The sequence below is a fragment of the Schistocerca americana genome, unplaced genomic scaffold (assembly GCF_021461395.2).
Source record: "Schistocerca americana isolate TAMUIC-IGC-003095 unplaced genomic scaffold, iqSchAmer2.1 HiC_scaffold_18, whole genome shotgun sequence".
NCBI lineage: Eukaryota > Metazoa > Arthropoda > Insecta > Orthoptera > Acrididae > Schistocerca > Schistocerca americana.
Window position 1 is genome coordinate 10,333,345 of NW_025725884.1, and position 72,089 is coordinate 10,405,433.

Below are 72,089 nucleotides of genomic sequence, written 5' to 3' on the forward strand. Positions count from 1 at the left end.
AGGATTTTTTTGGGATACTTCTATCTCCATTCCGATGCACTATTCCTTGTTTACTGAATCATTCCCTCCCTCACCTTGAAGAATTAACACAGAAATTGCTTCGCCATGAAATACTGTGGGTTCTATGACTACTCCCTCTAAATCGAGTAACGTTTCTATGGAAACGACAGGATTCTCTTTTGGGTTACGACTATCTCCTTTCCGATGCACTATTCCTTCTTTACTCCATCCCTCGCTCCGTCACGTTGACGAATTAATACAGAAATTGCGTCGCTATGAATTACTATTGGTTCTATGACATCTTCTTAATCGAGTAACGTTTCTATGGAAAAGATAGGATTTTCTTTTGGGATACGACTAACTCCTTTCCGATGGATTATTCCTTCTTTACTGCATCCCTCGCTACCTCACATTGACGAATTAACACAGAAATTGCGTCTCTATGAAATACTATTGGTTCTTTGACATCTCCGTCCAAATCGAGTAACGTTTCTCTGGAAACGACAGGATTTACTTTTGTTACACGACTAGCCACTTTCCGATGCACTATTCCTTCTTTACTGCACTCCTCGCGCCCCCACATTGGCGAACTAACACAGATTTTCCGTCGCTAAGAAATACTATGGGTTCTATGACATCTCCTTCGAAATCGAGTATCGTTTCTATGGAAACGACAGGATTTTCTTTTGGGTTACGACTATCTGTTTCCGATGCACTATTCCTTCTTTACTGCATCCCTCGCTACCTCACATTGACGAATTAACACAGAAATTGGGTCGCTATGAAATACTGTGGGTTCTATGAGATCACCTTCTAAATCGAGTAACGTTTCTGTGGAAACAACAGGATTTACTTTTGTTATACGACTATCTCCTTTCCGATGCACTATTCCTTCTTTACTGCATCCCTCGCTCCGTCACGTTGACGAATTAATACAGAAATTGCGTCGCTAAGAAATACTATGGGTTCGATGACATCTTCTAAATCGAGTAACGTTTCTATGGAAACTACAGGATTTGCTTTTGGGAAACGACTATCTCCTTTCCTATGCACTAGTCCTTCTTCACTGCATCCCTTGCTCCCTCACATTGACGAATTAACACAGAAATTGCGTCGCTATGAAATAGTTTGTGTTCTATGACATCTCCTTCTAATTCGAGAAACGTTTCTATGGAGACGACCGGATTTTCTTTTGGGATACGAGTGTCTCCTTTCCGATGCACTAAGAATTCTTTACTGCATCCCTCACTCCCTCACATAGACGACATAACTCAGAGATTGAGGGGCTATAAAATACTGTGGGTTTTATGGCTTCTCCTTCTAAATCGAGAAACGTTTCAATGGAAACGACAGGATTTTCCTTTGGCAGACGACTATCTCCTTTCCGATGCACTATTCCCTTATTACTGCAACCCTCGCTCCCTCACATTGACCAATTAACACAGAAATTGCGTCGCTATGAAATACTATGAGTTCTATGAGATCTCCTAGTAAATTGAGAAACGTTTCTATGGAATCGACAGGATTTCCTTTTGGGATACGACTATCTCATTTCCGATGCACTTATCTTTCTTTACTGCACTCCTCGCACCCTCACATTGTCGAATTAACACAGAAATAGCGTCGCTATGAAATACTGTGCGTTCTATGACATCTTCTAAATCGAGCAACGTTTCTATGGAAACGACAGGATTTTCTTTTGGGATACGACTATCACCTTTCCTATGCACTATTCCTTCTTCACTGCATCCCTTGCTCCCTCACGCTGACGAATTAACACAGAAATTGCGTCGCTATGAAATACTTTGTGTTCTATGACATCACCGTCTAATTCGAGTAACGTTTCTATGGAAACAACAGGATTTTCTTTTGGGATACGAGTGTCTCCTTTCCGATGCACTATTAATTCTTTACTGCATCCCTCACTCCATCACATAGACGTCATAACACAGAAGTTGAGGGGCTATAAAATACTATGGGTTCTATGGCTTCTCCTTCTAAAACGAATATCGTTTCTATGGAGACGACAGGATTTTCTTTTGGGATACGAGTATCTTCTTTCCGATGCACTATTCCTTCTTTACTGCATCCCTCGCTCAATCACGCTGATGAATTAACACAGAAATCGCGTCGCTATGAAATACTATGTGTTCAATGACATCTCCTTCTAAATCGAGTAACGTTTCTATGGAAACAACAGGATTTTCCTTTGTGTTACGACTATCTCCTTTCCGGTGTATTATTCCTTCTTTACTGCAACCCTCGCTCCCTCACATTGACGAATTAACACAGAAATTGCGTCGCTATGAAATACAATGGCTCCAATGACATCTCTTTGTAAATCGAGTAGCGTTTCTATGGAAACGACAGAATTTTTTTGGGATACTTCTATCTCCATTCCGATGCACTATTCCTTCTTTACTGAATCCTTCCCTCCCTCACCTTGAAGAATTAACACAGAAATTGCGTCGCCATGAAATACTGTGGGTTCTATGACTACTCCCTCTAAATCGAGTAACGTTTCTATGGATACGACAGTAAATTCTTTTGGGATTCGAGTATCTCTTTTCCGATGCGCTATTCCTTCTTTGCTGCATCCCTCGCTCACTCACCTTGATGAATTAACAAAGAAATCGCGTCGCTATGAAATACTATGGGTTCCATGACATCTCCTTCTAAATCGAGTAACGTTTCTATGGAAACGACAGGATTCTCTTTTGGGTTACGACTATCTCCTTTCCGATGCACTATTCCTTCTTTACTCCATCCCTCGCTCCGTCACGTTGACGAATTAATACAGAAATTGCGTCGCTATGAATTACTATTGGTTCTATGACATCTTCTTAATCGAGTAACGTTTCTATGGAAAAGATAGGATTTTCTTTTGGGATACGACTAACTCCTTTCCGATGGATTATTCCTTCTTTACTGCATCCCTCGCTTCCTCACATTGACGAATTAACACAGAAATTGCGTCTCTATGAAATACTATTGGTTCTTTGACATCTCCGTCCAAATCGAGTAACGTTTCTATGGAAACGACAGGATTTACTTTTGTTACACGACTAGCCGCTTTCCGATGCACTATTCCTTCTTTACTGCACTCCTCGCGCCCCCACATTGGCGAACTAACACAGAATTTCCGTCGCTAAGAAATACTATGGGTTCTATGACATCTCCTTCGAAATCGAGTATCGTTTCTATGGAAACGACAGGATTTTCTTTTGGGTTACGACTATCTATTTCCGATGCACTATTCCTTCTTTACTGCATCCCTCGCTCTGTCACATTGACGAATTAACACAGAAGTTGCGTCGCTATGAATTACTATTGGTTCTATGACATCTTCTAAATCGAGTAACGTTTCTATGGAAACGACAGCATTTTCTTTTCGGATACGACTACCTCCTTTCCGATGCACTATTCCTTCTTTACTGCATCCCTCGCTACCTCACATTGACGAATTAACACAGAAATTTGGTCGCTATGAAATACTGTGGGTTCTATGAGATCACCTTCTAAACCGAGTAACGTTTCTCTGGAAACAACAGGATTTACTTTTGTTATACGACTATCTCCTTTCCGATGCACTATTCCTTCTTTACTGCATCCCTCGCTCCGTCACGTTGACGAATTAATACAGAAATTGCGTCGCTAAGAAATACTATGGGTTCGATGACATCTTCTAAATCGAGTAACGTTTCTATGGAAACTACAGGATTTGCTTTTGGGATACGACTATCTCCTTTCCTATGCACTAGTCCTTCTTCAGTGCATCCCTTGCTCCCTCACATTGACGAATTAACACAGAAATTGCGTCGCTATGAAATAGTTTGTGTTCTATGACATCTCCTTCTAATTCGAGACACGTTTCTATGGAGACGACAGGATTTTCTTTTGGGATACGAGTGTCTCCTTTCCGATGCACTAAAAATTCTTAACTGCATCCCTCACTCCCTCACATAGACGACATAACTCAGAGATTGAGGGGCTATAAAATACTGTGGGTTTTATGGCTTCTCCTTCTAAATCGAGAAACGTTTCAATGGAAACGACAGGATTTTCCTTTGGGAGACGACTATCTCCTTTCCGATGCACTATTCCCTTATTACTGCAACCCTCGCTCCCTCACATTGACCAATTAACACAGAAATTGCGTCGCTATGAAATACTATGAGTTCTATGAGATCTCCTAGTAAATCGAGAAACGTTTCTATGGAATCGACAGGATTTCCTTTTGGGATACGACTATCACCTTTCCTATGCACTATTCCTTCTTCACTGCATCCCTTGCTCCCTCACGCTGACGAATTAACACAGAAATTGCGTCGCTATGAAATACTTTGTGTTCTATGACAGCACCGTCTAATTCGAGTAACGAATCTATGGAAACAACAGGATTTTCTTTTGGGATACGAGTGTCTCCTTTCCGATGCACTATTAATTCTTTACTGCATCCCTCACTCCATCACATAGACGACATAACACAGAAATTGCGTCGCTAGAAAGACTATGGGTTCTATGACATCTCCTTCTATATCGAGTAACGTTTCTATGGACACGACAGGACTTACTTTTGTTATACGAGTATCTCCTCTCCGATGCACTATTACTTCTTTACTGCATCCCTCGCCCCGTCACATTGACGAATTCACACAGAAATTGCGTCGCTATGAAATAGTGTGGGTTCTATGACATCTCCTTCTATATCGAGTACCGTTTCTATAGAAAGGACAGGAGTTTCGTTTGGGATACGAGTATGTCCTTTGCGATGCGCTGTTTCATCTTGACTGCATCCATCGCTCCCTCACATTCACGAATTTACACAGAAATTGAGTCGCTATCAAATACTATGTGTTGTATGACATATCCTTCTAAATCGAGTTACGTTTGTATGGAAACGAAAGGATTATCATTTGGGTTTTGAGTATCTCCTTTTCAAGGAACTATTAATTCTTTACTGCATCCCTCACTCCCTCACTTTGACGACTTAACACAGATATTGCGGGGCTATGAGATATTAAGGGTTCTATGACTTCTCCTTCTGAATAGAATAACGTTTCTATGGAAACGACTGGATTCTCTTTTGGGGTACGAGTGTCTCCTTTCCGTGGCACTACTCCTTCTTTACTGCATCCCTCGCTCCCTCACATTGACGAATTAACACAGAATTTGCGTCGCTATGAAATACTATGTGTTGTATGACTTCTCCTTGTAAATCGAGTGACGTTTCTATGAAAACGACAGGATTTTCTTTTGCGATACGACTATCTCCTTTCCAATGCACTATTCCTTCTTTACTGCATCCCTCGCCCCGTCACATTGACGAATTAACACAGAAATTGCGTCGCTAGAAAAACTATGGGTTCTAAGACATCTCCTTCTAAATCGAGTAACGTTTCTATGGACACGATAGGATTTACTTTTGTTATACGAGTATCTCCTATGCGATGAACTATTCCTTCTTTACTGCATCCCTCGCCCCGTCACATTGACGAATTAACACAGAAATTGCGTCGCTATGAAATACATTGTGTTCTATGACATCTCCTTCTAATTCGAGTGACGTTTGTAACCACACGACTGAAATATCCTTTGGGTTACGAGTATCTCCTTTCCGATGCACTATTCCGTCTTTACAGCTACCCTCGCTCCCTCACATTGACGAAAAACACAGAATTTGCGTCGCTATGTAATACTATGGGTTCTATGACATCTCCTTCTAAATCGAGTAACGTTTCTATGGAAACGACACGCTTTTCTTTTCGGATACGAGTATCTCATTTCCGATATACTATTCTTCCTTTACTGCATCCCACGCTCCCTCACATTGACGAATTAACACAGAAATTGCGGCACTATGAAATACTATGGGTACTATGACATCTCCTTCTGAATAGAATAACGTTTCTATGGAAACGACAGGATTCTCTTTTGGGATACGAGTGTCTCCTTTCCGATGCACTACTCCTTCTTTACTGCATCCCTCGCTCCCTCACATTGATGAAACAACACAGAAATGGCGTCGCTATGAAATAGTATGTGTTCTATGACATCTTCTAAATCGAGTAACGTTTCTATGGAAACGACAGGATTTTCTTTTGGGATACGAGTATCTCCTATGCGATGAACTATTCCTTCTTTACTGCAACCCTCGCTCCCTCACATTGACGAATGAACACAGAAATTGAGGCGCTATGAAATACTATGGGCACTATGACATCTCTTTCTAAATCGAGTAACGTTTCTATAGAAACGACAGGATTTTCTTTTGGGATACGACTCTCACCTTTCATATGCACTATTCTATCTTTAGTGCATCCCTCGCTCCCTCACATTGACGAATTAACACAGAAATTGCGTCGCTATGATATACTACGGGTTCTACGACCTCTCCTTCTAAATCGAGTAACGTTTCTATGGAAACGTCAGGATTTTGTTTTGGGACACGACTATCTCCTTTCCGATGCACTATTCCTTTTTTACTGCATACCTCGCTCCCTCACATTGACGAATTAACACAAGAATTGCGTCGCTATCAAATACTATGGGTTCTATGCCATCTTCTTGTAAATCGAGTAACGTTTCAATGGAAACGACAGGATTTTCTTTTGGGATACGACCATCTCCTTTCCGATGCACTATTCCAACTTTTATTTATCCCCCGCTCCCTTACATTGACGAATTAACACAGAAATTGCGCCGCTATGAAATACTACGTGTTCCATAACATCTCCCTCTAAATCGAGTAACGTTTCTATGGAAACGACAGATTTTCTTTTGGGATACGGGTATCTCTTTTCCGATGCACTATTCCTTCTTTACTGCATAACTCGCTCCCTAACATTGACGAATTAACTCAGAAATTGCAGGCTATGAAATACTATGGGTTCTATGACACCTCCTTCTAAATCGAGTAAAGCTTCAATGGAAAGGACAGGATTTTCTTTGGGATACGAGTATCTCCTTTGCGATGCACTATTATTTCTTTACTGCATCCCTCACTCCCTCACATGATCGCATTAACACAGAAATTGCGTTGCTATGAAATACTATGGGTTCCATGACTTCTGCTTCTGTATCGTGTAACGTTTCTATGGAAAAGACATGATATCCGTTTGGGATAAGACTATCTCCGTTCCGATGCACTATTCGCTCTGCACTGCATCCCTCGCTCCCTCACATTGACTAATTAGCTCAGAAATTGCGTCGCTATGAAATACTAAGTGTTCTACGACTTCTCCTTCTAAATCGAGTAACGTTTCTATAGAAACGGTAGGATTTTCTTTTAGGATACGACTGTCTCATTTCCGATGCACTATTCTATCTTTACTGCATCCCTCGCTCCCTTACATCGAAGAATTAACACAGAAATTGCGTCGCTATGAAATACTATGGGTTGTGAGACATATCTTTCTAAATCATGTAATGTTTCAACGGAAACGACAGGATTTTCTTTTGGGATACGACCAACTCCTTTCCGATGCACTATTCCTTCTTTACTTCATCCCTCGCTCCCTCACATTGACGAATTAACACAGAAATTGCGTCGCTATGAAATACTAACTGTTCTGTGACTTCTCCTTTAAAATGTAGTAACGTTTCTATATAAACGACAGGAATTCCTATTGGGATACGAGTATCTCCTTTCCGATGCACTATTCTATCTTTACTGCATCCCTCGCTCCCACACATTGTTGAATTAACACAGAAATTGCGTCGGTATGAAATACAATGGGTTCAATGACATCCCCCCCTAAACCGAGTAACGTTTCTATGGATACGACAGGATTTTCTTTTGGGATACTATTATCTCCTATCCGATGTACTTATCCATCTTTACTGCACTCCGGGCGCCCTCACATTGACGAATTAACACAGAAATTGCGTCGCTATGAAATACTATGGATTGTATGACAGTTCGCTCTAAATCGAGTAACGTTTCTATGGAAACGACAGGATTTTCTTTTGGGATAGGAGTACCTCCTTTCCGATGCACTATTCCTTCTTTACTGCATCCCTCGCACCCTCTCATTGACGAATTAAGACATATATTGCGTCGCTATGAAATACTATATGTTCAATGACATCTCCTTCTAAATCGAGTAACGTTTTAATGGAAACGACAGGATTTTCTTTTGGGATACGACTATTTTCTTTCCCATGCACTATTCCTTGTTTACTGCATCCCTCGCTCCCTCACATTGACGAACTAACACAGAAATTGCCTCGCTATGTAATACTATAGGTTCAATAAAATCTCCTTCTAAATCGAGTGACGTTTCTATGGAAACGACAGTATTCATTTTTGGGATACGACTATTTTCTTTCCGATGCACTATTCCTCCTTTGCTGCATCCGTCGCTCCCTCACATTGACGAATTAACACAGAAATTGCGTCGCTAAGAAATACTATGGGTTGTATGACATATCCTTCTAAATTGAGTAACGTTTCTATGGAAACGACAGGATTTTATTTTGGGATACGACTATTTCCTTTCCGATGCAGTATTCCGTCTTTGCTGCATCCGTCGCTCCCTCACATTGACGAATTAACACGGAAATTGCGTCGCCATGAAATACTATGGATTCTATGACATCTTCTAAATCTAGTTACGTTTCAATGGAAACGACTGGATTTTCATTTCGGATACGACTATCTCTTTTCCGATGCACAATTCATTCTTAACTGCATCCCGCGCTACCACACATCACGAATTAACACAGAAATTGCGCCGCTATGAAATACTATGTGTTAAATAACATGTCCCTCTAAATCGAGTAACGTTTCTATGGAAACAACACATTTTCTTCTGGGATACGGCTATCTCTTTTCCTATGCACTTTTCCTTCTATACTGCATCCCTCGCTCCCTAACATTGACGAATTAACACATATATAGCGTCGCTGTGAAATACTATGTGTTCTAAGTCATCTCCCTCTAAACTGAGTAACGTTTCTATGGATACGACAGGATTTTCTTTTGGGATACGACTATCTCCTGTCCGATGCACTTAATCCTTCTTTACTGCATCCCGCGCTCGCTCACATTAACGAATTAACACAGAAATTGCGTCGCTATGAAATACTATGGGTTCTATGACACCCTTCTGAATCATGTAACGTTACTGTGGAAACGACTGGATCTTCTTTTGGGATGAGACTACCTAATTTCCGATGCACTCATCCATCTTTACTGCACTCCTGGCGCCCTCACATTGACGAATTAACACAGAAACTGCGTCGCTATAAAATACAATGGGTTCTATGACATCTCCCTCTAAACCGAGTACGTTTCTGTGGATACGACAGGTTTTTCTTTTGGGATACTACTATCTCCTATCCGATGCACTTATCCTTCTATACTGCACTCCTGGCGCCCTCACATTGACGAATTAACACATAAATGGCGTTGCTATGAAATACTTTGGGTTCTATGTCTTCTCCTTCTAAATCGAGTAACGTTTCTATGGAATCAACAGGACCCCTTTTTGGGAAACGAGTATCTCCCTTCCGATGCGCTATTCCTTCTTTACTGCACTCCTCGCGCACTCACATTGACGAATTAACACAGAAATTGCGTCGCCATGAAATACTATGGATTCTAAGACATCTCCTAAATCGAATTACGTTTCAATGGAAACGACTAGATTCTCATTTCGGATACGACTATCTCCTTTCCGATGCACTATTCCTTCTTTACTGCATCCCGCGCTACCACACATTCACGAATTAACACAGAAATTGCGAGGCCTTGAAATACTTTGGGTTCTATGGCATCCCCTTCTAAATCGAGAAACTTTCCAATGGAAACGCAGGATTTTCTTTTGGGCTACGACTATTTTCTTTAAGATGCACTATTCCTTGTTCACTGCATCCCTCGCTCCCTCACATTGAAGAATTAACACAGAAATTGCGTCGCTATGAAATGCTATGGGTCCAATAAAATCTCCTTCTAAATCGAGTAACGTTTCTACGGAAAGGACAGTATACTCTTTTGGGATACGACTATTTCCTTTCCGTCTCACTATTCATTCTTTACTGCATCCCTCGCTCTCTCACATTGACGAATTAACACAGAAATTGCGTCGCTAAGAAATACTATGTGTTGTATGTCGTATCCTTCGAAATCGAGTAACGTTTCTATGGAAACGACAGGATTTTCTTTTGGGATACGACTATCTTCTTTCTGAAGCACCATTCCTTCTTTACTGCATCCCTCGCTCCCTCACATTGACGAATTAACACAGAAATTGCGTCGCTATGTAATACTATGGGTTCTACGACTTCTCCGTCTAAATCGAGTAACATTTCTTTGGAAACGACAGGATTTTCTTTTGGGATACGACTTTCTCCTTTCCGATGTACTATTCCTTCTTTACTGCATCCCTCGCCCCCTCACATTGACGAATTAATATAGAAATTGCGTCGCTATGAAATACTATGGGTTCTATAACATCTCCTTCTAAATCGAGAAACGTTCCAATGGAAACGAAAGGATTTTCTTTTGGGATACGACTATTTTCTTTAAGATGCACTATTCCTTGTTCACTGCATCCCTCGCTCCCTCACATTGACGAATTAACACAGAAATTGCGTCGCTATGAAATACTATGGGTCATATAAAATCTCCTTCTAAATCGAGTAACGTTTCTATGGAAACGACAGTATTCTCTTTTGGGATACGACTATTTCCTTTCCGATTCACTATTCATTCTTTACTGCATCCTTCGCTCCCTCACATTGGCGAATTAACACAGAAATTGCGTCGCTGAGAAATACTATGGGTTGTATGACATATCCTTCTAAATCGAGTAACGTTTCTATGGAAAAGACGGGATTTTAGTTTGGGATACGACTAACTCCTTTCCGATGCACGTTTCCGTCTTTACTGCATCCCTCGCCCCCTCACATTGACAATTTAACACAGAAATTGCGTCGCTATGAAATACAATGGGTTCAATGGCATCTCCCTCTAAAGCGAGTAACGTTTCAATGGAAACGTCAGGATTTTCATTTCGGATACGACTATCTCCTTTTCGATGCACTATTCATTCTTAACTGCATCCCGCGCTACCACACATTCACGAATTGACACAGAAATTGCGTCGCTAAGAAATACTTTAAGTTCTATGACTTCCCTTTCTAAATCGAGTAACGTTTTAATGGATACGACAGGATTTTCTATTGGGATACGACTATTTTCTTTCCGATGCACTATTCCTTGTTTACTGCATCCCTCGCTCCCTCACATTGACGAATTAACACAGAAATTGCGTCGCTATGTAATACTATGGGTTCTATGACTTCTTCTCCTAAATCGAGTAACGTTTGTATGGAAAAGACTGGATTATAGTTTGGGATACGACTAACACCTTTCCGATGCACTATTCCATCTTTACTGCATCCCTCGCTCCCTCACATTGACAATTTAACACAGAAATTGCGTCGCTATGAAATACAATGGGTTCTATGACATCTCCGTCTAAACCGAGTAACGTTTTTATGGTTACGACAGGATTTTCTTTTGGGATACGACTATCTAATTTCCAATGCACTTATCCTTCTATACTGCACTCCTGGCGCCCTGACATTGACGAATTAACACAGAAATTGCGTCGCCATGAAATACTATGGATTCTATGACATCTTCTAAATCTAGTTACGTTTCAATGGAAACGACAGGATTTTCATTTCGGATACGACTATCTCCTTTCCAATGCACTATTCATCCTTAACTGCATCCCGCGATACCACACATTCACGAATTGACACAGAAATTGCGCCTCTACGAAGTACTTTGGGTTCTATGACATCCCTTTCTAAATCGAGTAACGTTTCTGTGGAAACGACAGGATTTTCTTTTGGGATACGACTATCTCCTTTCCGATGCACTATTCCTTCTTTACTGTATCACTCGCTCCATCACATTGACGAATTAACAAAGAAATTGAGTCGCTATGTAATACTAGAGGTTCATCGACTTCTCCTTCTAAATCGAGTAACGTTTCTATGGAAACGACAGGGTTTTCTTTTGGGATACGACTATCTCCTTTCCGATGCACTATTCCATGTTCACTGCATCCCTCGCTCCCTCACATTGACGAATTAACACAGAAACTGCGTCGCTATGAAATACTATGGGATCTATGACATCACCCTCTAAACCGAGTAACGTTTCTATGGATACGACTGGATTTTCTTTTGGGATACGACTATCTAATTTCCAATGCACTTATCCTTCTATACTGCACTCCTGGCGCCCTCACATTGACGAATTAACACAGAAATTGCGTCGCCATGAAATACTATGGATTCTATGACATCTTCTAAATCTAGTTACGTTTCAATGGAAACGACAGGATTTTCATTTCGGATACGATTATCTCCTTTCCGATGCACTATTCATTCTTAACTGCATCCCGCGCTACCACACATTCACGAATTAACACAGAAATTGCGTCGCTATGAAATACTATGGGTCCAATAATATCTCCTTCTAAATCGAGTAACGTTGCTATGGAAAAGACAGGATTTTAGTTTGGGATACGACCATCTCCTTTCTGATGCAATATTCCTTCATTCCTGCTTCCCTCGCTCCCTCACATTGACGAATAAACACAGAAATTGCATCGTTATGAGATACTATGGGTTGTATGACATATCGTTCTAAATCATGTAATGTTGCTATGGAAACGACAGGATTCTCTTTTGGGATATTACTATCTCCTATCCGAAGCACTTATCCTACTTTACTGCACCCCTGGCGATTTCGCATTGACGAATTAACACAGACACTGCGTCGCTATGAAATACTATGGGTTCTACGACTTCTCCTTCTAAATCGAGTAACGTTTCAATGGAAACGACAGGATTTTCATTTCGGATACGACTATCTCCTTTCCGATGCACTATTCATTCTTAACTGCATCCCGCGCTACCACACATTCACGAATTGACACAGAAATTGCGTCGCTATGAAATACTGTGGGTCCAATAAAATCTCCTTCTAAATCTAGTAACGTTTCTATGGAAAGGACAGTATTCTCTTTTGGGATACGACTATTTCCTTTCCGACTCACTATTCATTCTTTACTGCATCCCTCGCTCTCTCACACTGCCGAATTATCACAGAAAATGTGTCGCTAAGAAATACTATGGGTTGTATGACATATCCTTCGAAATCGAGTAACGACAGGATTTTCTTTTGGGATACGACTATCGCCTTTCCGATGCAGCATTCCTTCTTTACTGCATCCCTCGCTCAAACACATTGACGAATTAACACAGAAATTGCGTCGCTATGAAATACTATGGGTTCTATGACATCTCCCTCTAAACCGAGTAACGTTTCTATGGATACGACAGGATATTCTTTTGGGATACTACTATCTCCTATCCGATGCACTATTCCTTCTTTCCTGCATCCCCCGCTCCCTCACATTCACGAATTAACACAGAAATTGCATCGCTATGAAATACTTTGGGTTCTATGACATCCCCTTCTAATTCGAGTAACGTTTCTTTGGAAACGACAGGATTTTCTTTTGGGATAAAAGTACCGCCTTTCCGATGCACTATTCCTTCTTTACTGCATCCCTCGCTCTCTCACATTGACGAATTAACACAGAAATTGCGTCGGTATGTAATACTATGGGTTCTACGACTTCTCCTTCTAAATCGAATAACGTGTCTATGGAAACGACAGGATTTTCTTTTGGGATACGACTATCTCCATTCCGATGTACTATTCCTTCTTTACTGCATCCCTCGCTCAATCACATTGACGAATTAACACAGAATTTGCGTCGCTATGAAATACTATGGGTTCTATAACATCTCCTACTAAATCGAGTATTGTTTCAATGGAAACGACAGGATTTTCTTTTGGGTTAGGGCCATTTTCTTTCCGATGCACTGTTCCTTGTTTAATGCATCCCTCGCTCCCACACATTGACGAATCAACACAGAAATTGTGTCGCTATGGAATACTATGGCTTAAGTAAGATCTCCTTCTAAATTGAGTCACGTTTCTATGGAAACGACTGGATTATCTTTTGGGATACAACTATTTTCTTTCCAATGCACTATTCATTCTTTACTGCATCCCTTGCTCCCTCACATTGACGAATAAGACACCGAAATTGGGTCGCTATGAAATACCTTGGGTTGTATGATATATCCTTCTAAAACGAGTAACGTTTCTATCGAAACGACAGGATTTTATTTAGGGATACGACTATCTCCTTTCCGATGCACTTTTCCGTCTTTACTGCATCCCTCGCTCCCTCACATTGACAATGTAACTCAGAAATTGCGTCGCTATGATATACTATGGGTTCTATGACGACTCCCTCGAAACTCAGTAACGTTTCTATGTATACGGCAGGATTCTCTTTTGGGATACGACCATCTCCTTTCCGACGCACTAATCCTTCTTAACTGCATCAATCGCTCCCTCACTTTGAAGAATTAACACAGAAATTGGTTCGCTATGAAATACTATGGGTCGTATGACATATCCTTGTAAATCATGTAATGTTTCTATGGAAACGACAGGATTTTCTTTTGGGATACGACTAACTCCTATCCGATGCACTTGTCCTTCTTTACTGCACTCCTGGCGCCGTTACATCGACGAATTAACACAGAAACTGCGCCGCTATGTAATACTATGGGTTCCATGACATCTCCCTCTAAACCGAGTTACGTTTCTATGGATACGAAAGGATTTTCTTATGGGATACGACTTTCTCCTTTCCGATGCACTATTCCTTCTTTACTGCATCCTTTGCTCCCTCACATTGACGAATTAACACAGAAATTGCGTCGCTATGATTTACTATGGATTCTATGACTTCTCCTTCTAAATCGAGTAACGTTTCTATGGAAACGACGGGATTTTCTTTTGGGATACGAGTATCTCCTTTCCGATGCTCTATTCCTTCTTTACTGCATCCCTCGCTCCCTCACATTGACGAATTAACACAGATATTGCGTCGCTATGTAATACTATGGGTTCTACGACTTCTCATTCTAAATCGAGTAACGTTTCCATGGAAACGAGAGGATTTTCTTTTGGGATACGACTTTCTCCTTTCCGATTACATACCTTTCCGATGCACTATTCCTTCTTTACTGCATCCCTCGCACCCTCACATTGACGAATTAACATAGAAATTGCGTCGCTATGATATACTATGGGTTCTATAACATCTCCTTCTGAATGGAGAAACGTTTTAATGGAAACGACGGGATTGTTTTTTGGGATACGACCATTTCCTGTAAGATGCACTATTGCTTGTTTACTGCATCCCTCGCTCCCTCACATTGAGGAATTAACACAGAAATTGCGTCGCTATGAAAGACTATGGGTCCAATAAAATCTCCTTCTAAATCGAGTAACGTTTCTATGGAAACGACAGTATTCTGTTTTGGGATACGACTATTTCTATTCCGATTCACTATTCATTCTTTACTGCATCCCTCGCTCCCTCACATTGACAATTTAATACAGAAATTGCGTCGCTAAGAAATACTATGGGTTGTATGACATATCCTTCTAAATCGAGTAACGTTTCTATGGAAACGACAGGATTTTAGTTTGGGATACGACTAACTCCTTTCCGATGCACAATTCCGTCTTTACTGCATCCCTCGCTCCCTCACATTGACAATTTAACACAGAAATTGCGTCGCTATGAATTACAATGGGTTCTATGACACCTCCTTCTAAATCGAGTAACGTTTCTATGGATACGACAGGATTTTCTTTTGGCATACTACTGTCTCCTATCCGATGCACTATTCCTTCTTTCCTGCATCCCCCGCTCCCACACATTCACGAATTAACACAGAAGTTGCGTCGCTATGAAATACTTTGGGTTCTATGACATCCCCTTGTAATTCGAGATACGTTTCTTTGGAAACGACAGGATTTTCTTTTGGGATATAAGTACCACCTTTCCGATGCACTACTCCTTCTTTACTGCATTCCTCGCTCCCTCACATTCACGAATTGACATAGAAATTGCGTCGTTATGAAATACTACGGGTAGTATGACATATCCTTCTAAATCATGTAATGTTACCATGGAAACGACAGGATATTCTTTTGGGATACTACTATCTCCTATCCGATGCACTATTCCTTCTTTCCTGCATCCCCCGCTCCCTCACATTCACGAATTAACACAGAAATTGCATCGCTATGAAATACTTTGGGTTCTATGACATCCCCTTCTAATTCGAGTAACGTTTCTTTGGAAACGACAGGATTTTCTTTTGGGATAAAAGTACCGCCTTTCCGATGCACTATTCCTTCTTTACTGCATCCCTCGCTCTCTCACATTGACGAATTAACACAGAAATTGCGTCGCTATGTAATACTATGGGTTCTACGACTTCTCCCTCTAAACCGAGTAACGTTTCTATGGATACGACAGGATTTTCTTATGGGATACGACTTTCTCCTTTCCGATGCACTATTCCTTCTTTACTGCATCCCTCGCTCCCTCACATTGACGAATTAACAGAGAAATTGCGTCGATATGATATACTGTGGGTTCTACGACTTCTCCTTCTAAATCGAGTAACGGTTCAATGGTAACGACAGGATTTTCTTTTGTGATAAGACTATCTCCTTTCCGATGTACTATTCCTTTTTTACTGCCTCCCTCGCTCCCTCACATTGACGAATTAACACAGAAATTGCGTCGCTATGAAATACTATGGGTTCTATGACATCTCCTTCTAAACCGAGTAACGTTTCTATGGATACTACAGGATTTTCTTTTGGGATACTACTATCTCCTATCCGATGCACTATTCCTTCTTTCCTGCATCCCCCGCTCCCTCACATTCACGAATTAACACAGAAATTGCGTCGCTATGAAATACTTTGGGTTCTATGACATCCCCTTCTAATTCGAGTAACGTTTCTTTGGAAACGACAGAATTTTCTTTTGGGATACGACTATCTCCATATTGATGTACTATTCCTTCTTTACTGCATCCCTCGCTCAATCACATTGACGAATTAACACTGAATTTGCGTCGCTATGAAATACTATGGGTTCTATAACATCTCCTACTAAATCGAGTATTGTTTCAATGGAAACGACTGGATTTTCTTTTGGTTACGACCATTTTCTTTCCGATGCACTGTTCCTTGTTTAATGTATCCCTCGCTCCCACACATTGACGAATCAACACAGAAATTGTGTCGCTATGGAATACTATGGTTTGAGTAAAATCTCCTTCTAAATTGAGTCACGTTTCTATGGAAACGACTGGATTATCTTTTTGATACGACTATTTCCTTTCCAATGCACTATTCATTCTTTACTGCATCCCTTGCTCCCTCACATTGACGAATAAGACACCGAAATTGGGTCGCTATGAAATACTTTGGGTTGTATAATATATTCTTCTAGAACGAGTAACGTTTCTATCGAAACGACAGGATTTTAATTAGGGATACGACTATCTCCTTTCCGATGCACTTTTCCGTCTTTACTGCATCCCTCACTCCCTCACATTGACAATTTAACTCAGAAATTGCGTCGCTATGAAATACTATGGGTTCTATGACGATTCCCTCGAAACTGAGTAACGTTTCTATGTATACGACAGGATTCTCTTTTGGGATACGACCATCACCTTTCCGATGCACTAATCCTTCTTAACTGCATCCCACGCTCCCTCACTTTGACATATTAACACAGAAATTGGTTCGCTATGAAATGCTATGGGTTGTATGACATATCCTTTAAAATCATGTAATGTTTCTATGGAAACGACATGATTTTCTTTTGGGATACGAGTATCTCCTTTCCGATGCACTATTCCTTCTTTACTGCATCCCTCGCTCCCTCACATTGACGAATTAACACAGATATTGCGTCGCTATGTAATACTATGCGTTCTACGACTTCTCATTCTAAATCGAGTAACGTATCCATGGAAACGAGAGGATTTTCTTTTGGGATACGACTTTCTCCTTTCCGATGTACTATTCCTTCTTTACTGCATCCCTCGTACCCTCACATTCACGAATTAACATAGAAATTGCGTCGCTATGAAATACTATGGGTTCTACAACATCTCCTTCTGAATCGAGAAACGTTTTAATGGAAACGACGGGATTGTTTTTTGGGATACGACCATTTCCTGTAAGATGCACTATTCCTTCTTTACTGCATCCCTCGCTCCCTCACATTGAGGAATTAACACAGAAATTGCGTCTCTATGAAAGAGTATGGGTCCAATAAAATCTCCTTCTAAATCGAGTAACGTTTCTATGGAAACGACAGTATTCTGTTTTGGGATACGACTATGTCCATTCCGATTCACTATTCCTTCTTTACTGCATCCCTCGCTCCCTCACATTGACGAATTAACAGAGAAATTGCGTCGATATGATATACTATGGGTTCTACGACTTCTCCTTCTAAATCGAGTAACGGTTCAATGGAAACGACAGGATTTTTTTTGTGATAAGACTATCTCCTTTCCGATGTACTATTCCTTTTTTACTGCATCCCTCGCTCCCTCACATTGACGAATTAACACAGAAATTGCGTCGCTATGAAATACTATGGGTTCTATGACATCTCCTTCTAAACCGAGTAACGTTTCTATGGATACGACAGGATTTTCTTTTGGGATATTACTATCTCCTATCCGATGCACTATCCCTTCTTTCCTGCATCCCCCGCTCCCTCACATTCACGAATTAACACAGAAATTGCGTTGCTATGAAATACTTTGGGTTCTATGACATCCCCTTCTAATCGAGTAACGTTTCTTTCTAAACGACAGGATTTTCTTTTGGGATACGACTATCTCCATATTGATGTACTATTCCTTCTTTACTGCATCCCTCGCTCAATCACATTGACGAATTAACACAGAATTTGCGTCGCTATGAAAGACTATGGGTTCTATAACATCTCCTACTAAATCGAGTATTGTTTCAATGGAAACGACAGGATTATCTTTTGGGTTACGACCATTTTTTTTCCGATGCACTGTTCCTTGTTTAATGCATCCCTCGCTCCCACACATTGACGAATCAACACAGAAATTGTGTCGCTATGGAATACTATGGTTTGAGTAAAATCTCCTTCTAAATTGAGTCACGTTTCTATGGAAACGACTGGATTATCTTTTTGATACGACTATTTCCTTTCCAATGCACTATTCATTCTTTACTGCATCCCTTGCTCCCTCACATTGACGAATAAGACACCGAAATTGGGTCGCTATGAAATACTATGGGTTGTATGATATATCCTTCTAGAACGAGTAACGTTTCTATCGAAACGACAGGATTTTAATTAGGGATACGACTATCTCCTTTCCGATGCACTTTTCCGTCTTTACTGCATCCCTCGCTCCCTCACATTGACAATTTAACGCAGAAATTGCGTCGCTATGAAATACTATGGGTTCTATGACGATTCCCTCGAAACTGAGTAACGTTTCTATGTATACGACAGGATTCTCTTTTGGGATACGACCATCTCCTTTCCGATGCACTAATCCTTCTTAACTGCATCCCACGCTCCGTCACTTTGACGAATTAACACAGAAATTGGTTCGCTATGAAATACTATGGGTTGTATGACATATCCTTCTAAATCATGTAATGTTTCTATGGAAACGAAATGATTTTCTTTTGGGATACGAGTATCTCCTTTCCGATGCACTATTCCTTCTTTACTGCATCCCTCGCTCCCTCACATTGACGAATTAACACAGATATTGCGTCGCTATGTAATACTATGGGTTCTACGACTTCTCATTCTAAATCGAGTAACGTTTCCATGGAAACGAGGGGATTTTCTTTTGGGATACGAGTATCTCCTTTCCGATGCACTATTCCTTCTTTACTGCATTACTCGCACCCTCACATTGACGAATTAACATAGAAATTGCGTCGCTATGAAATACTATGTGTTCTACAACATCTCCTTCTGAATCGAGAAACGTTTTAATGGAAACGACGGGATTGTTTTTTGGGATACGACCATTTCCTGTAAGATGCACTATTCCTTGTTTACTGCATCCCTCGCTCCCTCACATTGAGGAATTAACACAGAAATTGCGTCTCTATGAAAGAGTATGGGTAAAATAAAATCTCCTTCTAAATCGAGTAACGTTTCTATGGAAACGACAGTATTCTGTTTTGGGATACGACTATGTCCATTCCGATTCACTATTCATTCTTTACTGCATCCCTCGCTCCCTCACATTGGCGAATTAACACAGAAATTGCGTCGCTAAGAAACACTATGGGTTGTATGACGTATCCTTCTAAATCGAGTAACGTTTCTATGGAAACGACAGGATTTTAGTTTGGGATACGACTAACTCCTTTCCGATGCACAATTCCGTCTTAACTGCATCCCTCGCTCCCTCACATTGACAATTTAACACAGAAATTGCGTCGCTATGAATTACAGTGGGTTCTATGACACCTCCCTCTAAATCGAGTAACGTTTCTATGGATACGACAGGATTTTCTTTTGGGATACTACTATCTCCTATCCGATGCACTATTCCTTCTTTCCTGCATCCCCCGCTCCCTCACACTCACGAATTAACACAGAAGTTGCGTCACTATGAAATACTTTGGGTTGTATGACATCCCCTTGTAATTCGAGTAACGTTTCTTTGGAAACGACAGGATTTTCTTTTGGGATATAAGTACCGCCTTTCCGATGCACTACTCCATCTTTACTGCATTCCTCGCTCCCTCACATTCACGAATTAACATAGAAATTGCGTCGTTATGAAATACTATGGGTAGTATGACATATCCTTCTAAATCATGTAATGTTTCCATGGAAACGACAGGATTTTCTTTTGGGATACTACTATCTCCTATCCGATGCACCTATCCTTCTTTACTGCACTCCTGGCGCCCTCACATTGACGAATTAACACAGAAACTGCGTCGCTCTGAAATACTATGGGTTCTATGACATCTCCCTCTAACCCGAGTAACGTTTCTATGGATACGACAGGAAATTCTTTTGGGATACGACTATCTAATTTCCGATGCACAATTCCGTCTTTACTGCATCCCTCGCTCCCTCACATTGACAATTTAACACAGAAATTGCGTCGCTATGAATTACAATGGGTTCTATGACACCTCCCTCTAAATCGAGTAACGTTTCTATGGATACGACAGGATTTTCTTTTGGGATACGACTATCGCCTTTCCGATGCACCATTCCTTCTTTACTGCATCCCTCGCTCCCTCACATTGACAATTTAACTCAGAAATTGCGTCGCTATGAAATACTATGGGTTCTATGACGATTCCCTCGAAACTGAGTAACGTTTCTATGTATACGACAGGATTCTCTTTTGGGATACGACCATCTCCTTTCCGATGCACTAATCCTTCTTAACTGCATCCCTCGCTCCATCACTTTGACGAATTAACACAGAAATTGGTTCGCTATGAAATACTATGGGTTGTATGACATATCCTTCTAAATCATGTAATGTTTCTATGGAAACAACAGGATTTTCTTTTGGGATGCGACTAACTCCTATCCGATGCACTTGTCCTTCTTTACTGCACTCCTGGCGCCCTCACATCGACGAATTAACACAGAAACTGCGCCGCTATGTAATACTATGGGTTCCATGACATCTTCCTCTAAACCGAGTTACGTTTCTATGGAAACGACGGGATATTCTTTTGGGATACGAGTATCTCCTTTCCGATGCTCCATTCCTTCTTTACTGCATCCCTCGCTCCCTCACATTGACGAATTAACACAGATATTGCGTCGCTATGTAATACTATGGGTTCTACGACTTCTCATTCTAAATCGAGTATCGTTTCCATGGAAACGAGAGGATTTTCTTTTGGGATACGACTTTCTCTTTTCCGATGTACTATTCCTTCTTTACTGCATTACTCGCACCCTCACATTGACGAATTAACATAGAAATTGCGTCGCTGTGAAATACTATGGGTTCTATGACATCTCCTTCTAAACCGAGTAACGTTTCTATGTATACGACAGGATTTTCTTTTGGGATACTACTATCTCCTATCCGATGCACTATTCCTTCTTTCCTGCATCCCCCGCTCCCTCACATTCACGAATTAACACAGAAATTGCGTCGCTATGAAATACTTTGGGTTCTATGGCATCCCCTTCTAATTCGAGTAACGTTTCTTTGGAAACGACAGGATTTTCTTTTGGGATAAAAGTACCGCCTTTCCGATGCACTATTCCTTCTTTACTGCATCCCTCGCTCTCTCACATTGACGAATTAACACAGAAATTGCGTCGCTATGTAATGCTATGGGCTCTACGACTTCTCCTTCTAAATCGAATAACGTGTCTATAAAAACGACAGGATTTTCTTTTGGGATACGACTATCTCCCTTCCGATGTACTAATCCTTTTTTACTGCATTCCTCGCTCCCTCACATTGACGAATTAACACAGAAATTGCGTCGCTATGAAATACTATGGGTTCTAAAACATCTCCTTCTAAATTGAGAAACTTTCCAATGGAAACGACAGGATTTTCCTTTGGGATACGACTCATTTCTTTAAGATGCACTATTCCTTGTTCACTGCATCCCTCGCTCCCTCCCATTGACGAATTACCACAGAAGTTGCGTCGCTATGAAATACTATGGGTCCAATAAAATCTCCTTCTAAATCGAGTAACGTTTCTATGGAAAGGACAGTATTCTCTTTTGGGATACTACTATCTCCTTTCCGATGCACTATTACCTCTTTACTGCATCCCTCGCTCTCTCACATTGACGAATTAATACAGAAATTGCGTCGCTATGTAATACTATGGGTTCTACGACTTCTCCTTCTAAATCGAATAACGTGTCTATGGAAACGACAGGATTTTCTTTTGAGATACGACTATCTCCATTCCGATGTACTATTCCTTCTTTACTGCATCCCTCGCTCAATCACATTGACGAATTAACACAGAATTTGCGTCGCTATGAAATACTATGGGTTCTATAACATCTCCTACTAAATCGAGTATTGTTTCAATGGAAACGACAGGATTTTCTTTTGGGTTACGACCATTTTCTTTCCGATGCACTGTTCCTTGTTTAATGCATCCCTCGCTCCCACACATTGACGAATCAACACAGAAATTGTGTCGCTATGGAATACTATGGTTTGAGTAAAATCTCCTTCTAAATTGAGTCACGTTTCTATGGAAACGACTGGATTATCTTTTGGGATACAACTATTTTCTTTCCAATGCACTATTCATTCTTTACTGCATCCCTTGCTCGCTCACATTGACGAATAAGACACCGAAATTGGCTCGCTATGAAATACTACGGGTTGTATGATATATCCTTCTAAAACGAGTAACGTTTCTATCGAAACGACAGGATTTTATTTAGGGATACGACTATCTCCTTTCCGATGCACTTTTCCGTCTTTACTGCGCCCTCGCTCCCTCACATTGACAATTTAACTCAGAAATTGAGTCGCCATGAAATACTGTGGGTTCTATGACGATTCCCTCGAAACTGAGTAACGTTTCTATGTATACGACAGGATTCTCTTTTGGGATACGACCATCTCCTTTCCGATGCACTAATCCTTCTTATCTGCATCCCTCGCTCCCTCACTTTGACGAATTAACACAGAAATTGGTTCGCTATGAAATACTATGGGTTGTATGACATATCCTTCTAAATCATGTAATGTTTCTATGGAAACGACAGGATTTTCTTTTAGGATACGACTAACTCCTATCCGATGCACTTGTCCTACTTTACTGCACTCCTAGCGCAATCACATCGATGAATTAACACAGACACTGCGCCGCTATGTAATACTATGGGTTCCATGACATCTCCCTCTAAACCGAGTTACGTTTCTATGGATACGACAGGATTTTCTTATGGGATACGACTTTCTCCTTTCCGATGCACTATTCCTTCTTTACTTCATCCCTCGCTCCCTCACATTGACCAATTAACACAGAAATTGCGTCGCTATGATTTACTATGGGTTGTATGACTTATCCTTCATAATCTTGTAACATTTCTATGGAAACGATAGGATTTTCTTTTGGGATACGACTAACTAATTTCCGATGCACTTATCCTTCTTTACTGCACTCCTGGCGCCCTCACATTTACGAACTAACACAGGAATTGCGTTGCTATGAAGTACTATGGATTCTATGACTTCTCCTTCTAAATCGAGTAACGTTTCTATGGAAACGACGGGATTTTCTTTTGGGATACGAGTATCTCCTTTCCGATGCACTATTCCTTCTTTACTGCATCCCTCGCTCCCTCAAATTGACGAATTAACACAGATATTGCGTCGCTATGTAATACTATGGGTTCTACGACTTCTCATTCTAAATCGAGTAACGTTTCCATGGAAACGAGAGGATTTTCTTTTGGGATACGACTTTCTCCTTTCCGATGTACTATTCCTTCTTTACTGCATCCCTCGCACCCTCACATTGACGAATTAACATAGAAATTGCGTCGCTATGAAATACTATGGGTTCTACAACATCTCCTTCTGAATCGAGAAACGTTTTAATGGAAACGACGGGATTGTTTTTTGGGATACGACCATTTCCTGTAAGATGCACTATTCCTTGTTTACTGCATCCCTCGCTCCCTCACATTGACGAATTAACACAGATATTGCGTCGCTATGAAAGACTATGGGTGAAATAAAATCTCCTTCTAAATCGAGTAACGTTTCTATGGAAACGACAGTATTCTGTTTTGGGATACGACTATTTCCTTTCCGATCCACTATTCATTCTTTACTGCATCCCTCGCTCCCTCACATTTACGAATTAACACAGAAATTGCGTCGCTATGTAATACTATGGGTTCTACGACATCTCCTTCTCAATCGAATAATGTGTCTACAGAAACGACAGGATTTTCTTTTGGGATACAACTATCTCCTTTCCGATGTACTATTCCTTTTTTGCTGCATCCCTCGCTCCCTCACATTGACGAATTAACACAGAAATTGCGTCGCTATGAAATACAATGGGTTCTAAAACATCTCCTTCCAAATTGAGACTTTCCAATGGAAACGACAGGATATTCTTTTGAGATACGACTATTTTCTTTAAGATGCACTATTCCTTGTTCACAGCATACCTCGCTCCCTCAATTTGACGAATTAACACAGAAATTGCGTCGCTATGAAATACTATGGGTCCAATAAAATCTCCTTCTAAATCGAGTAACGTTTCTATGGAAAGGACAGTATTCTCTTTTGGGATACGACTATTTCCTTTCCGACTCACTATTCATTCTTTACTGCATCCCACGCTCTCTCACATTGCCGAATTAACACAGAAATTGCGTCGCTAAGAGATACTATGGGTTGTATGACATATCCTTCGAAATCGAGTAACGACAGGATTTTCTTTTGGGATACGACTATCTCCTTTCCGATGCACCATTCCTTCTTTACTGCATCCCTCGCTCCCTCACATTGACGAATTAACACAGAAATTGCGTCGCTATGTAATACTATGGGTTCTACGACTTCTCCTTCTAAATCCAGTACCGGTTCAATGGAAACGACAGGATTTTCTTTTGTGATAAGACTATCTCCTTTCCGATGTACTATTCCTTCCTTACTGCATCCCGTGCTCCCTCACAATGACGAATTAACTCAGAGATTGCGTCGCTATGTAATACTATGGGTTGTATGACTTCTTCTCCTAAATTGAGTAACGTTTCTATGGAAACGACAGGATTCTCTTTTGGGATACGACTATCTCCATTCCGATGTACTATTCCTTCTTTACTGCATCCCTCGCTCAATCACATTGACGAATTAACACAGAATTTGCGTCGCTATGAAATACTATGGGTTCTATAACATCTCCTACTAAATCGAGTAATGTTTCAATGGAAACGACAGGATTTTCTTTTGGGATACGACTATTTTCTTTCCGATGCACTGTTCCTTGTTTACTGCAACCTTGGTTCCCACACATTGACGAATCAACACAGAAATTATGTCGCTATGGAATACTATTGTGTGAGTAAAATCTCCTTCTAAATCAAGTCACGTTTCTATGGAAACGACTGGATTATCTTTTGGGATACGACTATTTCCTTTCCAATGCATTATTCATTCTTTACTGCATCCCTTGCTCCCTCACATTGACGAATAAAACACCGAAATTGGGTCGCTATGAAATACTATGGGTTGTATGACATATCCTTCTAAAACGAGTAACGTTTCTATCGAAACGACAGGATTTTTTTTTATGGATTCGACTATCTCATTTCCGATGCACTTTTCCGTCTTTACTGTATCCCTCGCCCCCACACATTGACAATTTAACACAGAAATTGCGTCGCTATGAAATACTATGGGTTCTATGACGATTCCCTCTAAACTGAGTAACGTTTCTATGTATACGACAGGATTCTCTTTTGGGATACGACCATCTCCTTTCCGATGCACTAATCCTTCTTAACTGCATCCCTCGCTCCCTCACTTTGACGAATTAACACAGAAATTGGTTCGCTATGAAATACTATGGGTTGTATGACATATCCTTCTAAATCATGTAATGTTTCTATGGAAACGACAGGATTTTCTTTTGGGATACGACTAACTCCTATCCGATGCACTATTCCTTCTTTACTGCATCCCTCGGTCCCTCACATTGACGAATTAACACAGAAATTGCGTCGCTATGATATACTATGGGTTGTATGACTTATCCTTCATAATCATGTAATATTTCTATGGAAACGACAGGATTTTCTTTTGGGATACGACTATCTAATTTCCGATGCACTTATCCTTCTTTACTGCACTCCTGGCGCCCTCACATTGACGAACTAACACAGGAATTGCGTTGCTATGAAATACTATGGGTTCTATGACATTTCCCTCTAAACCGAGTAACGTTTCTATGGATACGAAAGGAATTTCTTTTGGGATACGACTATCTAATTTCCGTTGCACTAATCCATCTATACTGCACTCCTGGCGCCCTCACATTGATGAATTAACACAGAAATTGCGTAGCTAGAAAATACTATGTGTTCTATGACTCCTCCTCCTAAATCGAGATACGTTTCTATGGAAACAACAGGATTTTCTTTTCGGAAACGCTATTTCCTTTCCAATGCACTATTCATTCTTTACTGCATCCCTTGCTCCCTCACATTGACGAATAAAACACCGAAATTGGGTCGCTATGAAATACTATGGGTTGTATGATATATCCTTCTAAAACGAGTAACGTTTCTATCGAAACGACAGGTTTTTATTTAGGGATACGACTATCTCCTTTCCGATGCACTTTTCCGTCTTTACTGTATCCCTCGCTCCCTCACATTGACAATTTAACACAGAAATTGCGTCGCTATGAAATACTATGGGTTCTATGACGATTCCCTCTAAACTGAGTAACGTTTCTATGGAAACGACAGGATTCTCTTTTGGGATACGACTATCTCCATTCCGATGTACTATTCCTTCTTTACTGCATCCCTCGCTCAATCACATTGACGAATTAACACAGAATTTGCGTCGCTATGAAATACTATGGGTTCTATAACATCTCCTACTAAATCGAGTAATGTTTCAATGGAAACGACAGGATTTTCTTTTGGGATACGACTATTTTCTTTCCGATGCACTGTTCCTTGTTTACTGCAACCTTGGTTCCCACACATTGACGAATCAACACAGAAATTATGTCGCTATGGAATACTATTGTGTGAGTAAAATCTCCTTCTAAATCAAGTCACGTTTCTATGGAAACGACTGGATTATCTTTTGGGATACGACTATTTCCTTTCCAATGCATTATTCATTCTTTACTGCATCCCTTGCTCCCTCACATTGACGAATAAAACACCGAAATTGGGTCGCTATGAAATACTATGGGTTGTATGACATATCCTTCTAAAACGAGTAACGTTTCTATCGAAACGACAGGATTTTTTTTTATGGATTCGACTATCTCATTTCCGATGCACTTTTCCGTCTTTACTGTATCCCTCGCCCCCACACATTGACAATTTAACACAGAAATTGCGTCGCTATGAAATACTATGGGTTCTATGACGATTCCCTCTAAACTGAGTAACGTTTCTATGTATACGACAGGATTCTCTTTTGGGATACGACCATCTCCTTTCCGATGCACTAATCCTTCTTAACTGCATCCCTCGCTCCCTCACTTTGACGAATTAACACAGAAATTGGTTCGCTATGAAATACTATGGGTTGTATGACATATCCTTCTAAATCATGTAATGTTTCTATGGAAACGACAGGATTTTCTTTTGGGATACGACTAACTCCTATCCGATGCACTATTCCTTCTTTACTGCATCCCTCGGTCCCTCACATTGACGAATTAACACAGAAATTGCGTCGCTATGATATACTATGGGTTGTATGACCTATCCTTCATAATCATGTAATATTTCTATGGAAACGACAGGATTTTCTTTTGGGATACGACTATCTAATTTCCGATGCACTTATCCTTCTTTACTGCACTCCTGGCGCCCTCACATTGACGAACTAACACAGGAATTGCGTTGCTATGAAATACTATGGGTTCTATGACATTTCCCTCTAAACCGAGTAACGTTTCTATGGATACGAAAGGAATTTCTTTTGGGATACGACTATCTAATTTCCGATGCACTAATCCATCTATACTGCACTCCTGGCGCCCTCACATTGATGAATTAACACAGAAATTGCGTAGCTAGAAAATACTATGTGTTCTATGACTCCTCCTCCTAAATCGAGATACGTTTCTATGGAAACAACAGGATTTTCTTTTCGGAAACGCTATTTCCTTTCCAATGCACTATTCATTCTTTACTGCATCCCTTGCTCCCTCACATTGACGAATAAAACACCGAAATTGGGTCGCTATGAAATACTATGGGTTGTATGATATATCCTTCTAAAACGAGTAACGTTTCTATCGAAACGACAGGTTTTTATTTAGGGATACGACTATCTCCTTTCCGATGCACTTTTCCGTCTTTACTGTATCCCTCGCTCCCTCACATTGACAATTTAACACAGAAATTGCGTCGCTATGAAATACTATGGGTTCTATGACGATTCCCTCTAAACTGAGTAACGTTTCTATGTATACGACAGGATTCTCTTTTGGGATACGACCATCTCCTTTCCGATGCACTAATCCTTCTTAACTGCATCCCTCGCTCCCTCACTTTGACGAATTAACACAGAAATTGGTTCGCTATGAAATACTATGGGTTGTATGACATATCCTTCTAAATCATGTAATGTTTCTATGGAAACGACAGGATTTTCTTTTGGGATACGACTAACTCTTATCCGTTGCACTTATCCTTCTTTACTGCACTCCTGGCGCCCTTACATCGACGAATTAACACAGAAACTGCGCCGCTATGTAATACTATGGGTTTCATGACATCTCCCTCTAAACCGAGTGACGTTTCTATGGAAACGACAGGATTTTCTTTTGGGATACGAGTATCTCCTTTCCGATGCACTATTCCTTCTTTACTGCACTCCTCGCGCCCTCACATTGACGAATTAACACAGAAATTGCGTCGCTACGAAATACTATGGGTCCTATGACATCGCCTTGTAAATCGAGAAACGTTTCTATGGAAACGGCGGGATTTTCTTTTGGGATACGACAATCTCCTTTCCGATGCACTATTCCTTCTTTACTGCACTCCTCGCGCCTTCACTTTGACGAATTAACAAGGAAATTGCGTCGCCATGAAATACTATGGGTTCTATATCGTCTCCATCTAACTCTCATCGCTGAAGACGACACGTCTCCATTCGTCCCTCCATTCACTCCTGTCGCGACACCACTGGAGGCGGGCTGCACGATGTTGGGGCGTGAGCGGAAGACGGCCTAACGGTGTGCGGGACCGTAGCCCAGCTTCATGGAGACGGTTGCGAATGGTCCTCGCCGATACCCCAGGAGCAACAGTGTCCCTAATTTGCTGGGAAGTGGCGGTGCGGTCCCCCACGGCACTGCGTAGGATCCTACGGTCTTGGCGTGCATCCGTGCGTAAATCGTGTAAAGTTTCTATGGAAACGACAGGATTATGTTTTGGGATACGACTATCTCCTTTCCGATGCACTATTCCTTCTTTACTGCACTCCTCGCGCCCTCACATTGACGAATTAACACAGAAATTGCGTCGCTACGAAATACTATGGGTCCTATGACATCGCCTTGTAAATCGAGAAACGTTTCTATGGAAACGGCGGGATTTTCTTTTGGGATACGACAATCTCCTTTCCGATGCACTATTCCTTCTTTACTGCACTCCTCGCGCCTTCACTTTGACGAATTAACAAGGAAATTGCGTCGCCATGAAATACTATGGGTTCCATATCGTCTCCATCTAACTCTCATCGCTGAAGACGACACGTCTCCATTCGTCCCTCCATTCACGCCTGTCGCGACACCACTGGAGGCGGGCTGCACGATGTTGGGGCGTGAGCGGAAGACGGCCTAACGGTGTGCGGGACCGTAGCCCAGCTTCATGGAGACGGTTGCGAATGGTTCTCGCCGATACCCCAGGAGCAACAGTGTCCCTAATTTGCTGGGAAGTGGCGGTGCGGTCCCCTACGGCACTGCGTAGGATCCTACGGTCTTGGCGTGCATCCGTGCGTCGCTGAGGTCCGGTCCCAGGTCGACGGGCACGTGCACCTTCCGCCGACCACTGGCGACAACATCGATGTACTGTGGAGACCTCACGCCCCACGTGTTGAGCAATTCGGCGGTACGTCCACCCGGCCTCCCGCATGCCCACTATACGCCCTCGCTCAAAGTCCGTCAACTGCACATACGGTTCACGTCCACGCTGTCGCGGCATGCTACCAGTGTTAAAGACTGCGATGGAGCTCCGTATGCCACGGCAAACTAGCTGACACTGACGGCGGCGGTGCACAAATGCTGCGCAGCTAGCACTATTCGACGCCCAACACCGCGGTAACTGGTGTGTCCGCTGTGCCGTGCGTGTGATCATTGTTTGTACAGCCCTCTCGCAGTGTCCGGAGCAAGTATGGAGGGTCTGATACACCGGTGTCAATGTGTTCTTTTTTCCATTTCCAGGAGTGTATTATGGCTTCTATGACATCTCCTTCTAAATCGAGTAACTTTTCTATGGAAACGGCAGGAATTTCTTTTGGGATACGAGTATCTTCTTTCCGATGCACTATTAATTCTTTACTCCATCCCTCACTCCCTCACATTGACGACTTAACACAGAAATTGCTGGGCTATGAATTACTATTTGTTCCATGACATCGCCATCTGAATCGAAAAACATTTCTATGGAAACGACAGGATATTCTATTGGGATACGAGTAGCTCCTTTCCGATGCACTATACCTTCTTTATTGCATCCCTCGATCCCACACATTGAGCAATTAACACAGGAATTGCGTCGCTATGAAATACAATGGGTTCTATGACATCTCCTTGTAAATCGAGTAAAGTTTCTATGGAAACGACAGGATTATGTTTTGGGATACGACTATCTCCTTTCCGATGCACTATTCCTTCTTTACTGCACTCCTCGCGCCCTCACATTGACGAATTAAATCAGAAATTGCGTCGCTACGAAATACTATAGGTCCTATGACATCGCCTTGTAAATCGAGAAACGTTTCTATGGAAACGGCGGGATTTTCTTTTGGGATACGACAATCTCCTTTCCCATGCACTATTCCTTCTTTACTGCACTCCTCGCGCCTTCACTTTGACGAATTAACAAGGAAATTGCGTCGCCATGAAATACTATGGGTTCTATATCGTCTCCATCTAAGTCGAGTAACGTTTCTATGGCAACGACAGGATTTTATTTTAGGATACGACTATCTCCTTTACGATGCACTATTCCTACTTTACTGCATCCTCGCTCCCTCCCACTGACATTTTAACACAGAAATTGCGTCGCTATGAAATACTATGGGTTGTATGACATTTCCCTCTAAACCGAGTAACGTTTCTATGGTTACGACGGGATTTCCTTTTGGGAAACGACCATCTCCTTTCCGATGCACTATTCCATCTTACTGCATCCCTCGCTCCCCCACATTGACGAATTGATCCAGAAATTGCGTCGCTATGGAATACTATCAGTTGTGTGACATATCCTTCTAAATCATGTAACGTTTCTATGGAAACGACAGGACTTTCTTTTGGGATACGACTACCTCCTATCCGATGCACTTATCCTTCTTAAGTGCACTCCTTACGCCCACACATTGACGAATTCTCACAGAATAAACGTCGCTATGAAATACTATGTGTTCTATGACTTTTCCTTCTGAATCGAGTAACGTTTCTATGGAAACGACAGAATTTTCTTTTAAGATACGAGTATCACCTTTCCGATGCACTACTCCTTCTTTACTGCATCCTTCGCTCCCTAACATTGACGAATAAACACAGGAATTGCGTCATTATGAAATACTATGGTATCCATGAAATCTCCTTGTAAATCGGGTAACGTTTCTATGGAAACGACAGGATTTTCTATTGGAATAAGTGTATCTCCTTTCCGATTCACTATTCCTTCTTTTCTGCATCCCTCGCTCCCTCACATTGACGAATTGACACAGATATTGCGTCGCTATGGAATACTATCAGTTGTATGACAAATCCATGTAAATCATGTAACATTTCTATGGAAACGACAGGATTTTCATTTGGGATACGACTACGTCCTATCCGATGCACTTATCCTTCTTTACTGCACTCCTTGCGCCCACACATTGACGAATTATCACAGAATAAACGTCGCTATGAAATACTATGCGTTCTATGACTTTTCCTTCTGAATCGAGTAACGTTTCTATGGAAACGACAGGATTTTCTTTTAAGATACGAGTATCGCCTTTACGAAGCACTACTCCTTCTTTACTGCATCCTTCGCTCCTTAACATTGACGAATAAACACAGGAATTGCGTCTTTATGAAATACTATGGGATCCATGAAATCTCCTTGTAAATCGAGTAACGTTTCTATGGAAACGACAGGATTTTCTATTGGGATAAGAGTATCTCCTTTCCGATTCACTACTCCTTCTTTACTGCATGCCTCGCTCCCTCACATTGACGAATTAACACAGATATTGCGTCGCTATGAAATACAATGGTTTCTATGACATCGCCTTTTAAATGGAGTAACGTTTCTGTGGAAATGACAGGATTTTCATTTCGGATACGACTATCTCCTTTCCGATGCCCTATTCCTTCTTTACTGCATCCCTCGCTCCCTCACATTGACGGATTAACACAGAAATTGCGTCGCAATGAAATACTTTGCGTTGTATGACTTATGCTTCTAAATCATGTAACGTTACTATGGAAACGACAGGATTTTCACTTGGGCTACGACTAACTTCTATCCGATGCACTGATCCTTCTTTACCGCACTCCTGGCGCCCTCACATTGACGAATTAACACAGAAATTGCGTCGCTATGAAATAATATGGGTTCTATGACATCTCCTTCTATATCGAGTAACGTTTCTATGGAAACGACAGGATTATCTTTTGGGATACGACTATCTCCTTTCCGAAGCACCATTCTTTCTTTACTGCACCCCTCGCGCCCTCACATTGTGAATTATCACAGAAATTGCGTCGCTATGAAATACTATGAGTACTATGACATCTTATAAGTCGACTAACGTTTCTATGGAGACGACAGGGTTTTCTTTTGGGATACGAGTATCCCCTTTCCGATGCACTATTCCTTCTTTACAGCAACCCTCGCTCCCTCACGTTGACGAAATAACACAGAAATTGCGGCGCTATGATATACTATGGGTTCTATGACATCTCCTTCTAAATCGAGTATCGTTTCTATGGAAACGGCAGGATTTTCTTTTGGGATACGAGTATCTCCTTTCCGATGCACTATTAATACTTTACTGCATCCCTCACTCCCTCACATTGACGACTTTACACAGAAATAGCGTTGCTGTGAAATACCATGGGTTCCATAACTTCTCCTTCTGAATCGAATAACGTTTCTATGGAAACGACAGGATTTTCTTTTGGAATACGAGTATCTCCTTTCCGATGCACTATTCCTACTTTATTGCATCCCTCGTTCCCTCACATTGACGAATTAACACAGGAATTGCGTCGCTATGAAATACTATGGGTTCTATGACATCTCCTTGTAAATCGAGTAACGTTTCTATGGAAACGACTGGATTATCTTTTGGGATACGACTATCTCGTATCCGATGCACTATTCCTTCTTTACTGCACTCCTCGCGCCCTCACATTGACGAATTAACACAGATATTGCGTCGCTATGAATTACAATGTGTTCGATGACATCTCCTGCTAAATGGTGTAAATTTTCTACGGAAACGACAGGATTTTCTTTTGGGATACGACTAACTAATTTCCGATGCACTATTCCTGCTTCACTGCATCCCTCGCTCCCTCACATTGACGATTTAACACAGAAATAGCGTCGCTATGAAATACTATGGGTTCTATGACCTCTCCTTCTAAATCAAGTAACGTTTCTAAGGAAACGACAGGAATTTGTTTTGGGATACGACCATCCACATTCCGATGAACTATTCCTTCTTTACGGCATCCCTCACTCCTCACATTGACGAATTAACACTTAAAATGCGTCACAGTGAAATACTATGGGTTCTATGACATTTCCTTCTAAATCGAGAAACGTTTCTATTGAAACGACGGTAATTTCTTTTGGGATGCGAGTATCTAATTTCCGATGCACCATTCCTATTTTACTGCATCCCTCACTCCCTCACATTCACGAATTAACATAGAAATTGCGTCGTTATGAAATACTATGGGTAGTATTACAAATCCTTCTAAGTCATGTAATGTTTCCATGGAATCGACGGGATTTTCTTTTGGGATACTACTATCTCCTATCCGATGCACCTATCATTCTTTACTGCACTCCTGGCGCCTTCACATCGACGAAATAACACAGAAATTGCGTAGCTAGGAAATACTATGGGTTCTATGACTCCTCCTTCTAAATCGAGATACGTTTCTATGGAAACAACAGGATTTTCTTTTCGGATACCACTATCTCCTTTCCGATGTACTATTCCTTCCTTACTGCATCCCGCGCTCCCTCACAATGACGAATTAACCCAGAAATTGCGTCGCTTTGAAATACTTTGGTTTCTACGGCATCTCCTTCTAAATCGATTAACGTTGCTATGGAAACGGCAGGATATTCTTTTGGGATACGAGTATCTCCTTTCCGATGCACTATTAATTCTTTACTGCATCCCTCACTCCCTCACATTGACGAATTATCACAGGAATTGCGTCGCCATGAAAAACTATGGGTTCTATAACATCTCCTTCTAAATCGAGCAACGTTTCAATGGAAACGACAGGATTTTCTTTTGGGATACCACTATTTTCTTTCCGATGCACTGTTCCTTGTTTACTGCATCCCTCGCTCCCACACACTGACGAATCAACACAGATATTGTGTCGCTATGGAGTACTATGGGTTGAGTAAAATCTCATTCTAAATCGAGTCACGTTTCTATGGAAACGACTGGATTATCTTTTGGGATACGACTATTTCCTTTCCAATGCACTATTCATTCTTTACTGCATAACTTGCTCCCTCACATTGACGAATAAAACACCGAAATGGCGTCGCTATGAAATACTATGGGTTGTATGATATCTCCTTCTAAAACGAGTAACGTTTCTATGGAAACGACAGGATTTTATTTAGGGATACGACTATCTCCTTCCCGATGCACTTTTCCGTCTTTACTGCATCCCTCCCTCCTTCACATTGACAATTTAACACAGAAATTGCGTCGCTAAGAAATACTATTGGTTATATGACGATTCCCTCTAAACTGAAAAACGTTTCTATGTATACGACAGGATTCTCTTTTGGGATACGACTAACTCCTATCCGATGCACTTATCCTTCTTTACTGCACTCCTGGCGCCCTCACATTGACGAACTAACACAGGAATTGCGTTGCTATGAAGTACTATGGGTTCTATGACATCTCCTTCTAAATCGAGTAACGTTTCTATGGAAACGACAGGATTTTCTTTTGGGATCCGAGTATCTCCTTTCCGATGCACTATTCCTTATTTACTGATTCCCTCGCTCCCTCAAACTGACGACTTAACACATAATTTGCGGCGCTATGAAATACAAAGGGTTCTGTGACATCTCCTTCTAAATCGAGTAACGTTTCTATGGAAACGAGAGGATTTTCTTTTGGGATACGACTATCTTTTTTCCGATGGACAATCCCTTCTTTACTGCATCCCTCGCTCCCTCACATTAACGAATTATCACAGATATTGCGTCGCTATGAAATACAACGCGTACTATGACATCTCCTAAATCGAGTAACGTATCTATGGAAACGACAGGATTTTCTTTTGGGATATGACTAACTCCTTTCCGATGCACTATTCCTTCTTTGCAGCATCCCTCGCTCCCTCACATTGACGGATTATCACAGAAATTGCGGCGCTATGATATACACTCCTGGAAATTGAAATAAGAACCCCGTGAATTCATTGGCCCAGGAAGGAGAAACTTTATTAACACATTCCTGGGGTCAGATACATCACATGATCACACTGACAGAACCACAGGCACATAGACACAGGTAACAGAGCATGCACAATGTCGGCACTAGTACAGTGTGTATCCACCTTTCGCAGCAATGCAGGCTGCTATTCTCCCATGGAGATGATCCTAGAGATGCTGGATGTAGTCCTGTGGAACGGCTTGCCATGCCATTTCCACCAGGCACCTCAGTTGAACCAGCGTTCGTCCTGGACGTGCAGACCGCTTGAGACGACGCTTCATCCAATCCCAAACATGCTCAATGGGGGACAGATCCGGAGATCTTGCTGGCCAGGGTAGTTGACTTACACCTTCTAGAGCACGTTGGGTGGCACGGGATACATGCGGACGTGCATTGTCCTGTTGGAACAGCATGTTCCCTTGCCGGTCTAGGAATGGTAGAACGATGGGTTCGATGACGGTTTGGACGTACCGTGCACTATTCAGTGTCCCCTCGACGATCACCAGTGGTGTACGGCCAGTGTAGGAGATCGTTCCCCACACCATGATGCCGGGTGTTGGCCCTGTGTGCCTCGGTCGTATGCAGTCCTGATTGTGGCGCTCACCCGCACGGTGCCAAACACGCATACGACCATCATTGGCACCAAGGCAGAAGCGACTCTCATCGCTGAAGACGACACGTCTCCATTCGTCCCTCCATTCACGCCTGTCGCGACACCACTGGAGGCGGGCTGCACGATGTTGGGGCGTGAGCGGAAGACGGCCTAACGGTGTGCGGGACCGTAGCCCAGCTTCATGGAGACGGTTGCGAATGGTCCTCGCCGATACCCCAGGAGCAACAGTGTCCCTAATTTGCTGGGAAGTGGCGGTGCGGTCCCCTACGGCACTGCGTAGGATCCTACGGTCTTGGCGTGCATCCGTGCGTCGCTGAGGTCCGGTCCCAGGTCGACGGGCACGTGCACCTTCCGCCGACCACTGGCGACAACATCGATGTACTGTGGAGACCTCACGCCCCACGTGTTGAGCAATTCGGCGGTACGTCCACCCAGCCTCCCGCATGCCCACTATACGCCCTCGCTCACAGTCTGTCAACTGCACATACGGTTCACGTCCACGCTGTCGCGGCATGCTACCAGTGTTAAAGACTGCAATGGAGCTCCGTATGCCACGGCAAACTGGCTGACACTGACGGCGGCGGTGCACAAATGCTGCGCAGCTAGCGCCATTCGACGGCCAACACCGCGGTAACTGGTGTGTCCGCTGTGCCGTGCGTGTGATCATTGCTTGTACAGCCCTCTCGCAGTGTCCGGAGAAAGTATGGTGGGTCTGACACACCGGTGTCAATGTGTTTTTTTTTCCATTTCCAGGAGTGTATTATGGGTTCTATGACATCTCCTTCTAAATGGAATAACGTTTCTATGGAAACGGCAGGAATTTCTTTTGGGATACGAGTATCTTCTTTCCGATGCACTATTAATTCTTTACTGGATTCCTCACTCCCTCACATTGACGACTTAACACAGAAATTGCTGGGCTATGAAATACTATTTGTTCCATGACATCGCCTTCTGAATCGAAAAACATTTCTATGGAAACGACAGGATATTCTATTGGGATACGAGTAGCTCCTTTCCGATGCACTATACCTTCTTTATTGCATCCCTCGCTCCCACACATTGAGGAATTAACACAGAAATTGCGTCGCTATGAAATACTATGTGTTGTATGACATATCCTTCTAAATCATGTAACGATTCTATGGAAACGACAGGACTTTCTTTTGAGATACGACTACCTCCTATCCGATGCACTTATCCTTCTTTACTGCACTCCTTGCGCCCGCACATTGACGAATTATCACAGAATAAACGTCGCTATGAAGTACTATGTGTTCTATGACTTTTCCTTCTGAATCGAGTAACGTTTCTATGGAAACGACAGGATTTTCTTTTAAGATACGAGTATCCCCTTTCCGATGCACTACTCATTCTTTACTGCGTCCTTCGCTCCCTAACATTGACGAATAAACACAGGAATTGCGTCTTTATGAAATACTATGGGTTCCATGAAATCTCCTTGTAAATCGAGTAACGTTTCTAAGGAAACGACAGGATTTTCTATTGGGATAAGAGTATCTCCTTTCCGATTCACTATTCCTTCTTTACTGCATCCCTCGCTCCCTCACATTGACGAATTGACACAGAAATTGCGTCGCTATTTAATACTATCAGTTGTATGACAAATCCTTGTAAATTATGTAACTTTTCTATGGGAACGACAGGATTTACATTTGGGATACGACTATCTATATTCCGAAGCACTATTCTATCTTTACTGCATCCCTCGCTGCCTCACATTGAGGAATTAACACAGAAATTGCGTCGCTATGAAATACTATGTATTGTATGACATATCCTTCTAAATCATGTAACGTTTCTATGGAAACGACAGGACTTTCTTTTGGGATACGACTACTTCCTATCCGATGCACTTATCCCTCTTTACTGCACTCCTTGCGCCCACACATTGACGAATTATCACAGAATAAACGTCGCTATGAAATACTATGTGTTCTATGACTTTTCCTTCTAAATCGAGTAACGTTTCTATGGAAACGACAGGTATATCTTTTAAGATACGAGTATCTCCGTTCCGATGCACTACGCCTTCTTTACTGCATCCTTCGCTCCCTAACATTGACGAATAAACACAGGAATTGCGTCTTTATGAAATACTGTGGGTTCCATGAAATCTCCTTGTAAATCGAGTAACGTTTCTATGGAAACGACAGGATTTTCTATTGGGATAAGAGTATCTCCTTTCCGATTCACTATTCCTTCTTTACTGCATCCCTCGCTCCCTCACATTGACAGATATTGCGTCGCTATGAAATACAATGGTTTCTATGACATCGCCTTTTAAATGGAGTAATGTTTCTGTGGAAATGACAGGATTTTCTCTTGGGATACGACTAACTTCTATACGATGCACTGATCCTTCTTTACCGCCTTCCTGGCGCCCGCACTATGACGAATTAACACAGAAATTGCGTCGCTATGAAATAATATGGGTTCTATGACATCTCCTCCTATACCGAGTAACGTTTCTATGGAAACGACAGGATTATCTTTTGGTATACGTCTATCTCCTTTCCGAAGCACCATTCTTTCTTTACTGCACCCCTCGCGCCCTCACAGTGTGAATTAACACAGAAATTGCGTCGCTATGAAATACTATGAGTTCTATGACATTTTCTAAGTCGACTAACGTTTCTATGGAAACGACAGGATTTTCTTATGGGATACGAGTATCCCCTTTTCCGATGCACTATTCCTTCTTTACTGCATCCATCGCTCCCTCACATTGACGAAATAACACAGAAATTGCGGCGCTATGATATACTATTGGTTCTATGACATCTCCTTCTAAATCGAGTATCGTTTCTATGGAAACGGCAGGATTTTCTTTTGGGATTCGAGTATCTCCTTTCCGATGCACTGTTAATAATTTACTGCATCCCTCACTCCCTCACATTGACGACCTTACACAGAAATAGGGGGGCTGTGAAATACCATGGGTTCCATAACTTCTCCTTCTAAATCGAGTAACGTTTCATTGGAAACGGCAGGATTTTCTTTTGGGATACGAGTATTTCCTTTCCGATGCACTATTCCTTCTTTTCTGCATCCCTCACTCCCTCACGTTGACGAATAACACAGACATTACGTCGCTATGAAATACAATAGGTTCTATGACATCACCTTCTAAATCGAGTAACGTTTCAATGGAAACGACAGGATTTTGTTTTGGAATACGTCTGTCTCCATTCCGATGCCCTATTCCTTCATTACTGCATCCCTCGCTCCCTCACATTGACGAATTAACACAGAAATTGCGGCGTTTTGAAGTACTATGGGTTCTATCACATCTCCTTCTAAATCGAGTTACGTTCCTATGGAAACCGCAGGACTTTCTTTTGGGATACGAGTATTTCCTCTCCGATGCACTATTACTCTTTTACTGCATTCCTCACTCCCTCACATTGACGACTTAACACAGATATTGCGGGGCTATGAAATACTATATGTTCTATGACTTCTCCTTGTAAATCGAGTGACGTTTCTATGGGAACGACATGATTTTCTTTTGGGATACGTTTATCTTCATTCCGATGCACTATTCCTTCTTTACTGCATCCCTCGCTCTCTCACATTGACGAATTAACACATAAATTGCGTCGCTATGAAATTCAATGGGTTCTATGACACCTCCATTTAATTCGAATAACGTTTCTATGGAAACGACAGGATTTTCTTTTGGGATGCCACTATCTCCATTGCGATGCACTACTCCTTCTATACTGCATCCCACGCTTCCTCACATTGACGAATTAACACAGAAATTGCGTCGCTACGAAATACAATGTGTTCGACGACATCTCCTTCTAAATGGAGTAAAGTTTCTATGGAAACGACAGGATTATCTTTTGGGATACGACTAACTAATTTCCGATGCACTATTCCTGCTTCACTGCATCCCTCGCTCCCTTACAATGACGATTTAACACAGAAATTGCGTCGCTATGAAGTACTGTGGGTTCTATGACCTCTCCTTCTAAATCGAGTAACGTTTCAATGGAAACGACATGAATTTCTTTTGGGATACGAGTCTCTACTTTCCGATGCACAATTCCTTCTTAACTGCATCCCTCGCTCCCTCACATTGACGAATTAACACAGAAATTGCCCCGCTATGAAATACCATGGGTTCTATGACATCTCCTTCTAAATCGAGTAACGTTTCAATGGAAACGACAAGGCTTTTTTTTGGGATACGACTATCTTCTTTCCGATGCACTATTCCTTCTTTACTGCATCCCTCGCTCCCTCACATTGACGAATTAACACAGAAATGGCGTCGCTATGAAATACCATGGGTTCTATGACATCTCCTTCTAAATCGAGTAACGTAACAATAGAAACGACTGGATTTTCTATTGGGATACGACTATCTAATTTCCGATGCACTATTCCTTCCTTACTGCATCCCTAGCTCCCTCACATTGACGAATTAACCCAGAAATTTCATCGCTATTAAATACTATGGGTTCTATGACTTCTCCTTGTAAATCGTGTAACGTTTGTATGGAAACGACAGGATTTTCTTTTGGGAATCGACTATCTCCTTTCCGATGTAATATTCCTTCTTTACTGCATCCCTCGCTCCCTCGCATTGACGAATTAAGACAGAAATTGCGTCGCTAAGAACTATCATGGGTTCTATGGCATCTCCTTCAAAATCGAGTAACGTTTCTATGGAAACTGGGTTTTCTTTTGGAATACGGCTTTCTCCTTTCCGAAGCTCCATTCCTTCTTTACTGCATCCCTCGCTCCCTCACATTGACGAATTAACACAGTTATTGCGTCGCTATGAGCCACTATGCTTTCCAAAATTTCTCCTTCAGAATCGAGTAACGTATCTATGGAAACGACAGGATTTTCTTTTGGGATACAACTATTTCCTTTCCATTGCAGTATTCCTTCTTTACTGCATCCTTCAATACCTCACATTGACGATTTAATACAGAAATTGCGGGGCTATTAAATCCTATGTGTTCTATGACATCTCCTTCTAAATCGAGTACGTTTCTATGGAAACGACAGGATTTTCTTTTGGGATACCAGTATCTCCTTTCCGATGCAACTATCCCTTCTTTACTGCAACCCTCGCTCCCTCATATTGAATAATTAACACAGCAATTGCGTCGCTATCAAATACAGTGGCTTCTATGACATCTTCATGTAAATCGAGTAGCGTTTCAATGGAAATGACAGGAATTTTTTGGGATACGTCTATCTCCATTCCGATCCACTATTCCTTCTTTACTCCAACCCTCGCTCCCTCACATGGAAGAATTAACACAGAAATTGCGTCGCTGTGAAATACTGTGAGGTCTATGACTTTTCCTTCTAAATCGAGTAACGTTTCAATGGAAACGACAGTAAATTCTTTTGGGATTCGAGTTTCTCCTTTCCGATGCACTTTACCTTCTTTACTGCATCCCTCGCTCCCTCACATTGATGAATTAACACAGAAATCGCGTCGCTATGAAATACTATGGGTTCCAAGACATCTCATTCAAAATCGAGTAACGTTTCTATGGAAACGACAGGATTTACTTTTGGGTTACGACTATCTCCCTTCCGATGCACTATTCCTTCTTCACTGCATCCCATGCTCCCTCACATTGACGAATTAACATAGAAATTGCGTCGCTATGACATACTTTGTGTTCTATGACATCTCCTTCTAATTCGAGTAACGTTTCTATGGAAACGACCGGATTTTTTCTTTTGGCATACGAGTGTCTCCATTCCGATGCACTATTAGTTTTTTACTGCATCCCTCACTCCCTCACATAGACGACATAACACAGAGATTGAGGGGCTATAAAATGCTAGGGGTTCAATGGCTTCTCCTTCTAATTCGAATAACGTTTCTATGGAAACGACAGGATTTTCTTTTGGGATACGAGTATCTACTTTCCTATGCACTATTCCTTCTTTACTGCATCCCTCGCTCCCTCACATTGGCGAAATAACACAGAACTTGCGGCGCTATAAAATACTTTGGGTACTATGACATCTCCTTCTAAATCGAGTTACGTCTCTATGGAAACGGCATTATTTTCATTAGTGTTTTGAGTATCTCCTTTCCAATGCACTATTAATTCTTTACTGCTTCCTGACTCCCTCACATTGACGACTTCACAGAGATATTGCGGGGCTATGAAATATTAAGGGTTCTATGACTTCTCCTTCTGAATAGAATAACGTTTCTATGGAAACGACAGGATTTTCTTTTGTGATACGAGTGTCTCCTTTCCGATGCACTACTCCTTCTTTACTGCATCCCTCGCTCCCTCACATTGACGAAATAACACAGAAGTTCTGTCGCTATGAAATTCTATGGGTTCTATGACTTCTCCTTCTAAATCGAGTAACGTTTGTATGGAAACGACAGGATTTTCTTTTGATATATGACTATCACCTTTCCGATTCACTATTCCTTCATTACTGCATTCCTCGCTCCCTCACATTGACGAATTGACTCAGAAATTGCGTCGCTATGGAGTGCTATGGGTTCTATGACTTCTCCTTCTCAATCGAGTAACGTTTCTATGAAAACGAAAGTAATTTCTTTTGCGATTCGAGTGTCTCCTTTCCGATGCACTATTTTTTCATTACTGCGTCCATCGCTCCCTCATTTTGACGAATTAACACGGAAATTGCGGCGCTATGAAATACAAAGGGTTGTATAACATCTGCTTCTAAATCGAGTAACGTTTCTATAGAAACGACAGGATTTTCTTATGGAATACGACTCCTTTCCGATGCACTATTCGTTGTTTACTGCATCCCTCGCTCCCTCACATTGTCGAATTAATACTGTTATCGGTGAAATACTATGGGTTGTGTGACATCTTCCTCTAAATGGAGTAACGTTTTAATGGAAACGACAGGATTTTCTTTTGGGATACGAGTATCTCATTTCCGATGCACTAATCCTTCATTACTGCATTCTTGGCGCCCTCACATTGACGAATTAACACAGAAATTGCGCCGCTATGAAGTACACCGGGTTCTATGACATCTCCTTCTAAATCGAGTAACGTGTCTATGGAAACGACAGGATTTATCTTTTCGGATACGAGTATCTCCTTTCCGGTGCACTATTCCTTTTTTACTGCATCCCTCGCTCCCTCACATTGACGAATTAACACAAAAATTTCGCCGCTATGAAATACTATGGGTTATATGACATCTTCTAAGTCGAGTAACGTTTCTATGGAAACGACAGCATTTTCTTTTGGGTTAGGAGTATCTCCTACGCGATGCACTATTCCTTTTTTACTGCAACCCTCGCTTCCTCACATTGACGAATTAACACAGAAATTGTGGCGCTATGAAATACTATGGAATCTATGACATCTCTTTCTAAATCGAGTAACTTTTCTATAGAGACGAAAGGATTTTCTTTTGGGATACGACTGTCTCCTTTCTGATACACCATTCCATCTTTAGCGCATCCCTCGCTCCTTCACATTGACGAATTAACACAGAAATTGCGTCGCCATGATATACTCTAGGTTCTATAACTTCTCCTTCTAAATCGAGTAACGTTTCTATGAAAACGACAGGATTATCTTTTGTGATGCGACTATTTCCTTTCCGATGCACTGTTCATTCCTTATTGCATCCCTCGCTCTCTCACATTATCGAATTAACTCAGAAATTGCGCCGCTAAGAAATACTATGGGTTGAATGACGTATCCTCCTAAATCGAGTAACGTTTCTATGGAAACGACAGGATTTTCTTTTGGGATACGAGTACCTCCTTTCCGATGCACTATTAATTCTTTACTGCATCCCTCACTCTCTCACATTGACGACTTAACACAGAATTTGCATCGCTATGAAATACTATGTGTTCTATGACATCTCCTTCTAAATCGAGTAACGATTCTGTGGAGACGACAGGATTTTCTTTTGGGATACGACTATGTCATTTCCGAAGCACTACTCCTAGTTTACTGCATCCCTCGCTCCCTTACATTGACGAATTAACACAGAATTTGCGTCGCGATGAAATACTATGAGTTGTATGACTTCTCCTTCTAAATGGAGTAACCTTTCTATGGAAGCGACAGGATTTTCTTTTCGGATACGAGTATCTCCTTTCCAATGCACTATTCCTGCTTTACTGCATCGCTCGCTCCCTCACATTGACGAATTAACACAGAAATTGCGTCGCTATGAAATACAACGGGTTCTATGACATCTCCTTCTAAATCGAGTTACGTTTCTATGGAAACGGCCGGATTTTCTTTTGGGTTTCGAGTATCTCCTTTCCAATGCACTATTAATTGTTTACTGCATTCCTCACTCCCTCACATTGACGATTTAACACAGATATTGCGGGGCTATTAAATATTAAGGGTCCTATGACCTCTCCTTCTGAATAGAATGCCGTTTCTATGGAAACGACAGGATTTTCTTTGGGATACGAGTGTCTCCTTCTGATGCACTATTCCATCTTTACTGCATTCCTCGCGTCCTCACATTGACGAATTAACACAAAAATTTCGCCGCTATGAAATACTATGGGTTATATGACATCTTCTAAATCGAGTAACGTTTCTATGGAAACGACAGTATTTTCTTTTGGGATTCGAGTATCTCTTTTCCGATGCACTATTCCTTTTTTACAGCATCCCTCGCCCGCTCACATTGACGAATTAACACAGAAATAGCGTCGCTTTTAAATACTATGGGTTCGATGACTTCTCGTTCTAAATGGAGTATAGTTTCTATGGAAACGACAGGGTTATCTTTTGGGATACGAGTATCTCTTTTCCGATGCACTATTCCTTCTTTACTGCATCAGTCGCTCCCTCACATTGACGAATTAACACAGAAATTGCGTCGCTATGAAATTCTATGGGCTCCATGTCATCACATTCTACATCGAGTAACGTTTCTAATGAAACGACAGGATTTTCTTTTGGGATACGACTATCTCCTTTCCGATGCACTATTCCTTCTTTACTGCATCCCTGGCCCCCTCATATTGACGAATTAAACAGAAATTGCGTCGCCATGAAATACTATGGGTTCTATGACATCTTTTCTACATCGAGTAACGTTTCTAATGAAACGACAGGATTTTCTTTTGGGATACGACTATCTCCTTTCCGATGCACTATTCCTTCTTTACTGCATCCCTGGCCCCCTCACATTGACGAATTAAACAGAAATTGCGTCGCCATGAAATACTATGGGTTCTATGACATCTTTTCTACATCGAGTAACGTTTCTAATGAAACGACAGGATTTTCTTTTGGGATACGACTATCTCCATCTGATGCACTATTACGTCTTTACTGCATTCCTCGCGTCCCCACATTGACGAATTAACACAGAAATTGCATCGATATGAAATACTTTAGGTTCTATGACCTCTCCTTCTACATGGATTAACGTTTCTATGGAAACGACATTATTTTCTTTTGGGATACGACTATCTCCTTTCCAATGCACTATTCCTTCTTTACTGCATCCATCGCTTCCTTACATTGACAAATTAACACAGAAATTCCGTCGCTATGAAATACTATGTGTTTGGTGACAACTCCTTGTAAATGGAGTAAAGTTTCTATGGAAACGACAGGATTTTCTTTTGGGATACGACTATCTAATTTCCGATGCACTATTCCTGCTTTACTGCATCCCTCGCTGCCTCACATTGCCGATTTAACACAGAAATATCGTAGTTAAAAAATACAATGTGTTCTATGACTTTTCCTTCTGAATCAAATAACGTTTCTATGGAAACAACTGTATTTTCTTTTGGGATACGAGTATCTCCTTTCCGATGCACTATTTCTTCTGTACTGCATCTCTCGCTCCCTCAAATTCACGAATTAACACAGAAATTGCGTCGCTATGAAATTCTATGTGTTTTATGTCTTCTCGTTCTAAATGGAGTATAGTTTCTATGGAAACTACAGGATTTTCTGTTGGGATACGACTCTCTCCGTTCCGATGCAGTATTCCTTCCTTTCTGCATCAATGAATAGCTCACTTTGACGAATTAACACAAAAATTGGGGGGGCTATAAAATACTTTGGGTTCTGTGACATCTCCTTCTAAATCGAGTAACGTTTCTATGGAAACGACAGTAATTTCGTTTGGGATGCGAGTATCTATTTTCCGATGCACTACTCCTTTTTACTGCATCCCTCACTCCCTCACGTTGACGAATTAACACAGATCCTGCGTCGCTATGAAATACTATAGGTTCTATGACTTCTTTTTCTAAATCGAGTAACGTTTCAATGGAGATGACAGGATGTTCTTTTGGGATACGAGTATCTCCTTTCAGAACACTATTCCTTCTTTACTGCATCCCTCACTCCCTCACATTGACGATTTAACGCAGGAATTGCGTCGCTATCAAGTACTATGGGTTCTATGACATCTTCATGTAAATCGAGTAACGTTTCAATCCAAACGAAAGGATTTTCTTTTTGGATGCGATGCACTATTAAATTTTTACTGCATCCCCCACTCCCACACATTGACAAATTAACACAGGAATTGCGTCGGTATGAATTACTATCGGTTCTATGGCATCTCCTTCTAAATCGAGTAACGTTTCTATTTAAACGACAGGATTATCTTTTGGGATACGACTATCTCGTTTCCGATGCACTATTAGTTTTTTACTGCATCCCTCGCTCCCTCACATTGACGAATAAACACAGGAATTGCGTCGCTATGAAATACTATGGGTTCTATGACATCACCTTGTAAATCGGGTAACGTCTCTATGCAAAAGAAAGGATTTTCTTTTTGGATACGACTAACTCCTTTCCGATGCACTATTCCATCTTTACTGCACTCCTCGCGCCCTCACATCGGCGAATTAACACAGAAATTTCGTCGCTATGAAATTCTATGGGTTCCATGACAATATCTTCTAAATCGAGGAACGTTTCTATGGAAACGACAGGATTTTCTTTTGGGATACGAGTATCTCCTTTCCGATGCTCTATTAATTCTTTACTGCATCCCTCACTACCTCACATTGACGACTTAACACAGAAATCGCGGGGCTATGAAATACTATGTGTTCTATGACTTCTCCTTCTGGATCGAATATCGTTTCTATGGAAACGACAGGAATTTCTTTTGGGATACGAGTATCTCCTTTCCGTCGCACTATTCCTTCTTTACTGCATCCCTCGCTCCCTCACATTGCCGAATTAACACAGAAATTGGGTCGCTATGAAATTCTATGGGTTACATGACATCACCTTCAAAATCGAGGTACGTATCTATGGAAACGACAGGATTTTCTTTTGGGATACTACTATCTCCTTTCCGATGCACTATTCCTTCTTTACTGCATCCCTTGCTCCCACACATTGACGAATTAACACAGAAATTGCGTCGCCATGAAATACTATTGGTTCTGTGACTTTTCTTTCTAAATCGAGTAACGTTTCTATGGAAACTACAGGATTTTCTTTTTAGATAAGACCATCTCCTTTCCGATGCACTATTCCAGCCTTACTGCATCCCTCGCTTCCTCACATTGACGAATTAACACAGAAATTGCGTCGCAATGAGATACAATGGGTTCTATGACTTCTCCTTCTAAATCGAGTAACGTTTCTATGGAAACGACAGGATTTTCTTTTGGGAATCGACTATCTGATTTCCGATGCTCTGTTCCTGCTTTAGAGCATCCCTCGCTCCCTCACATTGACGAATTAACACAGAAATTGCGTCGCTATGAAAACTATGGGTTCTATGACATCACCTTGTAAATCGAGTAATGTTTCATTGGAAACGAAAGGATCTTCTTTTCGGATACGACTGCCGCCTTTCCGATGCACTATTCCTTCTTTACTGAAACCCTGGCTCCCACACATTGACGAATTAACAATAAATTGTGTCGCTATGAAATACTATGGGTTCTATGACCTCTCCTTCTAAATCGAGTGACGTTTCAATGGAAACGAAAGGATTTTCTTTTGGGATACGACTAACTCCTTCTGATGCACTATTCCTGTTTTACAGCATTCCTCTTGTCCTCACATTGAGGAATTAACACAGAAATTGCGTCGCTATGAAATACTATGGGTTCTATGACCTCTTCTTCTAAAGCGAGTAACGTCTCCATTTAAACGACAGGATTTTCCTTTGGGATACGAGTATCTTCTTTCCGATACAGTATAAATTCTTTACCGCATCCCCCACTCCCTCGCATTGACGAAATAACACAGTAATAGCGTCACTGTGTAATACAATGTGTTCTGTGACATCTCCTTCGAAATCGAGTAACGATTCCGGGGGAACGACAGGATTATCTTTTCGGATACGAGAATATCCTTTCCGAAGCACTATTCCTTCTGTACTGCATACCTCGCTCACCCACATTGACGAATCTACACAGAAATTGCGTCGCTATGATATACAATGGGTTCTATGACATCTCCTTCTAAATCGAGTAACGTTTCAATGGAAACGAAAGGATTTTCTTTTGGGATACGACTATCTCCTTTGCCGATGCACTATTCCTTCATTCTGCATCCCTCGCTCCCTCACATTTACGAATTAACACAGAAATTGCGTCGCTATGAAATACTGTGTGTTCTATGACTTTTCCTTCTAAATCGAGTAACGTTTCTGTGGAAACGACAGTATTTTCTTTTGGGATTCGAGTATCACCTTTCCGATGCCCTATTCCTTCCTTACTGCATCCCCCGCTCCCTCACATTCACGATTTAACACAGAAATTGCGTCGCTATGAAATACTATGCGTTCTACGACATCTCCTTCTAAATCGTGTCACGTTTCTATGGAAACGGCAGGATTATCATTTGGGATAAGAGTGTCTCTTTCCGATGCACTATTCCTTCATTACTGCATCGCTCGCTGTCTCACTTTCACGAATCAACACAGGAATTGCCTCGCTATGAAATACTATTGGTTCTATATCATTTCCATGTACATCTTGTAACGGATCTATGGAAACGACAGGATTTTCTTTTGGGGTACGACTATCTCCTTTCCGATGCATATTTCCTTCTTTACTGCATTCCTCGCGTCCTCACATTGGCGAATTGACACAGAAATTGCGTCGCTATAAAATACTACGGGTTCTATGACCTCTACTTCTAAATCGAGTAACGTATTAATGGAAACGACAGTATTTTCTTATAGGTTACTACTATCTCCTTTCCGATGCAGTATTCCTTCTTTACCGCATCCCTCAATACCTCACTTTGACGAATTAACACAGAAATTGCGGGGCTATGAAATACTATGGGTTCTACGACATCTCCATCTAAAACGAGTAATGTTTCTTTTAACACGACATTAATTTCTGTTGGAATGCGAGTATCTCTTTCCGATGCACTATTCCTTCTTTACTGCACTCCTCGCGCCCCCACATTCACGATTAACACAGGAATTGCGTCGGTATGAAATACTATGGATTCCATGACATCTTCTAAATCGAGTAACGTTTATATGGAAACGACAGGACTTTCTTTTGGGATACGAGTATCTCCTTTCCGATGCACTATTCCTTCCTTACTGCACCCATCGCTCCCTTACATTGACGAAGTAACACAGAAATTGCGTCGCTATGAAATACTATGTGTTCGATGACATCTCCTTCTAAATGGAGTAAAGTTTCTATGGAAGCGAAAGAATTTTCTTTTGGGATACGACTATTTAATTCCCGATGCACTTTTCCTGCTTAACTGCATCCCTCGCTCCCTCACATTGACGAATTAACACAGAAATTGCGTCGCTAATAAATACTATGGGTTCTAAGACTTCTCCGTCTAAATCGAATAACGTTTCTATGGAATCGACAGGATTTTCTTTTGGGATACGACTATCTCCTTTCCGATGCACCATTCCTTCTTAACTGCATCCCTCGCTCCTCACATTGACGAATTAACAGAGAAATTGCGTCGCTATGAAATACTATGGGTTCTATGACCTCTTTATCTAAATCGAGTAACGTTTCTATGGGAACAACTGGACTTTCTTTCGGGATAGGACTATCTCCTTTCCGATGCACTATTCCTTCTTCACTGCATCCCTTGCTTCATCACATTGACGAATTAACACAGAAATTGCTTCGGTGTGAAATACTATGGATTCTATGACATCTTCTAAATCGAATAACGTTTCTATGGAAACGAAAGGATTTTCTTTTGGGATAGGAGTATCACCTTTCCGATGCACTATTCCTTCTTTACTGCATCCCTCGCTCCCTCACATTAACGAATTAACACAGAAAATGCGTCGCTATGAAATACTATGTGTTCGATGACATCTCCTTCTAAATGGAGTAAAGTTTCTATGGAAGCGACAGGATTTTCTTTTGAGATACGACTATTTAATTCCCGATGCACTATTCCTGCTTAACTGCATCCCTCGCTGCCTCACATTGACGAATTAAAACAGATATTGCGTCGCTAATAAATACTATGGGTTCTATGGCTTCTCCGTCTAAATCGAATAACGTTTCTATGGAATCGACATGATTTTCTTTTGGGATACGACTATCTCCTTTCCGATGGACTATTCTTTCTTTACTGCACCCCTCGCTGCCTCACATTGACGAATTAACACAGAAATGGCGTCGCTATGAAATACTATGTATTCTATGACTTCTCCTTCTAAATCGAGTAACGTTTCTATGGAAACGACAGTATTTTCTTTTGGGATACGACTATCTCCTTTCCGATGCAGTATTCCTTCTTTACCGCATCCCTCAATACCTCACTTTGACGAATTAACACAGAAATTGCGGGATTATGAAATACTATGGGTTCTATGACATCTCCATCTAAAACGAGTAATGTTTCTTTTAACACGACAGTAATTTCTTTTGGAATGCGAGTATCTCTTTCCGATGCACTATTCCTTCTTTACTGCATTCCTCGCATCCTGACATTGACGAATTAACACAGAAATTGCGTCGCTATGAAACACTATGACTTCTATGACATCTCCTTTAAAATCGAGTAACGTTTCTATGGAAAAGACAGGATGTTCTTATGGGATACGACTATCTGCTTTCCCATGCACCATTCCTTCTTTACTGCACCCTTCGCTCCCTTACATTGACGAAGTAACACAGAAATTGCGTCGCTATGAAATACACTCCTGGAAATGGAAAAAAGAACACATTGACACCGGTGTGTCAGACCAACCATACTTGCTCCGGACACTGCGAGAGGGCTGTACAAGCAATGATCACACGCACGGCACAGCGGACACACCAGGAACCGCGGTGTTGGCCGTCGAATGGCGCTAGCTGCGCAGCATTTGTGCACCGCCGCCGTCAGTGTCAGCCAGTTTGCCGTGGCATACGGAGCTCCATCGCAGTCTTTAACACTGGTAGCATGCCGCGACAGCGTGGACGTGAACCGTATGTGGAGTTGACGGACTTTGAGCGAGGGCGTATAGTGGGCATGCGGGAGGCCGGATGGACGTACCGCCGAATTGCTCAACACGTGGGGCGTGAGGTCTCCACAGTACATCGATGTTGTCGCCAGTGGTCGGCGGAAGGTGCACGTGCCCGTCGACCTGGGACCGGACCGCAGCGACGCACGGATGCACGCCAAGACCGTAGGATCCTACGCAGTGCCGTAGGGGACCGCACCGCCACTTCCCAGCAAATTAGGGACATTGTTGCTCCTGGGGTATCGGCGAGGACCATTCGCAACCGTCTCCATGAAGCTGGGCTACGGTCCCGCACACCGTTAGGCCGTCTTCCGCTCACGCCCCAACATCGCGCAGCCCGCCTCCAGTGGTGTCGCGACAGGCGTCAATGGAGGGACGAATGGAGACGTGTCGTCTTCAGCGATGAGAGTCGCTTCTGCCTTGGTGCCAATGATGGTCGTATGCGTGTTTGGCGCCGTGCAGGTGAGCGCCACAATCAGGACTGCATACGACCGAGGCACACAGGGCCAACACCCGACATCATGGTGTGGGGAGCGATCTCCTACACTGGCCGTACACCACTTGTGATCGTCGAGGGGACACTGAATAGTGCACGGTACATCCAAACCGTCATCGAACCCATCGTTCTACCATTCCTAGACCGGCAAGGGAACTTGCTGTTCCAACAGGACAATGCATGTCCGCATGTATCCCGTGCCACCCAACGTGCTCTAGAAGGTGTACGTCAACTACCCTGGCTAGCAAGATCTCCGGATCTGTCCCCCATTGAGCATGTTTGGGACTGGATGAAGCGTCGTCTCACGCGGTCTGCACGTCCAGCACGAACGCTGGTCCAACTGAGGTGCCAGGTGGAAATGGCATGGCAAGCCGTTCCACAGGACTGCATCCAGCATCTCTACGATCGTCTAAATGGGAGAATAGCAGCCTGCATTGCTGCGAAAGGTGGATATACACTGTACTAGTGCCGACATTGTGCATGCTCTGTTGCCTGTGCCTATGTGCCTGTGGTTCTGTCAGTGTGATCATGTGATGTATCTGACCCCATGAATCTGTCAATAAAGTTTCCCCTTCCTGGGACAATGAATTCACGGTGTTCTTATTTCAATTTCCAGGAGTGTACTATGTGTTCAATGACATCTCCTTCTAAATGGAGTAAAGTTTCTATGGAAGCGACAGAATTTTCTTTTGGGATACGACTATTTAATTCCCGATGCACTTTTCCTGCTCAACTGCATCCCTCGCTCCCTCACATTGACGAATTAACACAGAAATTGCGTCGCTAAAAAATACTATGGGTTCTATGACTTCTCCGTCTAAATCGAATAACGTTTCTATGGAATCGACAGGATTTTCTTTTGGGATACGACTATCTCCTTTCCGATGCACCATTCCTTCTTAACTGCATCCCTCGCTCCTCACATTGACGAATTAACAGAGAAATTGCGTCGCTATGAAATACTATGGGCTCTATGACTTCTCCATCTACATCGAGTAACGTTTCTATGGGAACAACTGGACTTTCTTTCGGGATAGGACTATCTCCTTTCCGATGCACTATTCCTTCTTCACTGCATCCCTTGCTTCATCACATTGACGAATTAACATAGAAATTGCTTCTGTATGAAATACTATGGATTCTATGACATCTTCTATATCGAGTAACGTTTCTATGGAAACGAAAGGATTTTCTTTTGGGATAGGAGTATCACCTTTCCGATGCACTATTCCTTCTTTACTGCATCCCTCGCTCCCTCACATTGACGAATTAACACAGAAAATGCGTCGCTATGAAATACTATGTGTTCGATGACATCTAATTCTAAATGGAGTAAAGTTTCTATGGAAGCGACAGGATTTTCTTTTGAGATACGACTATTTAATTCCCGATGCACTATTCCTGCTTAACTGCATCCCTCGCTCCCTCACATTGACGAATTAAAACAGATATTGCGTCGCTAATAAATACTATGGGTTCTATGACTTCTCCGTCTAAACCGAATAACGTTTCTATGGAATCGACATGATTTTCTTTTGGGATACGACTATCTCCTTTCCGATGGACTATTCATTCTTTACTGCACCCCTCGCTCCATCACATTGACGAATTAACACAGAAATGGCGTCGCTATGAAATACTATGGGTTCTATGACACCTCCTTCTAAATCACGATACGTTTCTATGGAACCGACTGGATTTGCTTTGGGATACGACTATCTCCTTTCCGATCCACTATTCCTTCTTTACTGCATCCCTCGCTCCCTCACATTGACGAATTAACACAGAAATTGCGTCGCTATGAAATACTATGTATTCTATGACTTCTCCTTCTAAATCGAGTAACGTTTCTATGGAAACGACAGGATTTTCTTTTGGGATACGACTATCCCCTTTCCGATGCAGTATTCCTTCTTTACCGCATCCCTCAATACCTCACTTTGACGAATTAACACAGAAATTGTGGGGCTATGAAATACTATGGGATCTATGACATCTCCATCTAAAACGAGTATTGTTTCTTTTAACACGACAGTAATTTCTTTTGGAATGCGAGTATCTCTTTCCGATGCACTATTCCTTCTGTACTGCATTCCTCGCATCCTGACATTGACGATTTGACACAGAAATTGCGTCGCTATGAAACACTATGAGTTCGATGACATCTCCTTCAAAATCGAGTAACGTTTCTATGGAAATGACAGGATTTTCTTTTGGGCTACGAGTATCTCCTTTCCGATGCACTATTCCTTCCTTACTGCACCCCTCGCTCTCTCACATTGACGAAGTAACACAGAAATTGCGTCGCAATGAAATACTATGGTTTCTATGACCTCTCCATCTAAATCGAGTAACGTTTCTATGGGACCAACAGGACTTTCTTTCGGGATAGGACTATCTCCTTTCTGATGCACTATTCCTTCTTCACTGCATCCCTTGCTTCATCACATTGACGAATTAACACAGAAATTGCTTCGGTATGAAATACTATGGATTCTATGACATCTTCTAAATCGAATAACGTTTCTATGGAATCGACATGATTTTCTTTTGGGATACGACTATCTCCTTTCCGATGGACTATTCCTTCTTTACTGCACCCCTCGCCCCCTCACATTGTCGAATTAACACAGAAATGGCGTCGCTATGAAATACTATGGGTTGTATGTCACCTCCTTCTAAGTCGAGTAATGTTTCTATGGAAACGAGAGGTTTTTTTTTTTGTTTTTTTTTTTTTTTTTTGATACGACTATCTCCATTCCGATGCACTATTCCATCTTTACTGCATTTCTCGCGTCCTTCAATTATCGAATTAACACAGAAATTACGTCGCTATGAAGTACTAAGTGTTCTATGACTTCTCCTTCTAAATCGAGCAACGTTTCTATGGAAACGACCCTCGCTCCCTCACATCGACGAATTAACACAGAAATTGCGTCGCTATGAAATACTATGTGTTATATGACATATCCTTCTAAATCACGTAACGTTTCTATGGAAACGACAGGATTTTCATTTGGGATAGTAGTAACTCCTTAAAGATGCACTATTCCTTCTTTACTGCATTCCTCGCTCCCTCACACTGACGAATCAACACAGAAGTTGCGTCGCAATGAGATACTTTTGGTCCTATGATATCTCCTTCTAAATCGAGTAACGTTTCCATGGAAACGACAGGAATTTCTATTATGATACAAGTATCTGCTTTCTGATGCACTATTCCTTCTTTACTGCACTCCTCACACCCTCACATTGACGACGTAACACAGATGTTGCGGGGCTATGACATACTATATGTTCTATGACTTCTCCTTCTAAATCGAGTAATGTTTCTATGGAAACGTCAGGATTTTCGTTTGGGATACGAGTATCTCCTTTCCGGTGCACTAGTCTTTCTTAACTGCATCCCTCGCTCCCTCACGTTGACGAATTAACACAGAAATTGCGTCGCTATGAAATACAATGTGTTCTACGACATCTCCTTCTAAATCGAGTAACGTTTCTATGGAAACGACAGGATTTTCTTTTGGGATACCGCTATCTCCTTTCCGATGCACTACTCCTTCTTTACTGCATCCCTCGCTCCTTCACATTGGCGAATTAACACAGAAATTGCGTCGGAATGAAACCCTATGTGTTCTATGACTTCTCCTTCTAAATCGAGTAACGTCTCAATGAAATCGAGAGGATTTTCTTTTGTAATACGACTATCTCCTTTCCGATGCACTATTCCTTCTTTACTGCATCCCTCGCTCCCTCACATTGACGAATTAACACAGAAATTGCGTCCCTATGAATTACGATGTGTTCTATGGCTTCTCCATCTAAATCGTGTAACGTTTCTATGAAAACGACAGAATTTTCTTTTGGGATTAGAGTAACTCTTTTCCGATGCTCTATTTCTTCTTTACTACATCCCTCGCTTCCTCACATTGACGAATGAACACAGAAATTGCGTCGCTATGAAATACTATGGGTTCTAAACATCTCCTTCTACATCATGTTACGTTTCTATGGAAACGACAGGATTTTTTTTGAAATACGACTATCTAATTTCCGATGCACTATTCCTTCTTTATTTCATCCCTTGCTACCTCACATTGACGAATTAACACAGAAATTGCGTCGCTATGAAATACTATGTGTTCGATGACATCTCCTTCTAAATGGAGTAAAGTTTCAATGGAAACGACAGGATTTCCTTTTGGGATACGCCTATCTAATTTCCGATGCACTAATCCTGCTTTACTGCAACCCTGGCTCCCTCGCATTGACGAATTAACACAGAAATTGCGTCGCTATGAAATACTATGGGTTCTATGACATCTCCTTCTAAATCGAGTAACGTTTCTATGGAAACGACAGGATTTTCTTTTGGGATACGCCTATCTAATTTCCGAAGCACTAATCCTGCTTTCCTGCATCCCTCGCTCCGTCACATTGACGAATTAACACAGTAATTGCGTCGCTATGAGATACTATGCGTTCAATGACTTCACCTTCTAAATCGAGTAACGTTTCTATGGAAACGACAGGAATTTTTTTTGGGATACGAATATCTTCTTTCCGATGCACTATTCCTGCTATACTGCATCCCTCGCTCCCTCACATTGATGAATTAACACAGAAATTGTGTCGCCATGAAATACAATGTGTTCTATGACATCTCCTTGTAAATCGAGTAACGTTTCTATGGGAACGACAGGATTTTCTTATGGGATACGACTATCCCCTTTCCGATGCACCATTCCTTTTTTACTGCATCCCTCGCTTCCTCACATTGGCGAAATAACACAGAAATTGCGCGGATATGAAATGCTATGGGTTCTATGACTTCTCCTTCTAAATCGAGTAACGTTTCTATGGAAACGAGAGGATTCTCTTTTGGGGTACGAGTATCTCCTTTCAGATGCACTATTCCTTCTTTACTGCATTCCACGCTCCCTCACATTGACGACCTAACACAGAAGTTGAAGGGCAATAAAGTACTATGCGTTATATGGCTTCTCCTTCAATATATCGAATTACGTTTCTATGGAAACGACAGGATTTTCTTTTGGGATATGAGTATCTACTTTCCGATGCACTATTCCTTCTTTACTGCATTCCTCGCGCCCTCATATTGACGAATTAACACGGAAATTGCGTCGCTTTGAAATACTATGGGTTCAATGACCTCTCCATCTAAATGAAGTTACGTTTCTATGGAAACGACAGGATTCTCTTTTGGGATACGACTATCTAATTTCCGATCCACTATTCCTTCTTTACTGCATCCCTCGCTCCCTCACATTGACGAATGAACACAGAAATTGCGTCGCTATTAGATACCATCGCTTCTATCACTTCTCCTACTAATTCGAGTAACGTTTTTATGGAAACGACAGGATTTTCTTGTTGGATACGAGTATCTCCTTTCCGATGCACTGTTCCTTCTTTACTGCATCTCTCGCTCCCTCACATTGACGTTTTAACACAGGAATTGCGTCGCTATGGAAAACAATGGGTTCTATGACATGTCCTTGTAAATCGAGTAACGTTTCTATGGAAACGACAGGATTTTCTTTTGGGATACGACTATCTCATTTCCGATGCACTTTTCCTTCTTTACTGCACTCCTCGCGCCCTCAAATTGACGAATTAACACAGAAATTGCGTCGCTATGAAATACTATGGGTTCTATGACATCTCCTAAATCGAATAACGTTCCTATGGAAACGACAGGATTTCCTTTTTGGATACGACTATCTCCTTTCCGATGCACTATTCCTTCGTTACTGCATCCCTCGCTCCCTCAAATTGACGAATTAGCACAGAAATTGCATCGCTATGAAATACTTTGGGTTCTATGACATCTCCTTCAAAATCGAGTAACGTTTCGATGGAAACGAAAGGTTTTTCTTTTCGGATACGACTATCTCATTTCCGATGCACTTTTCCTTCTATACTGCACTCCTCGCGCCCTCACATTGACGAATTAACACCGAAATTGCGTCGCTATGATATGCTATGTGTTCTATAACATCTCCTTCTAAATCGAGTTACGTTTCTTTGGTAACGACAGGATTTTCCTTTGGGATACGAGTATCTCCTTTCCGTTGCACTATTCGTTATTTACTGCCTCCCTCGGTCCCTCACATTTACGAATCAACACAGAAATTGCGTCGCAATGAAATACTGTGGGTTCTATGACATCTCCTTCTAAATCGAGTAACGTTACTAAGGAAACGACAGGATTTTCTTTTGGGATAGGAGTATCTCCTTTCCGCTGCACTAACCCCTCCTTACTGCACTCCCAGCGCCCTCACATTGACGAATTAACACAGAAATTGCGTCGCTATGAAATACTATGTGTTCTATGACGTCTCCTTCAAAATCGAGTAACTTTTCTATGGAGACGACAGGATTTTATTTTGGGATGCGAGTATCTCCTTTTCGATGCACTATTCCTTCTTTACTGCATCCCCCGCTTCCTCACATTCACGAATTAACACAGAAATTGCGTCGCTATGAAACACTATGGGGTCTATGACATCTTCTTCTAACTCGAGTAATATTTCTATGGAAACGTCAGGATTTTTTTTTGGGATAAGACTATCTCCATTCCGATGCACTAATGCTTCTATACTGCACTCCTGGCGCCCTCACATTGACGAATTAACTCAGAATTTGCGTCGCTATGAAATACTTTGGATTCTATGACAACTCATTCTAAAACGAGTAACGTTTCTATAGAAACGACAGGATTTTCTTTTGGGATACGACTATCTCCTTTCCGATGCACTATTCCTTCTTTACTGCATCCCTCGTTCCCTCGCATGGACGAATTAACACAGAAATTGCGTCGCTATGAAATACTATGAGTTTTTTGTCATCTCCTTCTAAATTGAGTTACCTTTCTTTGGAAACGACATGATTGTCTTTTGTGATACGAGTAATTCCTTTCCGATGCACTATTCCTTCTTTACTGCATCCCTCGCTCCCTCACATTGACCAATCAACACAGATATTGCGTCGCTATGAATCACATCTCCTTCTAAATCGAGTAACAATACTATGGAATCGACAGGATTTTCTTTCGGATACGAGTATCTCCTTTCCGCTGCACTAATCCTTCATTACTGCACTACTGACGCCCTCACATTGACGAATTAACACAAAAAATAGCGTCGCGATGAATTGCTATGGGTTCTCTGACTTCTCCTTCTAAATCGAGAAACGTTTCTATGAACACGACAGGATTTTCTTTTCCTATACGAGTATCTCCTTTTCGATGCACTATTCCAACTTAACTGCATCCCTCGCTCCCTCACATTGACTAATTAATACAGAAATAGCGTCGCGATGAATTACTATTGGTTCTCTGACATCTCCTTCTAAATCGAGTAACGTTTCAATGGAAACGACAGGATTTACTTTTGCGATTCTACTATCTCCTTTCCGATGGACTATTCCATCTTTACTGCATCCCGCGGTCCCTCACATTAACGAATTAACACAGAGATTCCGGCGCTATGAAATACTGTGGTTACTATGACATCTCCTTGTAAATCGAGTAACGTTTCTATGGAAACGACAATAATTTCTTTTGGGAACCGAGTATCTACTTTCCGATCCGCTATTAATTCTTTACTGCATCCCTCACTCCGTCACATTGACACATTAACACAGAAACTGCGTCGCTATGAATTACTATTGGTTCTCTGACTTCTCCTTCTAAATCGAGTAACGTTTCAATGGAAACGACAGGATTTACTTTTGCGATTCTACTATCTCCTTTCCGATGGACTATTCCATCTTTACTGCATTCCGCGGTCCCTCACATTAACGAATTAACACAGAGATTCCGGGGCTATGAAATACTGTGGTTACTATGACATCTCCTTGCAAATCGAGTAACGTTTCTATGGAATCGACAGGAATTTCTTTTGGGAACCGAGTATCTACTTTCCGATCCACTATTAATTCTTTACTGCATCCCTCACTCCCTCACATTGACACATTAACACAGAAACTGCGTCGCTATGAAATACTATGGGTAATATGACTTCGCCTTCTAAATCCAGTAACGTTTATATGGAAACGACAGGTATTTCTTTTGGGATACGAGTATTTCCTTTCCGATGCACTATTCCTTCTTTACTGCATCCCATGCTCCCTCACATTCACGAATTAACACAAAAATTGCATCGCTAATGAATACTATTGGTTCTGTGACATCTCCTTCTAAATCGAGTAATGTTTCAATGGAAACGACAGGATTTTCTTTTGGGATACGCCTATCTAATTTCCGAAGCACTAATCATGCTTTCACGCATCCCTCGCTCCGTCACATTGACGAACTAACACAGTAATTGCGTCGCTATGAGATACTATGCGTTCAATGACTTCTCCTTCTAAATCGAGTAACATTTGTATGGAAACGACAGTATTTTCTTTTGGGATTCGAGTATCTCCTTTCCGTTGCACTATTCCCCCTTTACAGCATCCCTCGCTCCCTCACTTTGACGAATTAACACAGAAATTGCGTCGCTATGAAATACTATGGGTTCTGTGACCTCTCCTTCTAAATCGAGTAACGTTTCTATGGAAACGAAAGGATTTTCTTTTGGGATACGACTATCTCATTTCCGGTGAACTATCCCACCTTTACTGCATCCCTCGCTCCCTCACTTTGACGGATTATCACATAAGTTTCGTCGCTATGAAATACTATGTGTTCGATGACATCTCCTTCTAAATGGAGTAAAGTTTCAATGGAAACGACAGGATTTTCTTTTGGGATACGCCTATCTAATTTTTGATGCACTAATCCTGCTTTACTGCAAACCTCGCTCCCTCGCATTGGTGAATTAACACAGAAATTGCGTCGCTATGAAATACTATTTGTTCTATGACTTCTCCATCTAAATCGTGTAACGTTTCTATGGAGACGAAAGTATTTTCTTTTGGGATTCGAGTATCTCCTTTCCGATGCACCATTTCTCGTTTACAGCATCCCTCGCTCCCTCGCATTGACGAATGAACACAGAAATGGCGTCGCTATGAAATACGATGGGATCTATGCCATCTCCTTCTAAATCGAGTAACGTTGCTATGGAAACGACAGGAATTTTTTTTGGGATACGAGTATCTTCTTTCCGATGCACTATTCCTGCTATACTGCATCCCTCGCTCCCTCACATTGGCGAAATAACACAGAAATTGCGCGGATATGAAATTCTATGGGTTCTATGTCTTCTCCTTCTAAATCGAGTAACGTTTCTATGGAAACGAAAGGATTCTCTTTTGGGATACGAGTATCTCCTTTCAGATGCACTATTCCTTTTTCACTGCATTCCACGCTCCCTCACATTGACGACCTAACACAGAAGTTGAGGGGCAATAAAATACTATGCGTTCTATGGCTTCTCCTTCAATATATCGAATTACGTTTATATGGAAACGACAGGATTTTCTTTTGGGATATGAGTATCTACTTTCCGATGTACTATTCCTTCTTTACTGCATCCCTCGCTCCCTCACATTGACTTCTTAACACAGAAATTGCTTCGTCATGAAATACAATGGGTTCTATGACATCTCTTTCTAATTCGAGTAACGTTTCTATGGAATCTACATGATTTTCGTATGGGATACGACTATCTCCTTTTCTATGCACTATTCCTCCTTTACTGCATCAAACGCTCCCTCACATTGGCGAATTAACACAGAAATTGCGTCGCTATGAAATTCTCTGGGTTCTATGACATTTCCTTCTAAATCACGTAACGTTTCTATGGAAACGACAGGATTTTCTTTGGGATGCGACTATCTCCTTTCCGACGCACAATCCTTCTGTACTGCACTCCTCGTGCCCTCACGTTCACGAATTAACACAGAAATTGCGTCGGTATGAAATACTATGGATTCTATGACTTCTCCTTCTAAATCGAGTAACGTTTCTATGGAAACGACAGAATTTTTTTTTTGGGATACGACTATCTCCTTTGCGAAGCACTATTCCTTCTTAACTGCATCCCTCGCTACCTCACATTGACGAATTAACACAGAAATTGCGTCGCTATCTAATACTATGTGTTCGATGACATCCCATTCTAAATGGAATAAAGTTTCAATGGAAACGACAGGATTTTCTTTTGGGCAGACGACTATCAAATTGTCGATGCACTATTCCTGCTTTACTGCATCCCTCGCCCCCTCACATTGACGAATTAACACAGAAATTGCGTCGCTATGAAATACTATGGGTTCTATGACATTTCATTCTAAATCATGTAACGTTCCTATGGAATCGACAGGATTTTCTTTGGGATGCGGCTATCTCCTTTCCGACGCACAATTCCTTCTTTACTGCACTCCTCGTGCCCTCACGTTCACGAATTAACACAGAAATTGCGTCGGTATGAAATACTATGGGTTCTATGACATCTTCTAAATCGAGTAACGTTTCTATGGAAACGACAGGATTTTCTTTTGGGACAGGAGTATCTCCATTCCGATGCACTATTCCAACTTAACTGCATCCCTCGCTCCCTCACATTGACAAATTAACACAGAAATAGCGTCGCGATGAATTACTATTGGTTCTGTGACATCTCCTTCTAAATCGAGTAATGTTTCAATGGAAACGACAGGATTTTCTATTGGGATACGCCTATCTAATTTCCGAAGCACTAATCATGCCTTCCTGCATCCCTCGTTCCGTCACATTGACGAATTAACACAGTAATTGCGTCGCTATGAGATACTATGCGTTCAATAATTTCTCCTTCTAAATCGAGTAACGTTTGTATGGAGACGACAGTATTCTCTTTTGGGATTCGAGTATCTCCTTTCCGATGCACCATTTCTCGTTTACAGCATCCCTCGCTCCCTCGCATTGACGAATGAACACAGAAATGGCGTCGCTATGAAATACGACGGGTTCTATGGCATCTCCTTCTAAATTGAGTAAAGTTTCTATGGAAACGACAGGAATTTTTTTTGGGATACGAGTATCTTCTTTCCGATGCACTATTCCTGCTATACTGCATCCCTCGCTCCCTCACTTTGACGATTTAACACAGAAATTGCGTCGCTATGAAATACTATGGGTTCTGTGACCTCTCCTTCTAAATCGAGTAACGTTTCTATGGAAACGAAAGGATTTTCTTTTGGGATACGACTATCTCATTTCCGGTGAACTATCCCATCTTTACTGCATCCCTCGCTCCCTCACATTGACGGATTATCACATAAGTTTCGTCGCTATTAAATACTATGTGTTCGATGACATGGCCTTCTAGATGGAGTAAAATTTGTATGGAAACGACAGGATTTTTTTTTTTGAGATACGACTATCTAATTTCCGATGCACTATTCCTTCTTTATTGCATCCCTTGCTACCTCACATTGACGATTTAACACAGATATTGCGTCGCTATGCAATACTATGTGTTCGATGACATCTCCTTCTAAATGGTGTAAAGTTTCAATGGAAACGACAGGATTTTCTTTTGGGATACGCCTATCTAATTTTTGATGCACTAATCCTGCTTTACTGCAACCCTCGCTCCCTCGCATTGGTGAATTAACACAGAAATTGCGTCGCTATGAAATACTATTTGTTCTATGACTTCTCCATCTAAATCGTGTAACGTTTCTATGGAGACGACAGTATTTTCTTTTGGGATTCGAGTATCTCCTTTCCGATGCACCATTTCTCGTTTACAGCATCCCTCGCTCCCTCGCATTGACGAATGAACACAGAAATGGCGTCGCTATGAAATACGATGGGTTCTATGGCATCTCCTTCTAAATCGAGTAACGTTTCTATGGAAACGACAGGAATTTTTTTTGGGATACGAGTATCTTCTTTCCGATGCACTATTCCTGCTATACTGAATCCCTCGCTCCCTCACATTGACGAATTAACACAGAAATTGTCTCGCCATGAAAGACAATGTGTTCTATGACATCTCCTTGTAAATCGAGTAACGTTTCTATGGGAACGACAGGATTTTCTTATGGGATACGACTATCCCATTTCCGATGCACCATTCCTTTTTTACTGCATCCCTCGCTCCCTCACATTGGCGAAATAACACAGTAATTGCGCGGATATGAAATGCTATGGGTTCTATGACTTCTCCTTCTAAATCGAGTAACGTTTCTATGGAAACGAAGGGATTCTCTTTTGGGATACGAGTATCTCCTTTCAGATGCACTATTCCTTCTTTACTGCATTCCACGCTCCCTCACATTGACGACCTAACACAGAAGTTGAGGGGCAATAAAATACTATGCGTTCTATGGCTTCTCCTTCAATATATCGAATTACGTTTATATGGAAACGACAGGATTTTCTTTTGGGATATGAGTATCTACTTTCCGATGCACTATTCCTTCTTTACTGCATCCCTCGCTCCCTCACATTGACTTCTTAACACAGAAATTGCTTCGTCATGAAATACAATGGGTTCTATGACATCTCTTTCTAAATCGAGTAACGTTTCAATGGAAGCGACAGGATTTTCGTATGGGATACGACTATCTCCTTTTCTATGCACTATTCCTCCTTTACTGCATCAAACGCTCCCTCACATTGGCGAATTAACACAGAAATTGCGTCGCTGTGAAATACTATGGGTTCTATGACTTCTCCTTCTGAATCGAGTATCGTTTCTATGGAAACGACAGGATTTTCTTTTGGGATACGAGTACCTCCTTTTCGATGCACTATTCCCTCTTTACTGCATCCCTCGCTCCCTCACACTGACGAATTAACACAGAAATTCCGTCGCTATGTGATACTATGGGTTCTATGACATCTCCTTCTAAATCGAGTAAATTTTCTACGGAAACGACAGGATTTTCTTTTGGACACGAGTATCTCCTTTCCGATGCACTATTCCTTCTATACTGCATTCCTCGCGCCCTCACATCGACGAATTAACACAGAAATTGAACGCTATAAAATACTATGGGATCTATGACCTCTCCTTCTACATCGAGTAACCTTTCTAAGGAAACGACAGAATTTTTCTTTGGGATACGACTATCTCCTTTGCGAAGCACTATTCCTTCTTAACTGCATCCCTCGCTACCTCACATTGACGAATTAACACAGAAATTGCGTCGCTATCTAATACTATGTGTTCGATGACATCTCATTCTAAATGAAATAAAGTTTCAATGGAAACGACAGGATTTTCTTTTGGGAGACGACTATCAAATTTCCGATGCACTATTCCTGCTTTACTGCATCCCTCGCCCCCTCACATTGACGAATTAACACAGAAATTGCGTCGCTATGAAATACTCTGGGTTCTATGACATTTCCTTCTAAATCATGTAACGTTTCTACGGAAACGACAGGATTTTCTTTGGGATGCGACTATCTCCTTTCCGACGCACAATTCCTTCTGTACTGCACTCCTCGTGCCCTCACGTTCACGAATTAACACAGAAATTGCGTCGGTATGAAATACTATGGGTTCTATGACTTCTCCTTCTAAATCGAGTAACGTTTCTATGGAAACGACAGATTTTTTTTTTTTTTTGGATACGACTATCTCCTTTGCGAAGCACTATTCCTTCTTAACTGCATCCCTCGCTACCCCACATTGACGAATTAACACAGAAATTGCGTCGCTATCTAATACTATGTGTTCGATGACATCCCATTCTAAATGGAATAAAGTTTCAATGGAAACGACAGGATTTTCTTTTGGGCAGACGACTATCAAATTGTCGATGCACTATTCCTTCTTTACTGCATCCCTCGCTCCCTCACATTGACGTTTTAACACAGGAATTGCGTCGCTATGGAAAACAATGAGTTCTATGACATGTCCTTGTAAATCGAGTAACGTTTCTATGGAAACGACAAGATTTTCTTTTGGGATACGACTATCTCATTTCCGATGCACTTTTCCTTCTTTACTGCACTCCTCGCGCCCTCACATTGACGAATTAACACCGAAATTGCGTCGCTATTAAATTCTATGGGTTCCATGACATCTCCTTCAAAATCGAGTAACGTTTCGATGGAAACGAAAGATTTTTCTTTTGGGGTACGACTATCTCTTTTCCGATGCACTATTCCGTCTTTACTGCATCCCTCGTTCCCTCGCATGGACGAATTAACACAGAAATTGCGTCGCTATGAAATACTATGAGTTTTTTGTCATCTCTTTCTAAATCGAGTTACCTTTCTTTGGAAACGACATGATTTTCTTTTGTGATACGAGTAATTCCTTTCCGATGCACTATTCCAACTTAACTGCATCCCTCGCTCCCTCTCATTGACAAATTAACGCAGAAATAGCGTCGCGATGAATTACTATTGGTTCTTTGACTTCTCCTTCTAAATCGAGTAACGTTTCAATGGAAAAGACAGGATTTACTTTTGCGATTCTACTATCTCCTTTCCGATGGACTATTCCATCTTTACTGCATCCCGCGTTCCCTCACATTAACGAATTAACACAGAGATTCCGGCGCTATGAAATACTGTGGTTACTATGACATCTCCTTGTAAATCGAGTAACGTTTCTATGGAAACGACAGGATTTTCTTTTGGGATGCGTGTATCTCGTTTTCCAATGGACTAAACCTTCATTACTGCACGGCTGGTGCCCTCACATTGACGAATTAACACTGAATTTGTGTCGCTAAGATATACTATGGGTAATATGACTTCGCCTTCTAAATCCAGTAACGTTTATATAGAAACGACAGGAATTTCTTTTGGGATACGAGTATCTCCTTTCCGATGCACTATTCCTTCTTTACTGCATCCCATGCTCCCTCACATTCACGAATTAACACAAAAATTGCATCGCTAATGAATACTAATGGTTCTGTGACATCTCCTTCTAAATCGAGTAATGTTTCAATGGAAACGACAGGATTTTCTATTGGGATACGCCTATCTAATTTCCGAAGCACTAATCATGCCTTCCTGCATCCCTCGCTCCGTCACATTGACGAATTAACACAGTAATTGCGTCGCTATGAGATACTATGCGTTCAATAATTTCTCCTTCTAAATCGAGTAACGTTTGTATGGAGACGACAGTATTTTCTTTTGGGATTCGAGTATCTCCTGTCCGATGCACCTTTTCTCGTTTACAGCATCCCTCGCTCCCTCGCATTGACGAATGAACACAGAAATGGCGTCGCTATGAAATACGATGGGTTCTATGGCATCTCCTTCTAAATCGAGTAACGTTTCTATGGAAACGACAGGAATTTTTTTTGGGATACGAGTATCTTCTTTCCGATGCACTATTCCTGCTATACTGCATCCCTCGCTCCCTCACTTTGACGAATTAACACAGAAATTGCGTCGCTATGAAATACTATGGGTTCTGTGACCTCTCCTTCTAAATCGAGTAACGTTTCTATGGAAACGAAAGGATTTTCTTTTGGGATACGACTATCTCATTTCCGGTGAACTATCCCATCTTTACTGCATCCCTCGCTCCCTCACATTGACGGATTATCACATAAGTTTCGTCGCTATTAAATACTGTGTGTTCGATGACATGGCCTTCTAGATGGAGTAAAATTTATATGGAAACGACAGGATTTTTTTTTTGAGATACGACTATCTAATTTCCGATGCACTATTCCTTCTTTATTGCATCCCTTGTTACCTCACATTGACGATTTAACACAGATATTGCGTCGCTATGAAATACTATGTGTTCGATGACATCTCCTTCTAAGTGGTGTAAAGTTTCAATGGAAACGACAGGATTTTCTTTTGGGATACGCCTATCTAATTTTTGATGCACTAATCCTGCTTTACTGCAACCCTCGCTCCCTCGCATTGGTGAATTAACACAGAAATTGCGTCGCTATGAAATACTATTTGTTCTATGACTTCTCCATCTAAATCGTGTAACGTTTCTATGGAGACGACAGTATTTTCTTTTGGGATTCGAGTATCTCCTTTCCAATGCACCATATCTCGTTTACAGCATCCTTCGCTCCCTCGCATTGACGAATGAACACAGAAATGGCGTCGCTATGAAATACGATGGGTTCTATGGCATCTCCTTCTAAATCGAGTAACGTTTCTATGGAAACGACAGGAATTTTTTTTGGGATATGAGTATATACTTTCCGATGCACTATTCCTTCTTTACTGCATCCCTCGCTCCCTCACATTGACTTCTTAACACAGAAATTGCTTCGTCATGAAATACAATGGGTTCTATGACATCTCTTTCTAAATCGAGTAACGTTTCAATGGAAGCGACAAGATTTTCGTATGGGATACGACTATCTCCTTTTCTATGCACTATTCCTCCTTTACTGCATCAAACGCTCCCTCACATTGGCGAATTAACACAGAAATTGCGTCGCTATGAAATACTATGGTTTCTATGACTTCTCCTTCTGAATCGAGTATCGTTTCTATGGAAACGACAGGATTTTCTTTTGGGATACGAGTACCTCCTTTTCGATGCACTATTCCCTCTTTACTGCATCCCTCGCTCCCTCACACTGACGAATTAACACAGAAATTCCGTCGCTATGTGATACTATGGGTTCTATGACATCTCCTTCTAAATCGAGTAAATTTACTATGGAAACGACAGGATTTTCTTTTGGGACACGAGTATCTCCTTTCCGATGCACTATTCCTTCTATACTGCATTCCTCGCGCCCTCACATCGACGAATTAACACAGAAATTGAACGCTATGAAATACTATGGGATCTATGACCTCTCCTTCTAAATCGAGTAACCTTTCTAAGGAAACGACAGAATTTTTCTTTGGGATACGACTATCTCCTTTGCGAAGCACTATTCCTTCTTAACTGCATCCCTCGCTACCTCACATTGACGAATTAACACAGAAATTGCGTCGCTATCTAATACTATGTGTTCGATGACATCTCATTCTAAATGAAATAAAGTTTCAATGGAAACGACAGGATTTTCTTTTGGGAGACGACTATCAAATTTCCGATGCACTATTCCTGCTTTACTGCATCCCTCGCCCCCTCACATTGACGAATTAACACAGAAATTGCGTCGCTATGAAATACTCTGGGTTCTATGACATTTCCTTCTAAATCATGTAACGTTTCTACGGAAACGACAGGATTTTCTTTGGGATGCGACTATCTCCTTTCCGACGCACAATTCCTTCTGTACTGCACTCCTCGTGCCCTCACGTTCACGAATTAACACAGAAATTGCGTCGGTATGAAATACTATGGGTTCTATGACTTCTCCTTCTAAATCGAGTAACGTTTCTATGGAAACGACAGAATTTTTTTTTTTTTGGATACGACTATCTCCTTTGCGAAGCACTATTCCTTCTTAACTGCATCCCTCGCTACCTCACATTGACGAATTAACACAGAAATTGCGTCGCTATCTAATACTATGTGTTCGATGACATCCCATTCTAAATGGAATAAAGTTTCAATGGAAACGACAGGATTTTCTTTTGGGATGCGAGTATCTCGTTTTCCAATGGACTAAACCTTCATTACTGCACGGCTGGTGCCCTCACATTGACGAATTAACACTGAATTTGTGTCGCTAAGATATACTATGGGTAATATGACTTCGCCTTCTGAATCCAGTAACGTTTATATAGAAACGACAGGAATTTCTTTTGGGATACGAGTATCTCCTTTCCGATGCACTATTCCTTCTTAACTGCATCCCTCGCTACCTCACATTGACGAATTAACACAGAAATTGCGTCGCTATCTAATACTATGTGTTCGATGACATCTCATTCTAAATGAAATAAAGTTTCAATGGAAACGACAGGATTTTCTTTTGGGAGACGACTATCAAATTTCCGATGCACTATTCCTGCTTTACTGCATCCCTCGCCCCCTCACATTGACGAATTAACACAGAAATTGCGTCGCTATGAAATACTATGGGTTCTATGACATTTCATTCTAAATCATGTAACGTTCCTATGGAAACGACAGGATTTTCTTTGGGATGCGACTATCTCATTTCCGACGCACAATTCCTTCTTTACTGCACTCCTCGTGCCCTCACGTTTACGAATTAACACAGAAATTGCGTCGGTATGAAATACTATGGGTTCTATGACATCTTCTAAATCAAGTAACGTTTCTATGGAAACGACAGGATTTTCTTTTGGGACAGGAGTATCTCCTTTCCGATGCACTATTCCTTCTTTACTGCATCCCTCGCTCCCTCACATTGACTAATGAACACAGAAATTGCGTCGCTATTAGATACCATGGCTTCTATTACTTCTCCTACTAATTCGAGTAACGTTTTTATGGAAACGACAGGATTTTCTTGTTGGATACGAGTATCTCCTTTCCGATGCACTATTCCTTCTTTACTGCATCCCTCGCTCCCTCACATTGACGTTTTAACACAGGAATTGCGTCGCTATGGAAAACAATGAGTTCTATGACATGTCCTTGTAAATCGAGTAACGTTTCTATGGAAACGACAGGATTTTCTTTTGGGATACTACTATCTCATTTCCGATGCACTTTTCCTTCTTTACTGCACTCCTCGTGCCCTCAAATTGACGAATTAACACAGAAATTACGTCGCTATGAAATACTATTTGTTCTATGACTTCTCCATCTAAATCGTGTAACGTTTCTATGGAGACGACAGTATTTTCTTTTGGGATTCGAGTATCTCCTTTCCAATGCACCATATCTCGTTTACAGCATCCTTCGCTCCCTCGCATTGACGAATGAACACAGAAATGGCGTCGCTATGAAATACGATGGGTTCTATGGCATCTCCTTCTAAATCGAGTAACGTTTCTATGGAAACGACAGGAATTTTTTTTGGGATATGAGTATATACTTTCCGATGCACTATTCCTTCTTTACTGCATCCCTCGCTCCCTCACATTGACTTCTTAACACAGAAA